A 72,089-nucleotide genomic window follows, 5' to 3' on the forward strand; every position below is an offset into this window, starting at 1 on the left:
ATCACTTGTGTTCCTGCTGAAGGAAGGTGGCAACATGTCACTCATCTTCGGAGGAGCATGAAATGAACACGATGGTTACTCAAAGTGGCTGACTATTTCAAGGCCCTTTCAGAAAGGACCCCACCAAGTCCACACCACTAGAAAGTCAGTAGTATGGAAGAGCACAGGGCATTGTGTCACTGCCTTGGCTTTTCATGGGGGCTGACGGTCACTTTCAAACAGGCAAAAGTCAAGAAGCAAAACAGGCACAACACAGATATGATCGTACCCTCATCTGGTTGTCAGATCTGGAACCTCATTCCTATGGTCTCAGGACCATAGTTTTCATTGGCTAGTCACCTCTGATCATTCAAGCACGATTAAGGGTAGTCTCACCATTGAGTGCAGGACAGTTCTGGTTGTGCATTCCCCTCACCAATACTTCTACCTCTCTGATGATCATCTCACCCACTCTGCTTGCACTGGTTATAAGGAAAAGAGGCAACTACTAATACCTGCTACTTGCTAGGGTGGTGGCTGCCATTCTCTGTGTTCTGCTGCTCTGATCCAGGCTCAGCTCTTGTGGAGGCTGGGATGGGAGGAGGCAGGCAGACAGATGGCCTCGCAAGCAGCTCCAAAGGATATGTCAGCCTCTTTCCTTGCTCAAGAGCAGTTGAGAGTAGGGATTTGGCAACTTTCCCCATGCTTTTCCCTCTGTCCCCTCCCCCCTCCCTTCCTGCAACAGGTTAATAAGGATCAGCCCTTGGAACTCATGTTACAGAAGTAGTTTTCCTAGCGCCCCTGAAACTGTGGATCCCAAAGCACCAGCAGAGTTGCTAGGCCATGGAGTTAGTATTGGGCCTGTAAAACATGTGCCCATCATGCGAAGGCATTTCAGAACTGGATGCCAGGCTGGTACACAGAGGTGTTCTCTATTGTTTAGCGCAGTGCCATCAGCACAGCAAGATCTGCAGCAGCAGGATGTTGCTAATGATGTCAACCTCACAGACTCGGATGAGGCCACAGCTACCATGAGACTCTGATAACCACCTGCAGAACAGGCACTCACAGATCACACAGAGGAGGGCAACATAGATTAGATAATCTTGAGCGGTGATAAGGAGGCCTCCTCTAATCATTTGACATCATATGAAGGGGAGCGATCAACTACAGCAGCCTAACGAATTGACTGGTTAAAGACTGTGCATGCCATCAACAAGAGTACACTGTTACGAATCCTGTGCATTGAAAAGCACGGAGCAGCCTGTGTGTGCGATCGCTGTGGTGCTCGGACTACAACATGACTGTAGAGACACTGCAGAGCTTGGTCACAGACATAGTGGGTACATCTACACAGCATTTTGGAGCCCATGGGAGGGAGCGTCCCAGCCCGGGTTGACAGAGTTGGATTAGCGGGGCTCAGGCGAGTGCTCTAAAAATAGCTGTGTAGACAGTGCTTTGAAGCCTTGGGCTAGCCCTCGGACTCTGAAGCCTAGGAAGGGGGGCTCGCTCCCATGGCTACAAAATGCCGTGTAGACATACGCAGTAAGGCCACCACTAAATGCAACATTGGCCCATTCACACGATATAGTTAACACCCCAATGAGCTACACCGTACCTGAGGATCCCTTACTTACTACCCAGAGGTTGCTAAGCCCATGTATAAGTGCCTGCTATGCTGTTGGGATGGAATAGCATCTGGTACTACCACCACCCAGGTACACATCTACTGCTTCAATCAACATGGACGATCAGGGCTTCTCCCTCAGTTAACATCATTCAATATTTGTATTCCTTATGTTGCTGAAATGGCCTGCTGCGTGCTGTTCACAGGGATGGTTGCTGTCCTAGGTGTACACCTGCCCTCCCACATCTCACAATAAATCCGAATACACATCCAACCCCATATTTTCATATGTGCTTGTTTGCCATGAGTGGAACTCTTGTCATTTGCTCTTTGCTGTACATATCTCCTATAACCATATTTCTACCTGTGCTCTTTGTTAGCTCTTAATTAGCTGTCACCAACTGTATGGCCACTATCTGAACTATGTATTATAGGCCCTTACTTATTCCCTTCTAAAAACCCTTCTTGTTCTTTTGGCTTATATACTACTTTCAGGCATCCTGCTTGCCTGGAACTTGTGGGTGACGCAGTGCTATGGGCATTGATGCCTTCTCTTTTCACCCCTCCTTTAGGTGTAGTCTCACCTGTGGTTATCTACCATGACTTATAATATATCTCTACATTTGTTATTCACAGCCCGAGCATTGCTCTTTCACTGACCACTTACGCGGGCATTCCTGCTGGCTTCTGAGGGTCCTGCAGCATAGTCCCATGACTATGAAATTAAACACAGTTGACTCCCACCACTCCAGCAGCCCTAGAACCCATGCAGTGCCCCATGCTGAGATACATGGGCTTGGAGAAGAAAAACAGTAGAAGCCAAACCCCAAAACCAGAGAAACGCTCAATGTGGCAGGAACAGGCACAGATGTGGCCTCAGCAGGTGCTGTAGCATTGGGGCAATCAGTCACACTAATGGTATCAGAGTGCTGACTCTGAACTTTCTTTCCCCAGTGCTGACTGGCTGTTTGCTCCAACTCCCCCTGCCTTCCCCCTCCCTCCTATTGTCTTTTAGTGACTTGCTGTGATAGGTACAGGGCAGTGCAATGCTCCTCCATACCTGTGTCTTTGACCTACTGCTTGGCTGCTTCCCTTGCAGAAATAAGACCACACATTTGATTCATGATGCATATGGGAACTTACCCATACCATGAGCTCCCTCCACACCTTCTTGCCACCACTGACATTCAGCTGAGTGACAAATGAAGTAGCTTGGATAGGTTAGACACCAGTCAACTCCAGAGTCATTTCCAGAAGCCAGAGAAGTAGGAATGAATCTGTGTTAGACCTACCTGGAAAAAAATGGAAGGACTGAAGCTGGCATGCTATTTCACGACATTGATGTCTGAGCCCATTTGGACAGACTGAAACCAGAACTTTACGGACTTAAGGGGTGCACTCTTAAGTGACTTACTCTCCAGGGCAGAAGAATATAAAATGTTACATTTGTTACAGAGTCCAAGTAAACTGTAACAACCTATTCAGTATCTCCATCATGATGACAGAGTGTTATTGAGAATCCCTTTCACTGTAGATGAGAATGTTTGATGGAGAGCCCACAAAGGCACTGGGACCAAATGGATTCCTTACAGATTTCTTCAAGTGAACCACTCCCATTCTTTTCTCTTTGTGCTGTCTTCTTTAACTGGTTTTACCACACAAATACATATATAGCTTTTAGATCTCATCATCAGTGTTATGAACAAGAATTGTTGAAATTTAGCATCCTATTCCTAAAGATATTGATTACAGAATGAAAAGGAGTACTTGTGGCACCTTAGAGACTAACCAATTTATTTGAGCATGAGCTTTCGTGAGCTACAGCTCACTTCATCGGATGCATACCGTGGAAACTGCAGCAGACTTTATATATACACAGAGAATATGAAACAATACCTCCTCCCACCCCACTGTCCTGCTGGTAATAGCTTATCTAAAGTGATCATCAGGTTAGGCCATTTCCAGCACAAATCCAGGTTTTCTCACCCTCCACCCCCCCCCCCCACACACAAATTCACTCTCCTGCTGGTGATAGCCCATCCAAAGTGACAACTCTTTACACAATGTGCATGATAATCAAGTTAGGCCATTTCCTGCACAAATCCAGGTTCTCTCACTCCCTCACCCCCCTCCAAAAACCCACCCCCATACACACACAAACTCACTCTCCTGCTGGTAATAGCTCATCCAAACTGACCACTCTCCAAGTTTAAATCCAAGTTAAACCAGAACATTTGGGGGGGGGGGTAGGAAAAAACAAGAGGAAATAGGCTACCTTGCATAATGACTTAGCCACTCCCAGTCTCTATTTAAGCCTAAATTAATAGTATCCAATTTGCAAATGAATTCCAATTCAGCAGTTTCTCGCTGGAGTCTGGATTTGAAGTTTTTTTGTTTTAAGATAGCGACCTTCATGTCTGTGATTGCATGACCAGAGAGATTGAAGTGTTCTCCGACTGGTTTATGAATGTTATAATTCTTGACATCTGATTTGTGTCCATTTATTCTTTTACGTAGAGACTGTCCAGTTTGACCAATGTACATGGCAGAGGGGCATTGCTGGCACATGATGGCATATATCACATTGGTGGATGTGCAGGTGAACGAGCCTCTGATAGTGTGGCTGATGTTATTAGGCCCTGTGATGGTGTCCCCTGAATAGATATGTGGGCACAATTGGCAACGGGCTTTGTTGCAAGGATAAGTTCCTGGGTTAGTGGTTCTGTTGTGTGGTAGGTATTGTTTCATATTCTCTGTGTATATATAAAGTCTGCTGCAGTTTCCACGGTATGCATCCGATGAAGTGAGCTGTAGCTCACGAAAGCTCATGCTCAAATAAATTGGTTAGTCTCTAAGGTGCCACAAGTACTCCTTTTCTTTTTGCGAATACAGACTAACACAGCTGTTACTCTGAAACCTGTGATTACAGAATGAGAACAGCAGATGCCCTTATCAGTGTTCTTTGCAAAATTCAAAGATATAGTACATTTAAAATTTACACCCCCACAAATGATAACTAGACTTGGAAGCATCTGATTGTTTACAAATGAATTTTGATGGATAATATTTGATGGATAATATTGACATTTATTTCCAAGTAAATTTTATATTTGTCATTATTATTCATTAGCACTGCAGCAACTGGGATTGGAGTCCCAGTGTACTAAGCAAAGGACAAGCATGAAATAAAGAGACAATCCCCTGCTCCAAAGGGTCTACAATCTAAGCATCTGATGAGACAACAAGTGGAGAAGATAAACAAACAGAAGGAAGGACAGAGTCTCAGTGAATTGATTAAGTTTGGCATAAAAAATACCAGGCAGAGTACACCAACTGGATAATCTTAATATATTTTTTCACTATTAGGAAATTTTTAAAAGCATCAGACACATAACAATTGGTATACATAATGTAATGATTGTAGAAGATTCATAACAGATTCAGAAATTAAAGGATAATATTCAATAGTGTCAATTTCTTAATATTCCACTTTTAAGAATCACTATGTATCATTCCTTGCTATAGATATTAATAGGTACATGGCTAGGTTCCACCCTGTGCTATCACAGTGATGAATGAATTATAAAAACAAAGGTTAAAAAAATAGAATAAAATAAATAAGATTAAGGCTTGACTATAATTAGACAGACAAAATAGATTAGAGAGATTACACAAAAAATAGACTAGATATATAAGATATAGATCAGATACATAACTGACAATGGGGTCTGGACTTATGTACACAGAGTTGTAATGCAACATAAAGATTGGATAGCTTTAACCATATAGATATAGTTAAAGCTGTGCACCACCCCAACAGGAGAGAAAATGGAGGGGAAAGAAAATGCTGAAGTTTCAGAATTGTTGGAATAAATATTTTGTGAAAATTGTTCCATTTCAAACCTTGCAAAAGGGAAACAACTTCAAAATGTATATTGATTTTTCCCCATTTTTTTGGACCAGCTGTACAAATAAACATCTCCTGCTACCTTAGCAAGCCTCTGTGGATCCTGTCCTGCCTCTTTCTACACAGAGGTAGTTTTTTCTAGCAGTGTGCCCATTCTGTGTAACATCACTTGCTTTAAATGGAGAAGAGCCTGAGATGAAGTACTTGTAGAAGTACATTCTTGAGAGTTCCCCGCTCAGCAGGATGGGCATCTTTAAGTCACTGTATTCATACAAGGACAGCAATTCATAGATTCATAGACTTTGAGGTCAGAAGGGACCATTATGATCATCTAGTCTGACCCGCTGCACGCTGCAGGCCACAGAACCTCACCCACCCACTCCTATAATAGACCCCTAACATCTGGCTGAGTACTGAAGTCCTCAAATCATGATTTAAAGACTTCAAGTTACAGAGAATCCAGCATTTACATTAGTTTAAATTGATCACATTGTGGTCATGCAACCTCCACTTGTAAAGCTCCTTTGCTAAGGATGTCATTTACATTTAGAAATGGACCCAGACCAAAACCTTGCAGACACTATTGAACAGATAACACTAGCCTCACTGTAACTCTTTCTGACTCTCCAGGTTAGCCCGACTGCAGAAGCCGGGGAGAAAGTACTTCTGAGGCACCAGGTATGAACGTGTAGGTAGAATGGAGTTCATCTGACAGGCAAACTCTTGTTAGCTGTAAGATCTTTCTAAATTTTACTTAGATTCTTGGTGGGTTTCAGTTTTAACCCTTTCCCTTCCTTGTAGAATCATAGTTGAAACCTATCCAAAGGAAAGCTTAACAGTTTTCAGGAATGGTCTAGTTATTACTTAGTCCTGCCTTGAGTACAGGAGACTGGACTCAAAGTGCCTTCCAGTCCTACACATCCATGATTCTATGAATAAAGCTCACACCATACAGCCCTCCATAGACTACTGCCATGTTAGCCCTTGGAAACAGCAAGGGCTAAATTCATGCCAGGTGTAATTCCATCCATTTTTATAGTGACATGACCAAGAATATATAACCTATGGAGAACTATCCCATGGATACCTACACCTGTCCTGCACCTGCAACAGAGTGAATGGAGTGATACGGGAACAGAGTGATATGGGAAGGGCACTATGATGCTATGGCTGGACTCAAGAGGGACGCGTGTATACTTGTAGGTGTATGTGCGTTATGAGTCGCTGTTTGGTACATATACGGTTACCATCAGTGGTACAAGTACGGTGGTGCAGTACGGTACACTGGACCAGTAAGATATTTCTAGCTGGTACTCCATACCGGAAAGACACAGGAGGAGCAGAATGTGCGGTGGCCTCATGCCGGCAGCTCCTCTGGCGTGACTGTACCTCTCCCAGCCCCAGCCCCCCCAAGCCCCATCCTCCGGCGGGGCTGATGTACAGACCCCAGACCGGAGATGCAGCTGCGTGGAAGGGCTGGGGGTGGGCATGGGGGGGGCGGTACAGCCATGCTGGAGGAGCTGGCGGCCCCAAATTCTGCTCCTTTTTCCCCTGCAGTTCAGAAGTTTCTGGCACAGTGGGAGGAGGACAGGGCCCCCACCCCAGGTAATGTGGGAAGGATGTGGATCACAGGGAGGGGATGGGGAGAGTGTGGAGGCCTGGGCTGGTGGCGCGGTGGGGAGGAGTCACATGGGGGGGTCACGTGGGGAGGCCACATGCCCCCACCCTTTAACTGGTGCTCCTCTTTTGTGTCCCTCCCATGACTGCAGCGTACCGATAAGAAACTTATTCTCCTTGCACCACCGGTTACCATAGGTGCTCAGCACCAGTGACATGGGAAACATCCAGTGTGTCCGATTCAGCAAGTTCACCCTCAATTCAGTTTACACCAGCGTGAGTGAGAGGAAGACTAAACCTGGTGATTTTAGACAGCCTGGGGGGAATGACGTTCGTGCTCCACACTAAGGAGTCTGCATTTTTATGGGAAATGTAGCAAAGGCGAGGGGAAATCCTACCGGCCCTGAACAAGTCTGCCCTGTCTACACGTCCACTCCCACTACCTCCTAGTGCTTTTCTCACTCCCTTCACTCTCCCAGTGCCTCGAGCTTTTTCGTTTGAACCCCGCCCTTGAAACATACTGCTTTCCACCAAGCCTGCCAGTGCAGTCATTAATGCGGTTACACAACCGACAATAAATAATACTAATAAATAATTACGATGCTTTGATGAGCATCCAGAACAAATGTTATCTGTCTGGGGTGTGTTTTACATCCTAAGCCTTGTGGGACATGAACTGTGCTTTTCTCTATATAAGGCCAGCACTGAACAAATGAATAGCTTAACAGTTATAATATCCAGATTATGACCACAGAAGGACTGACCCCATAGTTAAATCTCCATTTCACCAATGTAGGATTGTGTATATTATAAATGCAGTAATTTAAATACTAGTAATTTAGACTTTCATATCACCTTTCATTCCCAAAGGATCACAAACTGCTTCAAGGATGTAAGGTACAAGCTATAGTTTGTATATAGGAGAGGGCTTTTTTCTGACCCCTGAAATCCAGTCACTGCAATACTGATTAGGACCATGTCTATTAAAGTGTTTATATAATCACTGTTTTGCTGAAATCCCGAAGCAGCAGCCAAGCAAGATCCCAGAGGAAATTTGTCAGTGCATGCTCACATTAGTACAGCAACACACAGGTTTGTTCCAGTGTAATCTAGATACCTCCCAAGGTACTTGCATCATGGAGCCTTTTACCTCAGCAACTTTGTTATCCCCCCAAATTTGAGTTTTTCCCTATTTCATCATTTTTAAAAAGTTCTGTTTTTTTAATGACAAATCCTCAAAATTGGAGTAAACCTCCCAAAGCCATGGAACACCAACAAAACAGCTCTGACTACAGCCTCCAGGCCGCAGTAAGCATTGCTGACCCTTGTGCTCTCTGTAGGACATCTGGGTAATGGACAGACATAGCAATGGATTTACTGAGCAGTCCTTTGTTTTGCCTACAAGTTCCCCTGCTGTATTGCTCCAAATAGAACAGTAAAGCACTGCACAGTGGCATGCAGAGTGCACAGAGGACCACCTGCACACCTCTATTTCCACCACTTTATTGAGGAGACTCTCAACTCTTCTGGTCAGATATTATGGATCAAATACTGCTTTGCATTCTCTCTTGACTTCAGCTGAGTTCCTTGGGGTGTAACAGAGAGCAAATCTTGCCCTTAGATGTAGAAATATTTTCATTAGACGCAGACTTACAGAAGTTAATAGGAAGTGGAGGTTCTTTAGTTTTCCCCTTTATCAGACAATAACATGCCATTTGCTCTTTTGGAAGTTTATAACTGGGCAAATGTGGGTCTGAGTTGCACAAACTCTTCACCTCAAGAGGTATTAGCAACCTTATTTATGAGGGGGATTTTTTTTCTTTTCTCCCATGGATAATTAGCCACTATTTTTCCTTTCAATTAATAGAATAGCATTGTTTCAAGAAAAGAAAAGGAGTACTTGCGGCACCTTAGAGACTAACAAATTTATTTGAGCATAAGCTTTCGTGAGCTACAGCTCACTTCATTTCAAGGCAGTGTGAATCCAGTCCTCCTAGCAACTGTCATCCAATTATTTCTGATCTTTTAAAAGACAGCTGGGTTGATTTTGAATCTCTTCGCTGAGTAACAGAATTAAATTAAACCTTCATCAGGCTGACACAATGAACTTTAAAGCAGGTCCAATTAGCACATCTATCTTTTTTCTTTTCTTACCTTTGTCTCTCTCCGTGTAAAACTGTCTCCATTTGTGACAAACGTATATAGACCATGTTCTTTTAGGGGCAAAGCCTGTCCTTGCAAAGGCCCCAAAAGCCTGACACGCAATGGAATCTTTATGGTGCTGCCCCGCAGCCAACAGGTAGTGGGAAAGCAATGCAGAAAGCATGGAGGAGAGACAAAAATCAATCCAAGTGATAGATGTAATATAAAAGAACAAAATGACAACGACAGACAGACTGCGTTGCATTGCTCTGCGGCAGGGGGCAGTGACAAGTCCCAAGAAAGGGCAGGGATAGGGCTGGTAGGTCTGTAAAATTATATGGCTCTTCTGGTCAAAAGCTCCAGATGAAGAGACCATAGTTGGCTGCAGCTGCTGCTACTGTACAGCCCAGGAGTTGCAAAAACAGCCACAGAGTGACTGCCCAGCTGCTCTGCATTGTGGCTGTGGTCTGGGGGATAAGGATTGCATTTGCCAAACCACCCGGTTAAGCTCCCCTGCAAAACATGTCTACTTAGTTTTTTTGTTTTTTGGGGGGGTGGGGGTGGATGGGAGAGATGAGAGTTAGGCGGGAGTTCTGTCTCAATTACTCTTCTTTGGTTTCTTCATAGTTTGCGCTAAGAATTTTGGGCTTGATCTTGCAAGTCGGAGAGCGCTCCGGCAAAGTGTTGAATGCCCTCAGCTGACATCAGGGGGATTTGAAGATACTAGTACTAGATACTAGTACTAGCCTTTAATCAATTGGTGTTTTAATCAACCAGCATGTAAGATTTAGGCATCCGCTTCTCCTGTTTAGAAAATGAAACAAACCCCTATACCAACAAATAAAACACAATAGGCTAAAGCCCACAATTTTTGCCCAGGCAAGTCAATAGGGTTTGTAACTATGTAACTGAGAGCAGAAGTGGACCCTTTGATTGTGTTGAGATTTTTGCCTGTGTAAGGACTGTGTGAGACCAGGCCAAGTACTAAAGAACCAAGGCTTAGCGCACTGATGGCTAAAATATTTTGATTCTTGGACAAAAAACAATACAAAATATAATTTGAGTATCGGCATTCAGCTAATGAATTCAGTAGTTATAAATAAGCAAACTTTCATGCGAGATCAAACTATTATTTACTCAATATATTCCTTACACTTAACACTCTGAAGCCAAATCAAGAGATTTGCACCATCTACTGGTGAATCTGTTTTCTAGATTCAAAGTACATGAAACCTATTATTATTATTATAGAGCTTGAGTTTAAAACCATTTAAAACCCCATTATTCCTGTAGACATATTTAGTAGTCCATGTCTGAAAGAAGATTGTGTTACTTTGTCTGTGAATTATATCAACATATAGAGCAAATTCATCCCTGATGCAATATCTTTGAAAGTGACTGATTTTAATATAACTCCCATATAATTTCATCTTGAGTAAATTTGTTACACCAAAGCTTTCATCAAGGAAGCACTGAGGTTGTTACAATTTCAAACTCTGAAAGTTTGCCTCGCTCCATCCTCATGCTTATGTATTTGAATCAATTACAAAGTTAACAGCATGACAAATGCTGTTTTCTTTTACATTTATGTTACAGGTTAAATACAGAATAGTAATACTGGGCCAAAGTTAATTGCTACCCAAAACTTCAATGGAGCTGCGCCCATTTGTGACAGCAGAGTATGTGGCCTGCTCTGTATAGGTTCTAAATTACCCATCGTTACTGTTGATCCTAAACCCTCTCATTAGTTGGACTATGATCATTTTATAGGGGCACTCAGTTGCCTGTGTCTCTTGATGTCTTACGTTGCATTTGACAGATAAAAGTCTTTTAAAGCTTGTAAAGATATTTTGCATCCTTTTCATTGCCCAATGCTTAGGGTGCTGGCAACAGGTGAGTTACAAGTGGATTAAGTAAAAGCAATAACTTTTAATTACAATAACTGAGAAATAGGATTCAGAGTAGCAGCCGTGTTAGTCTGTATCCGTAAAAAGAAAAGGAGTACCTGTGGCACCTTAGAGACTAACAAATTTATTAGAGCATAACCTTTCGTGAGCTACAGCTCACTTCATCGGATGCATCCAACGAAGTGAGCTGTAACTCACAAAAGCTTATTCTCTAATAAATTTGTTAGTCTCTAAGGTGCCACAGGTACTCCTTTTTTTGAGAAACAGGATAAAATGTTTATTCAGCAAATTTAACAGGAATCGCTGTAACATTAAAAAAGGAACTCATAATTTTCCTTGGATAGTGATGTATTGATAAGAGGCAATTTGGGTCCAAATTTTCAAAAGTGGCCTCTAATTTTGTGGGTCTTTTAATAAAGGTGTGACACACAAGAGTGATGGGCAAGAGACCTGTCTTTATGTCCCAGACCCTATCACATAACTCTGACACAAGTGGTCATCTATGTCCTGTTCTTCAACCATGTTGAGCACCCTCAACACCAACTGAAGACCATTGGAACTATGGGGGACTCAGAACCTCTGAAAAATCAGGCCCTCAATGTGTTAAAGTGTGCATCAAAAAATTAAAATACTCACAATTAAAAGGTTTCAGAGTAGCAGCCGTGTAAGTCTGTATCTGCAAAAAGAAAAGGAGGACTTGTGGCACCTTAGAGACTAACAAATTTATTTGAACATAAGCTTTCATGAGCTACAGCTCAATTCATCGGATGCATGAAAGCTTATGCTCAAATAAATTTGTTAGTCTCTAAGGTGCCACAAGTCCTCCTTTTCTTTTCACAATTAAAAGTCACCTTTGAAAATTCAGCCCTGTGGTGGATATGTAAATAATGCCATCTACTGGTACAGTTTGGAGCACAGGCTAAGAAATGGGCTCTGCATTTCTGTCTGGTTAGCATTTCACCTCCCCCAGCTGTGACAATTTGAATGTAATAGAGTAGTAGTGTAGTGCTCAGGAAGCAATATGAAAGTGTGTGCCTTTGAGTCAGTCTATAAAGGGCAGGGAAAACATGACATGTGTGTAACTCCCCAGGCACCATACTGGAATTCTACACTCATGTTGCCTGTGAGTAAGCGCGCTGTTTTTTGGGTTTTTTTTAAAATAAAGATCCTTTGAGAACCATTATATTTTGTTTTCCTGAAATGGGGAAAATGTCTGATCTTGGACTAATTCATTCAGGTCTCTCTCTAAGTGAATAAGCTTTCATTCTGACTATATGCAGAAATGCAAAGACTCAGGACCAAGCAAAATTTTAAATTATATTTAGCTGATCTTCCCCTTTTTTAGAGGGATTTGCAGTTAAGAAACCTTTAGCCTGACAAGCATGTATTCCATTGCCAGAATCTATTTAAAGAATTGTCAAACATCTCACAAAAACCTTCCCTGATGCATCTAGCTTCATTTTCTTTAAGGGATGGAACTATCTGAGAATAAGAGACACTCACGCTCTATATAAATTGGCTCAAGAGGAAGTGCTTTGCTTGCTACTATCCACTATATGGGTGTGCCTATATAGGGCAAAACCTTCTCACCTTGCTCAGACAGGCAGTCCCACTGATGTCAAAGGGAAAACAAACTGAGCAGAATTTGACCCATCATTTGTTCCTTCCCCCAGTTCTGAGCTCCATCCAGTTCCAGGGCCATGTAGGGAAGGGCCCTGGTACAGTCCCGTACGCCACACCAGTAAGATATTTATAGCTAGTTAGGCCTACTGGAAAGGCAGAGGAGGAGCCCGCCCAACCCTTCCGGGGGCTGCGTCTCCCCCATCGGCCCAGCAGCCCTGCCGGAGGACAGGGCTGGGGGCCGTGCAGCCGCTGGAGGAGCTGCCTGCTTTCTGCTCCTTTCCCCGCTGGGAACCACCTCTGGCGGGGCTGCTGTACAGACGGGGGAGGCAGGGGCTGGCAGCGGCACAGCGGCCGCGCCCGAGGAGCGGCCGGGATCCTGCTCCTTTCCCCGCCGCGGTTGCCTGGAGAGCCCTGGGCGGCCGGAGCCGCGGCAGAACACGAGGCCATGGGGCAGCCCCACGCTGGCGGCTCTACCGGCCCCGGCCCCGGCCCCGCACCCCCGGCCCTGCCCTCTGGCAGGAGGACTCAGGAGACACAGCGGCCCGGAAGGGCTGGGGGCGGGGTTGGGGGCAGTACGGTCGCCGCGCTGGAGGAGCAGCCGGCGCGGGGCTGCCCAGCCGCCAGAGCACGCGGCTGCCGCGCCTGAGTCCTCCCGCCTGGGGTCCGCACAGCAGAAGTTTCCAGCGCAGCGGGGCGGGAGACAGAGTCCCCCTCCCCCCGCAGGTAACGTGGGGGTGGATCTGGAACAGGCTGAAGGGATGGGCAGAGCGCGGGGTCCCCAGGCTGGGCGGGCAAGAGTCACATGGGGAGGTCACGTGCCCGGCCCCCTTCGTGTCCCTCCCACGAGTGCCGCTACCGGCGAGAAATGAGCGTTCTGCTTGCACCACTGAGGAAGCGCCACGTTAATCCGGACCTGCTCTAGTCTTGGGGGCAGATCTTGAAAAAACAATTTAGATGTTTCTCTTCCTTTCTGTGCAGCTATTTTCTTGGCTGTGTGAGCTGCCGAGAGTCACAAAATATCAACGCTCTTTCCCGCTGCGTTCCCATTTACAGACGTGCAGGCGCAGCAGACGTGATGCCTTTGGGAAATATAACTTTAGGCAACAACCAGGTTGTAATAGTAATCCCAAATGGGCTTTCAAAGAGGTTCTGTTCTCTGCTTGCTTTCCCTCCATTAATGCAGGTGTACTTTATACCATACCTTATAGGCCTTAGTTATATATGATGTGTTCTGAAGTAAGCGCTCCAATTTTTCATACTGGTGATACAGTATTCTTTAAATGTGGGGCAAACTTTGCTACAACATTGTTTCTTCAGCTGGTGCTTAGAAAATCATGCTTTACTATTAACCATCTGGACTGCTTGTTGGTCATTGATAAGTATATGCCTTATCACACCTAATTCTTTCAAGGATTTCCAAGCACTTTACCGCCATTAATTCATCCTAAAAAATCCCGTATGTGGAAAGATTTGTAATTAAAAAAAATAAAATGGGAAAAAAGTGAGCCACACAGAAGTTAGGTGATTTTCTCAAGATTAAGTGCCTCTCTAAGGCATACACACACACACACACACACAAAAACTGTTGGCAGGACTGGACCTAGTAAGTGAATACAGCGGGGGAAAGAACCCCAGGGTGAAATCCTGATCCTATTGATGTCAATAGGAGTTTTGCAACTGCCTTTAACAGGGCCAGGATTTCACCCTAAGATTCCTGACTATCAAAATCAATGAAAGGAACATACAGCTGTGACCTCCCTATATTTGAGGGCACTAATTTTACTTAACTACTAGTTGATACATATTTAAACCAGTATTTTTCACTCCCACACTGCTATGACATAGCAGTAGCTTCCCACTTTATTGCTTGCTTACTTTTTTAATCCCCATGGCACTGCAAAAACAAAATTGTTTCCAATATTTTTTCTCCAGTTGGTTGCCATAGTAACCACAGTAGTTGCCTCTTACAGATGGTTTTCTGGTGACTTATATCACCTTAAAACTTTCAATGTCTTGATTTCAGTGTTTGCCAATAATCTTGTAACATTGTTTTAGTCTGTGATATTTAGACCCCATACTGTTGTCTGTCAAAATACATCACTGCATGAAAGGTAGTATACGAAGGGTGTGCCCATGCTAAGGACCTGATTCTGAAAGATTTTGAGCACTTCTGGCAGGTGCTGAGTGCTCTCAGGGTGGTGTTCAGCACCTTTCAGGACTGAACTCCAAGAGAGAAGACTTGCAGGGACACTTTTACATGAAGTGGTTTTCTGCACAGCTTGTCTTTGCAACAGTTTAGTGCAACCACACAGCAACACTCTTTCAGACAGAACCCATTTTGGTACCTCAACACACTGAGTGCACCTTACAACAACATTTGTACCAGTGCATCTTGGGACTCCTGAAATACATACCACACCGTTCCCAGCATTGTTGACAGGAGCAGGGGCTTTGGGGTAATTTCTGAATGTGAGCCATAGCATTGAAGGATAGAGTTTGGAGAACAAGCTGAACTTGGTGCAGTTCCAATATTTGTGTCTTTCTGCTCACATTGCAAAGAAATCATTGTAGGTAACACTAGTGCCACTGAACAGGAGCTAAAGGTCTCCTCCTGCATGTCTACAGTCAATCAATACAGCTGACACAGCTGTTGTGCGTGGACACAATCCAACAGGCTTTAGGCATTCCAACCAATGAGGGGTCTGTTTGATATTTACCTACTTGAGTCTGGGCCTGGAAGTTATGAAATCTCATAGCCCTGGATTTTCTGATGTCGGGAATTGAGTAGGCAAAAGTCCAGCTGGAGAATGGAGCTCAAAGCTCTTCACCCAGGGAACAGCAAGGTAAGGCTATGACCCTCAGATTTTTACACTGTAAAGGGCCAACCCTGGAAACCTGTACTCACTCAGGCAATCCCACTGACTTCAGTGGGACTACTGGTATGAGGAAGGCTTTCAGGATTGGGCTCTACATAATTAATTGCAGTAACTTGGCCTTGCAGGCACTCCTGGTCTCCAGGCAGACCTGTGAACAGCAGCAATTAGGTGGAAAAAGAGCGTTGAAAGATTCCGAATGACCCAGCAAAAGTGCTATTATGCAGAGACTGCAAATTTACATAATGCTCCATTGGTTCCAAACTGCAGAACACTTGTAAAGTACGGCAGTGTGCTGTACTAAGCTGTGGTCACCTCATCCTGTAGCTACAGTATCTGCATAACGTTTGCAGTCACCGATTCAAAGCAGAGAAGGGCACACCGTACGCCTGTCTAGACAGGCCGCTGGGAGAAAAATTCAGACCTAAAGACTCAATGGGCAGCTTGATGACTAGGTTCCCTTCATGTTATTTTGCCACAAGAGAAATCTTAACCATCTACACTGTCTAGTGCACCTTGAGAGATTAATCTTAGCACGTCACAGAGATACTGCACCTACTTAATTTTAAAGACAAGGCTCTGCTGTTGGCATCGATATCTTGATACAGGGCAGCAAAAAACTGGCTAGGAAGTTATACTGAGAATCCTAAAAAACTTAACCAGGAGACCAGCAACTCTAAGGGCAATGTTTTTAAAGGCAATCACACAGCCATATTTTGGAAGTCCCTGCTACAGCAGGCTATTGAAAAGAACTCCAATATCTTGGCAGATGGAAGACACAACAAGTTTGCTCTTTGGTGCCTACATGTCTGAAACTCATTAGGAGCCACACAAAATAAATAAATAAAAATCATTAAAACTCCAGGTCATGTTAACATAGAAACCCTGCCCTAGCAATATGTGAATAGCAATAATTCCTGGATGGTATTAGGCAGCTTCACTCAAACCTTGACAATGCATTTATCTCAGAGGTACAGCATTTTCTGACATGGGGCCAGGATGTTAAAGAAAGCCTATTTTTTCTTACTACTTCGAGAATGAGCTATGTACTTGGGACAACATGACCACTGCCATACTTTTCCATACATTGACAAAGGAGAGAGGTGGTGGAAAACCCTACTCACACCTTCCACTTCGGAAGTATAAAATTTCAAATCAAACAACAAAGTGTTTGGGATCTAATTCTGCTCTCAGTTACAACCATGCATCCCCTTTGACTTCAAAGGCGCTGCACAAATGTAACTCAGAGCAAAATATGGCCCAAGGTGTCTATCAAAGGTCATTGTTGAGACCACATCTGGTGAGTTCATATCTTGGATGATGATTTTAAGCACTTTTAGGAGCTCTTTATTGTCCATAGAGGAACTATTGAATGTCATTGAATCAAGACTACACAAATAGCACAGAATATGCCAGTTTGTAAACAGAGGAAGTCACAATGAGGCTGTGTGCTGATGGCCATAGGTTTGTCCGCAATGCTATGGTCAATAAACACAGTATGAAGTCTACTACTAGGCATTCCAATGCACCCAGTTCTAAAACAGAGAGTGACAGCAAGTTGCAGGGATAGGTATGTGTACAATGTAACACGCAGTGAGATGTTTATTCTCTAAGTCAGATTCTGTTCCTGGCTCCATACAGACTTCTTGCCTTCCCAGCATCTCAGCTTCCTCATATGTAAAACTGGGATAATTCCCTAAATCACAAGGATTTTTTGAGGTTTAATTCATTGGTGTTTCTAAAGCACTTTGAGATCTTTGGACAGAATTTCCCGTAAAAGTACAAATACAAGCACTGCGTGTAGAGCAGTGGTTCCCAAACTTGTTCCGTCGCTTGTGCAGGGAAAGCCCTTGGCGGGCCGGGCCGGGCCGGTTTATCTGCCACGTCCGCAGGTTCGGCCGATCGCTGCTCCCCGTGGCCGTGGTTTGCTGTTCCAGGCCAATAGGAAGTGGCGGTCAGTACGTCCCTCGGTCCGCACCACTTACTGCAGCTCCCATTGCCCTGGAGCAGCGAACTGCAGCCACTGGGAGCCGTGATTGGCCGAACCTGTGGACGCGGCAGATAAACAAACTGGCCTGGCCCGCCAGGGGCTTTCTCTGCACAAGCGGCGGAACAAGTTTGGGAACCCCTGGTGTAGAGAATCTGGTTGCCAAGAGGAAATAGGAGATATACTTACTTCATTGGCGGCAGCCCTTCAAAGAAGTGGATGTGCTTGGACAGTAAGGGTCAGAGGTGTTCTGCATTGTGGGGAAGGCAGAGAGAGAGACAGGACGCCTCCAGGATGCTACAGGAAGTGTACTCAAACGCAATCACTAGTACAACTTTAAAAAGGTACAGTACCATCATAGATATTCAGCTCAGCATTGGCATGGGAGAGAGAAAAGCCCTGGTCATTCCCTCAACTGTCTGGTTGCCCCTCATTTCTGGTTGCTTCCCACATGGTCTCAGTGGATGGAAAAGGGGCATTCTGCAGCCTTAATCTGGTGAACAGGGCAGACAGAATCTAACCCATAATGAGATTATATTGTGCATGATTTATTTCAGTGAGGAGGAAAGCTACTTTCTGATTCTCAGAGAAAAGATAATGTACAAGTGAGAAATGTACTGGGTGGGACAAAGAAATATCACCATAGAATGCTAGTTCATAAAATTGCTCTGTCAGCTATAAAAGGATCTGTATGCAGTCACAGACTTATGTGGGGTTTGGAACCAAATGGATAAATACAGAACAAATGAACATTTGGAGAATCAAAAGGTAGCTCACTAAAATTGTTTCCAGAGAAATATGTAGAATAGAAGCCCCTCAGTAGTCTTCCCACATAACAGATCTAGAGGCTACTTAGCAGCTGCCAGCAAAATGGTTGGGAGGAGTCTGTCAAAGAGAGCCACATGCCGTTGCTGGAAAAAATCTTCCACAACCAAGCTTGGCATTCACATCTCTGACTCATCCAGTGGAAGGGAGGAACTAACTAAATTGCACTGTCTACACTGATCACAATTATTAAGACCATATTTAAAATTAGGAAAGTGAGAACACAAAAAACACCAATAGCTCTGCAGTTCATCCGTATTCACCTCTGCCTGCCACTTAAGTATTGTCAGGGTAACACCCTACTAAATGAGCTGTGAGACATACAGTAAACTAAAAACTGAGTCCAACAGGCTAGATCACATGATACTGCCAAATTCCCATCATCCTTTTCAGAAATATATTGTACGAACTTAAGATGGGAAACTAAGCAAATAATTAAAAGGACAGATGATTATTCAGTTGTAGGAATAGTTCATTCTCTCTCATGATGTTTAAAGTGGATACCGACTGATTAACCTCTGCAGTACAAATTTTGAAATTAACTGCACAGTTCCCATCCACTGAACTCCCTGGTCATTAAAATGTACTTTCACAGCCACAGATTTACCTTTATATGTGAGTCCAGAGTCATCATTACCAAGAGATCCAAAAATTGCCTTCACTGCAGGGTTTGCCAGAATGCAAAATTTAGGGTGGATTTCAGCCCTGGACAGAGAAATACTTTGTTTTTATTATAAAAGATTGAGTTGCCAAGTTAATTTGAGGCAGTTAAAAGTTTGCTTCTTATTCATTGATGTATAAATAACCTCCTGAACTGTACCATGATTAGAGATGGACTGGAGGCAGGGGACGATTTTTGATGAGATTTTCAAGAAATGTACTCATCTTTTTTCCAACCAGCTCTAACAATGTTTATACAAAGCAGGGTCCAGTATGAAAGGCAGTTTACAGGGAAGTGTGCATTTTTACCTTAGCATTCTCCATTCCTCCCAAAGTAAAGAAAATAAAGGGACAATGATATAGCAAAAGCACAGAACCTGGAGTTAGAAGACATTGATTTTTTCTTGGCTCTGCCACTGAATTCTTTTGTGACCTGGGGTAAAACACCATATTGCTTTGTGCTTCAGTTTCCTCATCTGTAATATGAGGATAATAAAGACTTACCCCCATCTTATTAGCTCCCTCGGTTTTGCTCCTTTGCTGGGCTTGAAAGTGTTATCCCACAAACTGATGTTGCTGATACTTCTATTTGTGATGCCAATTCCACTGCTCCAGAAAGGACTCTGTCCACATTCTCTAATATGGGTGTAACTATCTGTGAACAAGCAACAGATCAAAGCACTCTCTCAAGACCCACCACGTTAAGCAGAGAAATCCCAAATCTGGTGCAAAATGAAATAGCTAGTGAAGATGACCAGTAACCTATTCTGTAAGCAACGAAGGTTTGAAAGGAATTATGTGGTTAAGGCATTGTTCTGGATTTTTAAATTTCCTGGGATACAATAAGTGGGATGCAAATAATATAAACACAAATATAGGAATCGCTGCAGAGTAGGTGGTAAAAAAAATAGAACAGAGACCACCAATATGATGTGGATATATTTTCCAAATGAACTTAATGCGAAAAATCTTTTTGGCAATGGTTCTGTCTCACATACCAAGCAAATTGAGAATCTTGCAAGATATTCCATTTCTTACACTTGTCATGATCCGTTCCACAATGTAAAACTAGAATACCAGCAATTCCTCTGCCTAGACAGAACAACTTCCACTATTACTCAGAAGAAACAGATATTTCAGGTTCATATCTCAAAAACATCAATCTCAAAAGCCTTTCTCCAAAACAAATTACTCATTTAAGACATACAGTTCCCCGTGCCTATTTTTCTTGCAGAATGTTCCAGACATGGCTTCCAGATCTCAGCTACCTTCTTCCTGTTGGAATAACTTGAAGTCTCTTTTACCTTTTGGAAAGAAATTGCTTCAGAATAGATTAGTAAATTCTGGAAACAATCTCAATAGCCCTTTTGGCTTTAGTCATAAAAAATGCCAGGCTGTCATAAAGGAATTGCTAAACAAACAAAAAAAAAATGTCTGAAAGAAAACCAGAGGCAAACCTTCCAAAAATGAAACAGAGACTCATCCAAATACTTTATAACCCCTCCAAAAAAGAAAATTCTAGCCATTGCTCTATATTAGAGTACTGGAAAAGTTCAGTGGCCAACAGATAGGCATTGCTGTTCAGATCTTGAATCTTGTCCCTAGGTCTATGGGTGGTCAAATTTAATTTTAATGCTACTGCCAGCCATTTTAATTGATCATCGAGGAACTAATTGTTGGCTGAATGTCAGAAGATCCAGCAGTTCAGTTAAATGTGTAAAAGTCTGTGTGCCTTATTAAGCCACAAAAGGTGAAAGAACTTGTATGGAAACGTCCCAAATAACACAATATTTTCTGACACAACATTTATAGTCCTTCCTCCTTATAGCTGAGCGGATAGAATAGGCTCTCTAATGATACATGGTGTAGAGGAGGACATTATGTGGTAATCAATAACAAATGCTAACCTGTTCAATTGTTGTAACGTTCTGAAGAACATTCCTAGGAAATACCAGATGTAGTGGAATGGGTCATCACCTTCTAGCCACAGTCATGTTGGGGTGGTAGGACTTCACTCCAAATTAAAATGGCACTGGCCCATGTTATACACCTCGCTTAGTGTGCTGTTAGCAACTGGCTGTCAATGGGATTGTGGCTCTTGACTGCCAAAATTCCTTTTGAAAATGAGATTTAGGCTCCTAAATAAATCAGACATTAAACATTGAGTGCAGCACTGCCCAAATACCTTTAAAAATCTAAGCCTAGCTGCTAATTCTAGAGAACATAAGAAAATAAGACTACATCAAGAATAGCCTAAGTAACATAGAAGAGTGAATTCAAGAAGATTTCCATAAAATAAGGATAGAAAACCCCACAAAGTTAAAAATAAAATTCTTATGGGTGGCTTGAATGTAACACTTGGTAAATAATTGATTTTTGGTTCACTGGCAGTTCTGAAAAATAGAAAGAAAATCCGTGTGGGTCAAATGCAAACTAAAAATGTTGGCATATCAAAAAGGTTGAAAAAAATTACATTTTGTTCAATCCACAACAAAACCTTTTAAATATATTTTAAATACAAAAGCCAAGGAAATGAGGGGCTAGGTTCACAAAATGTGGTAGAGAAGAGAAGTTGGGTGTGGTTCCTTTGTAGCTATTAACCACTGAGCTAAAACACTCATTTGTGAGACCTAGGGTCAATTCCATCCTCTCACTGATGTGGAGAAAGGATTTGAACTTGGGTCTCTCACACTGTAGAAGACTGCCTGAAACACTGGGTGATGGCTCTCCTGCTAAAGCTGTTTAATTTTGTATCAATAATTAAATAGTCATTGCACATAGACATGAACTTGAGTCTCCCCTTTCCCAGGTAAGGACCCTAACTACTAGGCTATAGAATCTTATGCTCTCTGGTTCAATAACTACTCAAGTATTTTATACAAAGTGGAACAGGAGAGCTTGAGAGAGACCCACCCCAGAATAGCCTATAGCCCAGTGGTCCAGCCACTTACCTGATCACCCCCATCTAAAAAGGATATTGCAAACTAGAGGGGTTCAAAGAAGGGTGATAAGAAAGATCAAGGATATAGGCAAATAAATTGAACAGATTGGGATTATTTTAGTAAGGAGATGAATAAGAGGAGATATGATAAAAGTATATAAAATAATGAACGGTATAGATAAGGTAGATAGGGAGCTTCTGTTCTGTCTCATAACACAAGAACAAGATGACTTTCAATGTAATTGAAAGGTATACAATCCAAAACTGATACAAGGAAATACTTCTTCATACAATGTGCAATTAGACTGGAACTCATTGCCAAGACCTTAGCAGAAGTTAAAAAAGGGATTGGACATTTATATGGCTATCAAGAATATCCAGTTATAATTAATGCCAGCAAAAATGTTTGGAATGGATATTAAACCTCATGCTTCAGGGCTTAAGCCAATCTATTACCAGAAGTCAGGATAAGATCCAATGATAGAGAATTGGGGTTTACTCAGTATCTGCCTGCTATGGGGTTCTTACACCTTTCTCTGAAGCATCTGTAGCTGAGCACTCTGAGGATACTGGACTAGATGTACTTTAGGTCTGATCCATTACGGCAATTCCTATGTTCCTACCAGCCAGATCCACAAAACTGTAGCTTTCTATTGACAAATGCATTTGATGTGACATTGCAGAAAAGAGTGCTCTAAGGAAACATAACTTGTGAAGCAAAGCTGCAACCACTGTGCTTCCTTGTCTGTATGCTCACCACCACTGTTTCAGGCACTACTTTCTATATCAAGCTGTTCTGAGGGTGACTAAATAGGGAAGAAATGGCCAGATTTTTTAAGACATTTAGTCATTTAACTCCCATTGGTTTCAGTGGAAGTTAGGCACCTAATGTCCTTTAAAAACCTGGGGCCAAAGTTAAAGAGATTCACCAAGCTAGGATCCTTCTTTCACTTATTTCCCTCAAATACCTCAGCTTTTTAAAGACACTTTTCCTACCTCTTTAAGGGGTGTCCTAGCTCATGATGACCTTTGTCACTGTAGATGGGCCATATAAACGGTACATTTATTTGCATTGCAGTAATGCCCAGCAGCCCCAGTCAGGGACCAGGTACCAATTTGTTAGGCCCTGTATGCACACATAATGAAAAGACAATCCCTGCCCCCAAAGAGTTTAAAAACTTGACTCTTGATGTGCTCAGAAGGAGAAATCTGTACATGAGAAGATATTGGAGAGGGGGAGTGAACTATTATTAAAGAACACTAGATGAATAAAATCCTCCAATTTAGTAAACCATAATTAGAGGTTATTGCTTTAAAGAAATACACAATATAGGATAGAGTACATATTACATTTTACAACTCATTCTCATCCATATGAAGTTCATTTCCAAATTCACATGGATACTATTTTGAACTAGAGAGAGCAGAGGTTAAGTAGGAATGAAACAGGAAATGGAACAACAAATAAAAGCTATGAAACAAAACCCTGTGTTTTCTGTAATTTAGACCCTAATGGCTTTATCCAGCAGGAACATTATGCATGCAGGAGTCCATGGAAGGCAGCAGACAGCTGCATAACCTGTCCCGGTATCCTGCCAATCTGCTCTGCAGAAAGCTGGCTGGGATCCAGGTGTCTCACTAGGAAATGCAAAAGGGGATGGCCATTCTAATAGAACAACTTTTTCAAGCTCCCTGCATCACATTGCTATGTCTTTCTCTTGAGCACAATAAATAAATAAATAAATATAACATAACCACCCTAAAACCAAAGACAAACACCCTTCTCAAAGAGATGCAGACACTTTTTAAACAACGTTTTGGAAGTTAATTTTTCCAAAGTTGAATTAGAAAGGACATATCTGCTAGTCATAGATCAGAAGGCTCAGGGCAGAGTCCATTTAGACATTTCTGGCTAGGACTCATGCCTCCAATAAATGTGTGAAGCTTATACATGGTCTCTTGGCTGCCTTTACACACAGCCATCTGTTAGGCAGAATTGCCCATTCCCGAATAGTACCGGACTGATTCATGATAGCTTAGGTGCCAAGCAAACACACACATAGGTAGGGGATTGTGCTGTCACCTTTTGCAGAAGATAGAAGGTATCTTCTTCCTGACAGTAATCCCTGCCACATTGCCATCACGTGTATTTGTAGATTTGATCACAGCTACTGAAACTTATGTGCCATAAAGAACAAACAATGGATAACAGGAGGAGTGCTTTGTAGGCACTTTTGGCTGAGAGAATGGTTTGTAGCACAGCAGATGTCTAGAAATCTAGATGGAGGCACTGTAACTAGAGACCCCTGGGAGTAAAATCAAATAAAAAAGAATCAAGGCACCAGTGTCCCGGTTTATATTTTCCAAACCACAAGGGACATCTGTGAAAATAACTGTGTTATTTCTTTGATGGACAGGGGAAGGACATTCCAGATGTCACTGTGATGCTCACAGGCTTCTCAGTTTAATCTATATCCCTGCTGAAGTCTTTCCTCACAGTGGTTTCTCTGCTAAGAGAGAAGAGATGCCTGACAGGGGGAGACAAAATGTTTGTCTCTATGAGCTAAGAGCTGGAAGAATTTTATCGTTCTTTCTGAGACAGATCACCCCTGGGTATCTTTATCTCCCTTCTCCATCTTGAAGAGTGTGTGCCAACATCCACTTATAGGAGGTGTGACTTTGCATGCTAGCTTATTTCCTGCAGTGTTTTCAAATCTTATAGTCCACATTATATATGGGAGCTATTTTACAGAAAAGTCTGTGCTTTTGGGGCTTAACCCTGCAAGGGGCTGAGTGAGCAACCTGACCCTTAGTTAGCAATGCATTTAAGCACATGCTTAGCTTTCAACATGCAAATAGTGCTTTTGAAGTCAGACTACTCACATGCTTAAAGTTAAGCAGCTGCTTAAGTCCTTTGCTGGACTGGGGTCAGAGTTGTCACTTCCATACCTTGCAGGATTGAAGCCCTGAATCAAACATGGGGCATGATTCTGATCTCAGTCACCAAGCTGCCAGCATGTCTTAAAAACTGCTATTTTACAGGATATTTGGCACTACAGAAAAGAACATTGTAAGAAGTCAGATGATACTGTCACATCTGATGTCAGAATCAAGCACTCATACAACATAATAAACTATAGAAGTCCACAAAGGTTTGTCTGCCAAAACTCTAAATCTGTATTGAACACAGCTCTACTTTTTACCAACTGTATCTCCTCCAATTCATTAGAAAAGTTTACTATTCTTAACTGTACACTCAAGCTGACAATTTTTTATTGGAGTCTTTCCCCCACTGACAATATAGTCAGACTATTCATCTGATGAAAGAACAGCCCATTTCAGGGTTTGTCATCTGACTTCTTATAAACTTGTCATTTGGCGTTAAATACCGTGACCATGTTGATTAGAGCAACAGTCTGACTTGGGGATGGAAAATGCTGTCAACTCACTACAAAAATATATAAGGCCTCGCTTTTAATTACTCAGTTAGTAACAGATTAGTTCTTATTGCCTGCCAACAGCATGACCTCTCTCTCTCTCAAGGTCAGCATAAATCAAAAGAAATCAGATGAGCCTGAACTTGTCGTTTATTCACTTCTAACCCTTTCATAAGAAAATCTGTTTAACAAAAAAGCAAGTCTCTGTTCAATAAGGAGACCATTATTAGGTCTAAAGAGCCAAATTTCCTGTTGTATTTTTTTTTCTGAATAGCCTCAAGTAATATTCCAGGGAAAAGGGCCTTGATACTGTTTTCTTTGTGAAATAAAAAGAAAATCAGCATTAGAAACATGATATTGCTTACAGGTTTCAAATACCACTACGAATAAGGGTTTCCTGGTTCCATGCTTTAAGGATTAACGGTATTAAGAACTACAAAATTACATTTGTCATGTTTACTTTAGCTGTCTTGATCTGACAAACTTCTGCAAAACTTATAAATGTGGGGTGAATGTGGCTGTTTTCTGAGCTTTTTGACTAATAATTATAGATAATCCTATAAACTGCAGCATTTCACTTGCAAAAATATATATAAAAAAGTTAATAAAACCATCAATATGGTGCTGGTTTAAAAGTTAACTATTTCTTTTGGGCAAGACAGTTGCTTGGTAACACATGGCTGTTGCAGTGATAACCGTAAAATATTTTTAATGTTGAATGGATGCTCCAGAACCTACGTTTTCATTTAAACCCAAAATTATGTTTCTGGCTCTTATGGCCATGGGGAAAGTGTTTTATTTGCCAGATACTAGTGACTTCTTTGACAAAGATCGGGATCTTTGGGAAAGTGCCCAGGCAGTTCAGATGGAGAGCACCTTCCCAAAAGCCTGACCCACACACAATTTTGGTACGCCTATAAATAGTTTTGCCAGATGTATAATTTTTTTAAAAACTGAAATAGTTATACCAGTACAACCACTGGTTAAAAGCTGCCTTGTACCAGTATAGCTTATTCCCAATCCCATAATGGGAACAGGTTATACCCATATAAGCCCATTCATACCAGTATAACTGCATCCACACTCATGAGGGTGTATTGCTTTAACTATATGAGTGTGGTTAGAGCAGTACAACTTTCTAGTGTAGACAAGATACTGTAGTTCATAAAAGGAGGAACCACTGCTGTGTTATTGTTTGGTTAGTATTTGTATTACCATAGGGCTTAGGAGCACTAGTCCTGGACCAGGATCCTATTGTGATAGACGCCATACAAAAGATACTTTTTTCTGGAACTAAAAATCAATGTGAAACTCACATACAAAATCTTAATGGTGGCTCGATTTAGGTTGCTGTACATGAAACATACATGACACAAAGCTTCAAAAGCAGAAAGACAGATAGAACATGAAACCACCTGACCTCTACTCCTTCCAGACAGACGCGTCACTACTAAATTACCACATTCCACAGACAACCTACCACAACCTCTATTATGCTTGCAGTGCCAGCCTTTCATCATTCCCTGGCTCAAACTTGGGTAAGTGGTTTCCAAGCACTTTGCAGAAGGGGTGGAGTCTAGTCTATTTGTTGTGGGGCAGGGGTGGGGGGTGCACTCCAAGGAAAGAAGCACATATGCCTAAAGCAATCACAATCTCATCCCATATGTACAGGTGTCATTACAGAATGTAGGGCCAAAAAAACACAGAGGGCTAATTCTGCTTTTATTTACACCCATAAAGCCCCCTAAAGTCAATGGGATTCCACAGATATAATAATAGTACTACCAAGCTCTTCCATAGAGCTTTTCATCAGTCCATCTCAAAGTGTTTTCCCATGGAGGTCAGTATCACTATCCCCTTTTTACAGATGGGGAAACTGAGGCACAGAGAAGGGATGTCACCCAGCAGACCAGGGATAAAATCAGGACTAGAACCCACGTCTCTTGACTCCCAATTCAGTGCTTTATCTATTAGGCCACACTAAGGGCAAAAGCTGGCCCTTCTATAGAGAGAATGCAGCTCACAAATTGATAATGAATGCAGTAGATATTATCTTAAATGAGATGTAACAGTGATAAAATTCCCATATAAAGAATACAGAGTATATGCACACACAAAAATTAGGGTTGCATCCATATTTGTCTTGCTAGGTATACATTTAGTAACTTAGCTACTATACTTCCTACACACAAGCAATCTTCAACTCTGGTATTCAAATGTCAACCTATTAGTGGGGAACCCCAACTAATTCAGTCATCCATATATTTCTGCAGCATGATTTGTGGATTAGTTACAGCAGGAAAAATTATAATGACAAATATATAGACAAAGCAATACATATTAATCATATCTGCAATAAAAATATCAAATGTATTGTCATGACTTATTGCAGTGTGATACATATGGGCTATTTGGCCAGATGATGCACCAGATGTTTCCTTTTCTTTAGATTTGAAAATTTCACATGCAGCCAAACTCAGGGGCTGTAGGTAGGGGTGGAATTTAATTGTTTAAAGTTAAATGTGCAAATTATGGCATTTATTAAACTGTTAAATTCATATTATTCATTCTCTGCTTATGTCTCCTTTTTCTTGTCCCTCCTCTCAGCTGACTGCACAAACCGACCTGGGGCTGAGGAGATGGACTTGATTATATTTCCATACTTTATTTCCCCCCCTTATATCTAAAAATTGTTTTATTTATTTACTTGTTACAGCATAATAGGATAATTTCATCTTTGGAGTAACTACTGAATGGATTTACAGTAGGGACTGAATTTGACCTAGCACTGCTTCTATATAGCCACCCTTTGAACTAAACATGAAAACCTGGAGAAATAAAAATTAATATTTTAAGTCATGTAAAAATCGTATTTTCTGTGAATTAATTTTTACTGGGAGCAAAGAGGTTTACGTGATTATTGCATAGAGATGGACCCAGTGTTATAGTCAGTCTCTCAGAGAGACCAGTGTATAACGGCCAACAGCCCAGTGGTTACAGTACTGACCGGGGTCAAGACCCACCCCTAGATCAGGCAGAGCAAGGATTCCCTGACCACCAGGCTATTGGCTATGCTGGATTCACACTGCTCTATTTTTTGTAAAAAAATGTCCAAAGCTCTCAAATTCATCCCAATACAGTACAGGAAAAAAATGTTGAAATCTCAAAAATATTAATGGGACAGGAAAACCACTTGCCATCCAGTTCTAATTAGGTATAACACAAACACCCAAGTAGTCATGTGGGCATAGTATGTGTGCGTGTTTTACTATATTACATATATGGGAGGAGTAGATAGAGGGCAAAAGCAGCATGTAACCAATACGGTAGGCAATAGATTTGGGTCAGCTTGGGTGTCATCGGTGCACCATAGCAGGTAGATAAGGCAAGAGCATCCATTTGTGGTAAAATGTTTCCTTCCCCTTCTCCACAACCTCTGAGCTAAAGTCCTTTCTAGAAGGTGGCCAGGCAATCTGCTCCCCTCGTGTGGGAAGGCAGCATCTGCATGGCAACTCCCCAGTCCAACAAAGCAGGAAGAAGCCCACAGGAGTCAGCACTCCTACTGGCGCCACTGAACTGTCTTTGAAAATTTAGCAATACTCTAGGGCATCCCCAAACCTGAGCCAGCCCCAGACTGCACAGTGGGACCGTAAAACCCTGCAGCATATGAGGATCCTGCTCTTTTTTCCTGCTAGAGCTGCGGACCTCTCAGGAAGGAGACGGGGGGAATCTTGCACACACTGAGATTTTACAGTTCTCAAGGGGTCCTGGGGTGAAAACTGCAGCTAAACCCCAACAGTATCTTTAAATTTAAAGATACAGTTCAGCAGGGTTTGCTGGGTCCCATGGGCCCCAAATGGGTTTAGGGCTAACTCAAGGTATAAGGAATCAATCCAGCTGGTTTTTACTTTCTCTGAGCCTCTGCACTCATCACTACCCCTGCCAAATATTAGCTCTTGGGAAGAAGTCAGAACCAAACAAAAACTGTATTAACAGTGCACTCTGCTGTACGTTATACACTACATACCACTTCCAGGCACCTTCTTTGTTACCACTCTCACCCTCCTGCTATTATTTTCTCTCTATTACTGTGAAGTGTTCAACCTTGTAAAGCACTTGGAGATACAGTGTGTATGAAAGACGCTATACAAAATAAAATCGCAAGGCATGGCATATGTTTGATCCTTTTCGGGGTCTGGGCTGTTTCTACATCCACCAAGAGGGTGAGCTGAAGGTTAACTGATCTCTTGTACAAAAGGAAAAAAAGGGAGTTACTGAAAGCTTATGCCTTGAAAGAATAGCCCTGATTAAGGAGGCGGAAAGGCTGTGCTGCACAGGACTCCATGTTGCAGCAGCAAGGCTATCACCCTTGAAAGGGCAGACAGAGAACTCCTTTCTTTATGAAGACCATTCCTACTGGGGGATCCCCAGCCATACTGTGGTTTGATTTGCCCAGGGAGGAAGGGATCTGAAGGCTCTTTGTGCCTTCTTCCCCCTTGACATAACTGAGCCAGGCCCACTCTGGACTACAGTGTAAAACAACTTGAGCAGGCTGAGGGATACAAATCTCCTTAACAGCAGCTCAGAAGGTTGGCCCATGTCTAAGGGTTTATATTCCTTACTTTTTAAAATCCTATCTAAAGTCACTGTGGCCATGGGATACATGTGGCCCAGAGGACCTCTGACCACACTTTTTTGGGAGGTGACAAATTTACTCCCTCATCCCTGTTCACATCTAGGCTGACTGAGGAGCTCGCTGGACCGCGCAAGTTGATTTTCAGTAAGTTTGAGAACACTGGGGAAGTTCCAGAAAACTCATGTTGTGCCAATTTTTAGAAACAGTAAACGGGATGACAGCCTGACATTGATCCCGGGCAAAGCAATATAGCAGCTGATATGGGACTTGATTAATAATGAACTAAAGGAGGGTAATGTGATTAATGCAAATCAACATGGGTTTACAGAAAATAGATCCTGTCACCCTAACTGATATTTTTTTCTGATGAGATTACAAGTTTGGTTGATATAGGTACTAGTGTGGACATAATATCCTGGGACTTGGTGGCTATGAAATTTTGATTAAAAAAAACTACAGATATATAAAATTAACATTGCACACATTAAACAGACTATAAACTAGCTAACTGATAGATCTCAAAATGTAACTGTAAATGGAGAATCATCCCTCATCAGGTCTGTTTCCAGTGGGGTCCTGCAGATACGGGTTCTTGGCCCTACACTATTTAAATTCCTTATCAATAACCTGGAATCAAAAATAAAATCATCGCTGATGAACTTTGCAGATGACACAAAAATTAGAAGAGTGGCAAATAATGAAGAGGACAGGTCCCTGATTCAGAACTATCTAGATCACTTGGTAAATTTGGCACAAGCAAACAATGTGTGTTTTAATATGGCTACATTTAAATTCATACATCTGGGAACAAAGAATGTAGGCCATTTTTACAGGATGGGAGAATCTCTCCTGGGAAAGCAGTGACTGAAAAAGATATGTGGGTCACGGTGGATAATCAGCGTAAGGTAAGTTCATTACACAAAATGTGTAATGCTGTGGCCAAAAGAGCTCATGCCATCCTGGGATGTATAAACAGAGGAATCTTGGGCAGGAGTAGGGAGGTTATATTTCCTCTGTATTTGGTACTGGAGTGACCACTACTGGAATTGTGTGTCCAGTTCTGCTATTCACAGTTCAGAAAGGTTGTTGATAAATTAGACAGGGTTCAGAGAAGCGCCATGAGAATGATTAAAGATTGAGAAAACCTGCCGTATAGCGATAAACTCCAGGAGCTCAATCTATTTAGCTTAACAAAGAAAAGATTAAGGGGTGACTCGCTCACTGTCTGTAAGTACCTACATGGGAAACAAATATTTAATAATGAGGTCTTCAATCTACCAGAGAGAGGTATAACATGATCCAATGGTTGGAATTTGAAGCCAGACAAATTCAGACTGGAAATAAGGTGTAAATTTTTAATGATGAAAGTCATTAATACTTGGAATAATTTACCAAGAGTCCTGGTGGATTCTCCATCATTGACTATTTTTAAATCAAGATGGGATTTTTTTTTCTAAAAGATATGTTCTAGGAATTAGTTTGGGGAAGCTCTATGGCTTGTGCTATACAGGAGGTCAAACTAGATAATCACAATGGTTCCTTTTAGTCTTAGAATCTATGAATCTGCTACAGACATCAACCACAGATGCCCATCTCCGGTGTGCAGTGGTGGTGGCAACAGCACATGGATTCTCTGTTGCTTTGCTTCTGTCCATTCAGAAAAAATGCATCAGTTCCACTGTGCTCTGCACCCTTGTGTAAGCACAAACAGCTTAAAGGTTTCACCCAGTAAATAATTTACATCAGAAACACTGAAGGCAAAATGAATATTAATGCATCCATTGCAGGTGGTTTGGGAGAAAGCTCCAGTGATTTGATTGTGCTTTATCTTGTGAGACAGACCTGGTAAGAAGTCTGAGATTCTTTCATGAGAAAGGTATTGTAAAAAAGAAAGGACTGGAAAGGATTCAGAATTGAGGAAGTACATTTACACTAGGTGGCACCAAAGCAAATATTATTTCCTCACTGCACCAGTGCAAGTGGCTGAAAACCGCAGATCAGATATTTTAAAAGATTAATATTCATAGACTACATAATAAAAGTTTGGAAACAGACAGCTGTAACGGTTCAAGGGACACAAAAACATTAGTTCAATAGGCTCTCCATTCCTAAGAACAGTATTTTACAGCATGTCCCATGACCCAGCAGCACTTTGTCCTAATGCAGGCCACTAAAGTTCTGGGAGCTAAACCATGAACTCTGTTCCTTCCATAGAGTGCAAACATCTCCTAGCAATAACTTCTGCTCACGGGCAGCATGATGGTTGTTTTCAGCATCATGGAGGTCTAGATTTTATCAGCTCTGCCTTCTCTGAAAGGAAATTGTTCAATAAACTGGGGGTAGGATGCTTGCCTGGAGCCCGTGTCTGAGACATTACAGAAGGTTGGCATGGCTCATCCATACCTCTGACCAACACCCATGCTGCTCAGCCACATGGACACTAATGATACTGCCAGGTCTGACCCTAAGCAGATCAGAAATTGGAAGAAAACAAAGTAAGAAAGGATACAGCCGTGGGTAGGAGAATGGACATAAGGAGGAAGGGCAGTGTGGATACCAGTCTAATAGGTCATACTGGCTGTAGAGTGACCGTGCCTAATCAGGCACAGAATGTGAGTGAGGCCAAACAGCAAAAATTAAGATGTTTGTACACCAATGCGAGGAGCCTAGGTAACAAAATGGAGGAACTAGAGCTACTGGTGCAGGAAGTGAAACCAGAAATTGTAGGGATAACAGAAACATGGTGGAATAGTAGTCATGAGTGGACTACAGATATTGAAGGGTCTGTGTTGTTTAGGAAAGATAGAAATAAAGGTAAAGGTGGTGGAGTAGCGTTGTATATCAATGACGAGGTAGAATGTAAAGAAATAAGAAGCGATGGAATGCATAAGACAGAGTCCGTCTGGCCAAAAATCACATTGGGGAAGAAAACTAATAGAGCCTCCCCTGTGATAGTGCTTGGGGTGTGCTACATACCGCCGGGATCTAATTTGGATATGGATAGAAACCTCTTTAATGTTTTTAATGAAGTAAATACTAATGGAAACTGTGTGATCATGGGAGACTTTAACTTCCCAGATATAGACTGGAGGACGAGTGCTAGTAATAATAATAGGGCTCAGATTTTCCGAGATGCGATAGCTGATGGATTCCTTCATCAAGTAGTTGCTGAACCAACTGGAGGGGATGCCATTTTAGATTTGGTTTTGGTGAGTAGTGAGGACCTCATAGAAGAAATGGTTGTAGGGGACAATCTTGGTTCAAGTGATCATGAGCTAATTCAGTTCAAACAGAACGGAAGGATAAACAAAAATAAATCTGTGACTAGGGTTTTTGATTTCAAAAGGGCTAACTTTCAAAAATTAAGGAAATTAGTTAGGGAAGTGGATTGGACTGAAGAACTTATGGATCTAAAGGCAGAGGAGGCCTGGGATTACTTTAAGTCAAAGCTGCAGAAGCTATCGGAAGCCTGCATCCCAAGAAAGGGGGGAAAATTCATAGGCAGGAGTTGTAGACCAAGCTCGATGAGCAAGCATCTCAGAGAGGTGATTAAGAAAAAGCAGGAAGCATACAGGGAGTGGAAGATGGGAGGGATCAGCAAGGAAAGCTACCTTATTGAAGTCAGAACATGTAGGGATAAAGTGAGAAAGGTCAAACGCCATGTAGAGTTGGATCTTGCAAAGGGAATTAAAACCAATAGTAAAAGGTTCTATAGGCAAATAAATAAGAAGAAAACAAAGAAAGAAGAAGTGGGACCGCTAAACATTGAGGATGAAGTGGAGGTCAAGGATAATCTAGGCATGGCCCAATATCTAAACAAATACTTTGCCTCAGTCTTTAATAAGGCTAATGAGGATCTTGGGGATAATGGTAGCATGACAAATGGGAATGAGGATATGGAGGTAGATATTACCATATCTGAGGTAGAAGCCAAACTCGAACAGCTTAATGGGACTAAATCGGGGGGGCCCAGATAATCTTCATCCAAGAATATTAAAGGAATTGGCACATGAAATTGCAAGCCCATTAGCAAGAATTTGTAATGAATCTGTAAACTCGGGGGTTGTACCATATGATTGGAGAATTGCTAACATTGTTCCTATTTTTAAGAAAGGAAAAACCTTGTAAACTGCAGTAATAGTAATAGGATGAAATTTAATAGTGAGAAGTGTAAGGTTATGCATTTAGGGATTAATAACAAAAATTTTAGTTATAAACTGGGGATGGATCAATTAGAAGTAACGGAGGAGGAGAAGGACCTTGGAGTATTGGTTGATCACAGGATGACTATGAGCTGCCAATGTGATATGGCCGTGAAAAAAGCTAATGCAATCTTGGGATGCATCAGACAAGGTATTTCCAGTAGAGATAAGGAGGTGTTAGTACCATTATACAAGGCACTGGTGAGACCTCATCTGGAATACTGTGTGCAGTTCTTGTCTCCCATGTTTAAGAAGGATGAATTCAAACTGGAACAGGTACAGAGAAGGGCTACTAGGATGATCCGAGGAATGGAAAACCTGTCTTATGAAAGGAGACTCAAGGAGCTTGGCTTGTTTAGCCTAACCAAAAGAAGGTGGAGGGGAGATATAGAATCATAGAAGGTTAGTGTTGGAAGGGACCTCAGGAGGTCATCTAGTCCAACCCCCTGCTTGAAGCAGGACCAATCCCCAATTTTTGCACCAGATCCCTAAATGGCCCCCTCAAGGATTGAACTCACAACCCTGGGTTTAGGAGGCCAATGCTCAAACCACTGAGCTATCCCTCCTTCCCAACCACTGAGCTATCTGAGCAACTGAGATATGATTGCTCTCTATAAATTTATCAGAGGGATAAATACCAGAGAGGGAGAGGAATTATTTAAGCTTAGTACCAATGTGGACGCAAGAACAAGTGGATATAAACTGGTCATCGGAAAGTTTAGACTTGAAATTAGATGAAGGTTTCTAACCATCAGAGGAGTGAAGTTTTGGAATAGCCTTCCAAGGGAAGCAGTGGGGGCAAATGACCTATCTGGCTTTAAGATTAAACTCGATAAGTTTATGGAGGAGATGGTATGATGGGATAACATGATTTTGGCAATTAATTTTAAACATTCATGGTAAATAGGCCCAATGGCCTGTGATAGGATGTTAGATGGGGTGGGATCTGAGTTACTACAGAGAATTCTTTCCTGGGTGTCTGGCTGGTGAATCTTGCCCATATGCTCAGGGTTCAGCTGATCCACATATTTGGGATCGGGAAGGAATTTTCCTCCAGGGCAGATTGGAAGAGGCCCTGGAGGTTTTTCGCCTTCCTCTGTAGCATGGGGCACGGGTCACTTGCTGGAGGATTCTCTGCTCGTTGGAGTCTTTAAACCATGATTTGAGGACTTCAATAAGCTCAGACATAGGTGAGAGGTTTATTGCAGGAGTGGGTGGGTGAGATTCTGTGGCCTGCATCATTGTGCAGGAAGTAAGACTAGATTATCATAATGGTCCCTTCTGACCTTAATATCTATGTATCTATAAATGACTACAGGACTCTTGGAGCTGGGTGAAGGGGTCAGGGGTGCAGGTTGTGTTCTCATCCATCCTCCCCATTGAAGGTCAGGGCCCAGGCAGGGACACCTACATCTTGGAGATGAATGCGTGGCTGTGCAGATGGCGTCGATGGAAGTGCTTTGGCTTTCTTCATCATGGGAGGCTGTTACAGGAAGAAGTTCCACCAAACAGGAAGAGGGTCTGCTGGAAAGAGATGAGGTCCACCTGATCAGTAAGGGTAAGAGCATTTTCATGCACTAATTCACCAATCTAGTGAGGAGGGCTTCAAACTAAGTTCAAAGGGGGCAGCTGGGCAGGAGACAAAAGCCCACAGGTAAGTATTAAAAAAAAGGTGACCTTAACAGAGGGTTACACATTGGGGGGACATGGAAGATTACAATAGGATCACAGGAGCTACAACAGGAAAATCAATGATGGAATGTGCTCAACACTTTAGCTATCTATACACAAATGCAAGGGGATTACGGGGATTGACAGAAGGAACTGAAAGTATTCGTATACAAACTAAATTATGACTTAATTGGCATCACAGAGAGTTGGTAGGATAAGTCTCATGACTGGAAAATTGGCATAGAGGGGTATAGCTTGTTCAGGAAGGACAGGTAGGGTAAAAAGAGAAGCTGTTGCATTATATCTCAAGCGTATACAAACTTGTTCTGAGGTGCATGAGGAGGAGGGAGGCAGACCAGTTGAAAGTCTTTGCATAAAGCAAAAAGGGGCAAAATAAAAAGTATGGGTGGCATTATGGTAGGGGTCTACTTTAGACCACCAAAACAAGAAGAGGCATTTCTAGAACAAATAATAGAAATACCCAAAACACAAGACCTAGTAGTTATCGGGGACTTTTCCAACAAATATCTGGGTAGTTAAAGTAATACTGCAGAACACAGTTTCCATTCAGTTCTTGGAACGTACTGGGGACAACTTTTTCTTCCAGAAAGTGGGGGAAGAAACCAGAAGTGTGGCCATTTTAGATTTGATTCTGACCAACAGGGAGGAGTTGGTAGCAAATCTGAAAGTGGAAGGCAATTTGAGAGAAAGTGATCATGAAGTGACAGATTTCATTATGCTAAGGCAGGGGTTCCCAAACTTGGTTTGCGGCTTGTTCAGGGTAAGCCCCTGGTAGGCTGCAAGACGCTTTGTTTACCTGAGCGTCCACAAGTACGGCCGCTCGTAGCTCCCAGTGGCCACAGTTCGCCGTCAACACAAGCAATATTAACAACAAGGTGGAAGAAGTGCAAGCCAAAACAGGGAAAGAACAAATTCAAGAATATTTAGTTGCATTCAAGTTAGGGTAATCAGAAAGCAAGTGTGAAAAATCGGGATGGGGGGATAATAGGTGCCTATATAAGAAAAAGCCCCAAATATCGGGACTATCCGTATAAAAATCAGGACATCTTGCCATCCTAATTCAGGTCAGCAGGGCCTGATGAAATTAATTCTTGGGTAGTTAAGGAACTAGCTGAAAATCACTGAACTATTATCTTTGAGAACTCCTGGAGGACAGATGAGATCCCAGAAGTCAGGAGAAGGGCAAACAACATAGTACATATCTTTTAAAAAAAAAAAAAGGACCCAGGGAATTATAGAACAGTCAGCCTAACTTTGATACCTGGAAAGGTACTGGAACAAATTACTAAACAATCAATTTGAAGCACCTTGAGGATAATAGGGTTATAAGGAATAGCCAACATGGATTTGTGAAGAAGAAATCATACCAAACCAACCTAATTTTCTTCTTTGACAGGGTTATGGGCTTATTGGATGTGGAGGAAGCAGCAGATGTGATATATCTTGATTGTGGTTAGGCTTTTGACACAGTCCCACATGACATTCTCATAGGCAAACTAGGGAAATGAGCTCTAGATAAAATTACTATAAGGTGGGCATACAACTGGTTGAAAGACCATAGTGGTTAGGAATGGTTCTCGGTCATACTGGGAGGGCTTATCTAGCAGGGCCCTGTGGGTTCTGCCCTCGGTCTGGTACTATTCAATATTTTCATTAATGACCTAGATAATGGAGTGGGGAGAATGCTTATAAAATGTACAGATGACACCAAGCTGGGAGGGTTTGCAAGCACTGGAAGACAGCACTAGAATTCAAAACAACCTTGACAAATTAGATAATTGGTCTGAATTCAACAAGATTAAATTCAATAAAGGCAAGTGCAAAGTGCTTCACTTACAAAAGAAAAAAATACCAAATTCACAAATCACTACAACCCTTGGTAAATTGTTCCAGTGGCTAACAGTTATCTTCACTGTTAATAATTGGCACCTTATTTCAAGTCTGAATTTGTCTACCTTCAACTTCTACCCATTGGATCTTGTTATATTTTTGTGTGCTAGACTGAGGAGCCTTCTTATCAAATTTCTGTTCCTCACGTAGGTATTTATAAACTGATGAAGTCCACCACTGATGACTTAACCTTCCATTGGAAAATTAAGATAGACTGAGCTCCTTAAATCAATCGCTATAAAACATGCTTTACAATAATTAATCACTTATGGCTCTTTTCTGAACCTTCTCCAATTTTTGGACACCATGACTACACAAAGTATCCCATTAGTGTTCAACCAATGCCAAATATAGAGGTAATATAACCTCTCTACTTCTACTCAAAATTCCTCGGTTTATTCATCTGTGGATTGTACTAGTCCTTTTGGCCACAGCATCACATTGGAACTCATGTTCAGCTGATTAACCACCATTGCCCCCAGTCTTATCAGAGTCACTGCTTCCCAGGACAGACTCCCCTCCACAGTGTGGCCTACATTCTTGTTTCTAGATATCTGACTTTACATTTGGACATATTGACACATACTTTTTGTCTGCACTCAGCTTACCAAGATCACTCTATCAGTAACCTGTTCACTCTAGATCACTCTATCAGTAACCTATTCTCTTGATTATTTACTACGCCCCTAATCTTTGTGTCATCCACAGATTTTATGTTTTCTTCTTGGTCATTGATAAAAATGTTAAATAGCAACCTGGCATAGAGCGGCTGGCCCCTGTAAATGAAGCAGCTCCAGTGCCCTTGTGTCAGCACAAGTGCTCTCGATTTGGCCAGGTAAGAGGGTGAGGTGGCACCTGGAGGCTAAAAGAGATCAGGGAGCGACCCAGTGAGACAGAGTCTTGGTGAGAGTTAGGAGACTGGATGAGGTATCTGGGGAAGTTCTCTGCTGGCCCTCCCTGGCAAGAGGGAGGAATTATCAAAGAGTCAGTGGAGGGAGGAGCTAGCTGGCTGACCTTCCTGAGTCAGAGAGAGCCATGGCCAGAGAAAGCTGGGGAGAGGGCTGTAGGATGACAGCAGCAGCAGGAGAAGAGCCAGAGGGCCGGGGCACAGTGAGGGATGCTGGGGCTACATTTGTTAATTGCCTGAACTGTGTTGGGACTTGTATGCATGGGGCTTTCTTCTGTATTAAATTAATCCTACAAGGGCCATTTGCACTAAGAAAGACTGTTCTGACTATTTCAGAGAACTCAGAAGAAGGGACACTGAGGCAGGTACACCTGTAATGCCATAGCCTGTTGGTGGAAGCACTCCCAGGTGGTGCCACTTTCTTACACATCCTTAATAAATAAAGAATGGTGCCCTTGCAAGCTGTGAGGTGATGCATGAATAAGTTGTAAGGGGAGTTTAACTAGAGTTTGCCCAGTTTGAATTAGTGCAACAAAGCAATCAGCAGCAGCTGAAATGAACTAAAGAGTTATTCCAATGACAAAGAGACTATGATAACTAAGAAAATACTTGCTCTGCTACCAGTTAGCCCAACATACACACATATCAAGAGTCCCTGGTTTCATTTATGGAGGACCTATTCCTCCCCCCATGAGTGCCGCTAATGATTCAGTGACTCTGAATCAGAACCAAAATGGAGGTAAGTTCTGATCCGGTGATTTGAATCTATCACCACCCTGCCCACAAGATTCAAAGAGGTTTGGATTAAAGGTTCTAGTTTTGGCCCATCTCTGACTTGAAATGTCACCAGTCTAATTCACCTCATGTGATTCAAGGCAATCAAGTTCCTCCCAGGTTTCACCCAGCAGTTATTGGAAAACTAGTTTTTCAGGCTGCAAAATCCACTCCAGGCCTTAACACCATGGCAGTATCTTTGAATGACAAATGCAGGCCTCCTCTGCAATACATTTTAGCTGTGACACCTTGATTTCAGTTAAAATTCATAGACTGTTAATTAGCACATGGAACAGGAAGTTTCTAAATAGCTCACCAGGTACACATTTGGCAGGCTCTGCACCAAACCAAGAGTGTGGTTAAAAAATACCCCAAAACTCTCATATCACTGAAACTTTAATAAACATTTATTTCTTCTGGGACCTCCTATGTTAATGAAACCTGTCTGCTGGTTTGAATCTTTAAAACTCATGTGTTAAATAGTAACACAGAGGTAGAATTTCTGAAAGTTACAGCACTAATAGTGCAGCAAAATGATGGAGCGTATGCATTTTGGGGTGTCTATTTGACAGTTTTTATACCTTCATTAAATGTTCATTTTCTGTTGTGTTAGTTATTCCAACTCCCATAATCATTAGACCAAAGAGGAAATTGCAACTTCAAGTGCTGCTGTTTCACTGGCTCTCCAGAGTTAAAAAGAAAATGTAGGATTAGATGGTTTTCCCAAATGCTTTTTCTTGTACTAATCATGCCGAGCTCACATTTCTGTGCACATTAAATAGTCAGAGAGCTCCATCAAAACACTGCATGATTTGTTTAATACCAGGAAGCAATATAGTTTACTGTACTTAATAGTAAGGGGGCATGAGCTATTATTTTATTAATGCTAGGGCTCTCCAAGATGCACTGAAGCTGCGCCTACACTAGAGGGCTGAACTACTGGTAAGAGAACAGGTGAGACAGCATGTCTGTGTGAGCCAGCGATGCAGGGTGTCCACATGCTGAGTCACTCTACGTTTTGCTCCAAATCTGCACTTGCACTGCACCCACTGCATTGTCGCAGCGACACTGTTGTGCTCCCAGAAAAGTTCCATGAAGCAGTAGCTTCTAGAAGATTTCAACAGTCAGCCTTCAGAGAGACCAGGGGAATTGTGGGAGAAGAGGTTAATGCCTAGAGTCTACCAGTAGGAGCTCCTTGTAAATCCTTGGGCTGCAGCATTATTTCCTAGACCTTTTCTCAAAATGGAGGCTGGGGTGAATCCTCCGCAAGAAAGATATCAGCTGGAGTTTGTGAAAGCAGTTGTGAGGCATCTCAGGTGGCTGCAGTAAGGCAGTGGTGGGTGTTCCAACCATACCTATGGAGAGTCAGAGCCTGAAAATAGCAATTGATGGAGCAATGGCCATACACCTGTGATTCCTGGCTAAGCCAGCTCCATGTAGTACTTAAGGAGGTGTTCTCTGGGTGGAGTACTGCATTTGAGCCTGGACAAATGGATGAGCTCATGGGAAGTTTACAATCTTCCCATACTGCTGTTTGAAGGCAGCTTTGTCTTACAGCAAAAAAAATCTGACTGTCATAACTGCGAGCTACAGCTTGTCAAAGCTCTTTTGTCCATTGCCTGCTAGTTCAGCTCCATGTCCTAAATGTGGAAGTACATCTGTTCAACATTTGGCATGTGAAATCCTAGGAAGTATGCAATGATGAAATAGCCAGAATGAGTTATCAGCCAAGGTACAAAGCAATTAAATTGGAACTGAACAACTAACTTCACCTTGCCAACCTGCAGGACATCTCCTTAGTGCTATTCTGTTCTCCTCCCCTGAATGGCACTCCCACAATGCCAGGGCAAGGAAAGGACTGCATATATTAATTAAGCCTCACAACCTCTCTGGATCTTATTTCATTTTACAGTTGGGGAAACTGAAGCACAGAGGTGTTAAGTGACTTTTCCAAGGTTACAGAACGAGTGACTGGCAGGGCAGAGAACAGAACAGAGGTCTCTTGACTCCCTGCCCCATGGTCTAACCCCTAGATTACCCTGCATTTTATATCTTTGTAATCCTTTCAACAAGGGGCAAATTTATGTGATTACAACAGCTTCAAATGAGCATCAGCCACTCTGTGCAACTGCATATTTTTAAATGCAGCATTTCACACTTGCAGTTGATTATAATTGAATAAGACCTTTTTATTGCATGAAAGGTTAGAAGTTGTAACGCATTCATGTAATATCAAGAAACCATACAGATATACCAATGTAATTTTGATGCAATAGAGTCTCAGGTCTGGTACAAAGAACCTTTAAAAAAAAATGTATTTTGAATGTGTGGCTATTTTGGTGGATTGGAGCTGGGCTGACGTAGTCAGAATGTGTGTTTATATTACACGTGGAATCTTTTTAATGATGGCTGCTTGTAATAAAAATATAAAGCAAAACTCATTTCAGATAGCTTTGCACGTGAGCTATTGGGGTTTGCAAAGATTTTGATTGCTTGCCCAAACTGTGGATTCTGGGTCTAAGGATTTTATTTACTACATTACATCAAGTTATACTGTGTGTTCAGTACATTGAGAATGTCTCCTTAATCTTTCATGAGTAAGAATATTTTATTTCTACTCTCTGGTTGTTGGACTTATGGAAACAAGATTTTTTTGGACTGAATTAGTGACACTACTTGAAAGCTGGTAATCTGAACTCATTGCCTATTACATTGTTTGCAAACTAATATTGCTACTGTAGAAATTAATATTAGCTGCAGTTTCCTAAAGTCCCAGATGATTGGTTTGTAGACTGTGCTGCACTTTCTGGCCTAGCAGGCAGTTAAGGCCCATCATTATTGGTATTTACCTATTTTCTCCCTGAAAAATTGCTAGGTTTTTGGAAAAGCCAGTATTTGGGTTTTATTGATTTCACACAAAATTTGGGGGGGTTGGGGTCCTGGGAAGCAGATAAGACCACGCTGAAGGGCAGGCATGGTAGGCAGGGGGCTCTATCTGGCAGGGGGGCTAGTACTCACAGGGTCCAGCCTTCCACTCCACTCCTGGCTCTGGGACTTTCAGCATAACCCCCTTTGCTTCCTCTGTGTAGGCAGGAGAGTGAGACCAGCAGGGAGCCAGGTCCCAGCAGTTGAGACCACTGGATAGCTGCAGGGAGTGGTTCTCTCAGCTGCCACATGATGAGCACCCCTAGCTCCCCTGAGTGCTGGGCATCCCAGCCAGCTGCCCTTCATTGCTGGCTTTTACTTATTCTCCTGCTTTTAAAAATCTTCTGTATAAAACACAATAAATTCCTGGGAAATTAAAAAAAAATTAAAACCCAAAATGTCTTTCAGATAGTACACTGGACTGGGACTCAGGAGTTCTGGATTCTAGTCCTGGCTCTGCCACTGTTCTGCTGAATAACCTTGGGCAAGTCACATCTCTGCTCTGTGCCTCAGTTTCCCTATCTATAAAATGGGGATTATAGTAACCTCCTTTGTAAAGCACTTTGAAATCTACTCATGAAAAGCAATGGGGGAGCGAAGGAGCAAGCTGCACCCTGAAAGAGAGGTGTAGTTTAATCCCCCCTGCAAGATCAAGAGGCATATTAGCTGGATGTTTCTGCTAAAATGTTCAGCAGTTACATAATGAGTGATGTTGATATTTAAACAATCACATGTAGGTTTCAGAGTTAACAATCTAGTGAGATGAAGGGCCAGTTCAAATCTCTCTGAGCTGTTGTCTGCAGGTTCAAGATCACACCACTTCCTCAGTTGGCACCTGGATTATGTTTAAGTCTATCTTCATACCCCTGCAGGGTATCATTTTTTTCCTTAGAATGAAAGTTTAGGTTCTGAACACAATTCAGTGGCAAAGAGTGGAATGTGCAGCAAGAGCTTCAGAATTCATGCAGTCTAGCACTGAATGCCAAATCCAGCAGGACACACAGATGCCATAGCATTAGATTAAAAAGCAGTTCAAAATGCTGAGATACTTTACAAAGAAATTAATATGCTCAGCTACAGCAGACTGATGGGCTGGCTGCAAACAGGAGCATATCATCCATGCAAAATACAGCCTCCCACCCTGTGTTTGTCAGCATCATACTAGGCAATTCAGACCAAGAGGTGCAAGCTGGCAAGAAGTCCAATGCCAAGACAAAAAGAAGAGGCAAAACTGGCTACGTAGGCCTCCATGTTATCAACAAACATGGAATGTTATTAAATGGCATTAGAGTAGCATAGAGAAGCTCATATCAGGATTGCAAACCTGCTGTGCTAGGTACTGTACAAATGCTGAGACCAGCACTGCCCTTGTTCTGAATAGTTTATAGTTTAAGGCCTGCAACTATCTCTGTAGATAGACCTCTTGTGCCTGCATGGAGCCCCAACGACTTCAGTGGGGCTTTGCAGAGGCTCACATGGAGATCGTTGCAGGAAGGGGTCCTACACTAGGAGAAGACAACAAGTGAGTAATATAGAAACGGAAGGAATTGGAGAGGGAAGGTGAGGGTAACAATGAAAGGAACAGGTCGTTACACCAAGTGGCTGTGAACACATCTGGCTTTTGAATTATTTAAAGCGTCTTTTGTCTGTTTTTTAAGTTTTACGATAAGGAAAGCATTCCGGAGGTCGGTGATCTCTACTGGTCACCTGCTTTGCCATAATATTAAACTATTGCTTAGGCCTGGTCTACACGACAGACTGCTGCTGGCATAGCTTTGTTGGACAGGGCTGTAAAATGGTGTGACCCCTGACTGACATAGCTGTGCTGGCAAAAGCCCCAAGTATGGATGCAGTTTTAGTGGCAAAATTGTGCTTCTGCTGGTATAGCTTGTCCTGGAGGTAAGAGGGCGGGGCGGAGAAATCAACTATACCAGTAAAAGCTTGGAGTGCTTTCCTTGTTTATTAGTTACTAGTGTACTCGCGGCCTTATTCTAGGAAGAGTGAGACCACTTCCCTCAAAGCTAATGCCCTTTAATGCTGATGGAAAAATAATGACACTCAATCCTGAAAATCTCAGCATTAAATGAAAAAATAAAAGAGGGTAACAGGAAGATGAAGATGGAAAGAGAGAGAGAGCGAGAGCACGCTATGTAATACACTGGTAGCAGCCAGCTTATATTTCCCTCAGTGGTTCATAATATGCCATCAGTTCATCAGAACTCCTCATGATGGCACAGTTTGGCTCAGTGTTCTGCAACTGATCAGACTTCATCTGCATGTATTATTTGGGGAAGCAGATAAGATAAGCCTGGAGGTAAAGAGTAAGCCGTGCACAGACTGTGCATGGCCAGAGTGGCCCACACCTGCAAAGTGACCACACCAATCCCAAAATGTGTGATGCAATGTGTAAATGTACATAAAGGAAGAGATTGGCCATGTCACTTTGGATGTGTGGCATGTTTTGCCCCCCCTCCGCAGGCTTGAGCCTGATCAGCTCAAGTGGAGTTTGATCGTAAGCCAATTGAAGACACCTCAGTGATGTGTTTGGAGTCGAGCTGAGTTCTTCAGTGGATAAGGTCTCAGAGGCTACACCAACACTTGGAATCCACAGACAGGGGAGAGGATATTTCAGAGGATCCTCACTCCCATAGAGGAAAATCTGTGCATGGAGGGTCCGTTCCTTGGGCACATTCAGGGGCGCCATGTGGATCTTGTTTTTAATGACTAATCTCTTCCTACCCTCAATGGCAAGGTTGATCCAAGCCTCATTGGGTGAGTCAGGATAGGGAGCATCTTCCTGGGTTTATGGTCTTCTAGAAAGACATTCTTAGCCTAGAAAAGGAACTGCCTGAGCCCTCCGCGCAGAACATGGCTTGGAGCTGACTGGCTGCTGCTAGTTCTAGTTGCAAGAAACATCAGATGACACCTTCACCTCCAGCATATCTGTCTGGTGACCAACTTGTCTGTTTCATTGTGCCCCTCACCCTGTGCACACGCTAGGATCGCTCAGCTTAGCATTGCCTGGGTGCTATGTCAGCTGAGTCTTACGGAGAAGATGCTAGCAGCCTCGAAGGGATGAAATTGCTCATTAAACTGAATGTGAAACACAGCAGCGGTGCCTACATGGGAGAGGAGAAGCCACCCCACCACCCACTCAGGTTTGGCCCTACTGGACTTCCATCATGCAGGAGGGGGAATGCAGGGCCAAACCTGAGCAGCGGTGATGCCCCCATGCACCATGTTGCAACACCACTCACTGAAGGCCCCATTGCCTCCACCCCCCACCACAACAAAAGGGCTACAGCGCCAAACCTGAGTGGACACAGTGGGCAGTGAAGCACACAGCACTGCCCCTCTGCTGCAAAGGGCTGGCTCCTGCACCAGGGCTTCCCCACCTAGGGGCCTGCCTAGCCTTGTCCCGCTTCCAGCTGCCTGTGTCCCCTCTCAGGGATGGGGAGTAACACTGCACCTGGATGGGTGCGCTGGAAGATAAGGGCTGAGCGCGGTGCAGATGCTGGGGCCAGAGGCTGCACCGGGGACAGTTCCCCAAGGATTGGTGCGTACCATGGGTAAAATTTCTGGGGATGCCTCTGAAGCAGAGGATCACAAAACAGCATCTTCTAAGAATAACCTGTGAGGATCCCTTCAACAGTAAAAGCAACACACAGTCAGAGGTCAGCAGTTACTGAATTGATACGTACACCATAAAATCCAAGAGCTGGATGCACACAGAAGAATACAATCACCTTTTCGGGGCCTGAGAAAGAAAGGAGTAAAATCCATCTCTCTCAGCTGTCCAGGGGGCAGGTCAGGCTCCAACAACAGCAGTGAAGCCCGGTGCAGTTTCTGCCAGCAGCCAAAGGGAGTAGCACCTCAGATGTGACAGGCTAGAGACAGCTAGACAAGGGGCACTCTCTCAAGCCCAATTTACCTGGCTCTACATATCTGGCTTTGACCGTGCCCCCTGGAATGTCAGAATCTCCAGAAATGCCAGAGAGATGTTTAAGAATTACAGGGCCAAATTCAGCCCTGACTGGGTACCCTGCTGAAATCAATTAAGTGGCACAGGTCTGTGAGCCAGGACAGAATTCAGCCCATTCCCTTTACTGAAGACCGACAGTATCTAAATTATAAGAGATGGGGGCCTGATCCTGAAAATACTTATTGCTGATGTGAGCAATTCTTCATCTCATGAGTAATCACACTGAAATCAATAGGAGTTCCAGGGGCTCAGTTCCTTTGGAAATCAAACCTCTGATTTAGGCACTTATGGTTAAGCACCCAAACTTGAAAGGCTTGTCCTAAATGACTTGTCTAAAGATCACATAGCAATTCAGGGCCTGAGTCAGGAACTGAACAGCAGGGTCCTCCTTTCCTCTAGATGTACCCATCTGCAGTGCCCTCTGTATAGTTGGACCTCTTGGCCTGCACGATAATTAGCTAGAAAACAAGGTATACAAAATTCAGCAATACTTCACCTCAGCACAGGCATAATCATATGTACGTTTGTATCACATTCTTATTTTAAATTTAACAATTGCACAACAAGAAACCAGGCAGTCCTGTTAGACTATGGGGCCAGATTCTCAGTTGGTATTAATCACCAGAGCTCCATTCACTGTGTGGTTGAATACAAATGGTTGATTAACCTTTGAAAACTCTTGTTTATGAGGCCACATATAGGCCCGATTCAGAAAAACACAAGCACGTGCTTAAATCCATCCCTAATTAAAGTACTTAAGTATGTGAATAAATCCTATGCTTAAGTGCTTTCCTGAATCACAACCATAGTTTGTTATAGAAATATGTGACAGCTTTACAGAAGTCAATGGTGCACTGTTACAGCTGACACTCCTAGTAGCTATGTGAAGTTTTACCACCCTAGTTTCAATAATGTGGTGACTCCCTGTTGTTTTGATTGTGCCATGAGTTTCGTACTGATTGATGGCCATGTGGATTCTCCATAGTCATCTTTAAATAATCTTAATTGCAAGTTTTCAGATTGGAAAAATGTCTGCACTTTTTTAGTGCCAAGATTTTTGTAGATTTCCACAATTCTGGGAATCAAGACACTTTAATATAGCTGCATTAGCTGTTAATTTAAAATTAACATGTTCTGCATGTTCCTCGATCCCCACTCCAGAGGCAGTGAGGCATTCAAACGACGAGAGGCGGCAAAGAGTCTCAGGTGCCAGGTTGCCAAAAGGAAACCGGACAACTCTCTCAGTGTGCACTTATAACTGCAGAACACTGACAAGGGAGGAATCGATAAACCATCTCATGGAGGAAAAGGCAAAAACAGCCTGCAATGTGCTGGGTGTTTGCGAAACACAATGAAAGAAGGAGATGGAGGTCAGCTGGAGGGATGGAAGCACTGTCATTCTAGGAAAAGGAGAAGGCACGAGGACAGTTGGAGGAGTTGGATTCATCATAAACAAAGGACTGGTCTTCGAAAATTGTCTCATGCCATTTGAAGTCATCGCGTATCGGGGTGCTTAACTTCTGATTGAACCGACATAGTACCCTCAAAATCATCCAGATCTATGCTCCCACAAGTGCATGTGAAGATGATGATGTGGAAGGATTCTATCAGGAACTGGAGGAAACCCTCACTCAGAGTTCCACATATACGATTGTGATGGGAGATTTTGACACCAAGGTTGGAAGAGGGAGAGAGGGTGAAAAGTTCATAGGAATTATGGTATCGGAGAACAAAACACACGAGGAAAACAACTAGCTATGTTGGCAGAGACAAGGAGAATGTTCATTGGTAACACCTGGTTCTGAAAGAAGGCCAACAGAAGATGGACCTGGATCACACCACACACGAAGACAAAAAATGAAATTGATTACTTTCTCATCAATAGACGACACATCGTGCAGAATATTTCAGTTGTGCCATCATTGAATATCGGTAGCGATCATCGCCTACTGAGAGCCAGACTCATATTCACTGTGAAGGTGGAGAAATAGGCACTGTGTATGGTGAACAGAAGGCACCAACTGGTAGTTTTCGATGAGGCAATCCTGAAGGAAAACATTTCTAGGGAAGATTGGAGCCTCCTGGACGACTGCGACGATGATTATGAAAACTTCAGTAAGAAAGTAAAATGGTGTGTGAAATCAGCTGAGCATGAAAGACCAGGAAGAGCTAGCAGAAGAATCTCGGAGAATACGAAGACTTTATTGGAGAAGAGGAAGAAAACAAAAAGAAATTGCAGTGGCAAGCTTGAGTACTCCCTTCTCTGCAAGCTCATACAAATGAAGTTGAAGGAAGACTTCGAAAAATTTCGGACCGAAAAGCTCCTAAAGGTTGCTGAAGATCGTAAAAGTCTCAAAAAATGCAAACGGGAACTGGCGTTGTACAGGTCATCATCAGCTTTGAAGAACAAAAGGGATGGAAAATCAGTAACCGATCGAACAGAGATGGAGGCAATTTGCAGGGATTTCTATACGCAGCTGTTTGCATCCCGTATAGACGTCCCAATGCCATCACTTCAACAAACCGATGAACACATACTCCTGGTTCTCATCAGCGTAGTCTGTCACACAATCCATCAAATGAAAGAGGGGAAGACTCCAGTGAAGGACGGTCTGACAGCAGAAGTGCTTAAGGCGGGAGGTCAGGAACTTTGGAAAGCTCTCACCCAAAGGTTCAGCCACTACCTTGAAATCTAGAAGATACCGTCCAGTTGGAAAAAGAGTCCAATACCATCTTGCTGCATACGAAAGGCGATCGAGAAAATCTAAAGAACTATCACCCGATCTGCCTGCTTTCGCGTATCTATAAGTTGTTCACTAAAATAATAACAAATCGACTGTTGAGAAACCTGGATGAACAGCAACCTAGAGAGCAGTCCGGCTTTCGAAGGAATTACAGAATGATAGACCACATTCCACAGACACAGACCAACTACTACAGCGTTCAAGGGAATACAAGTTCCCTTTGTGCATTGCCTTCGTGGACTATGAGAAGGCGTTCGACAGCATAGAGACTAACACTGTTCTTGAAGCTCTTTCAGAACAGGGCATCAGCACGAAATATATCACATTACTAAAGGAAGCGAACTCTGGCTGCAGCACGGACATATCACTGTTCAACACTCCCCTCCGAATCCCTGTCAAGAAAGGTGTGAAACAAGGAGATACAGTTTCACCAAAACTATTCACAGCCTGTCTTGAATTGTTTTTTTGACAAGCAGACTTGAAAGGCGGGATTAATATCAACGGCGAGCAGCTAAACCATCTCAGGTTCGCAGATGATATAGTGCTGATAGCCAAAAATACAGCCCAGCTTGAAAAAATGCTTAAAGAACTTAATGCGAAAAGTAGTCAAGTTGGATTAAAAATGAACTGGTTGAAAATGAAATACATGAGATCAGATGTTCTGCCAAGAACGCAAATAATTCTTGGAGGAGAGCAGATCCAAGAGGTTGATAAATACATTTATTTGGGCAAGAAAGTCAACATGCGCCACAATTAGAAAGGCGAACTGTCATGCAGAAAAAAAGCTGGATGGTGAGCATTCAATGACATCAAGGACATCCTCCAAGGAAAGATCAGGAAAACAACTCGTGTGAATCTTTTTAACTTGACCGTGCTTCCAGCAATGTTATATGGCAGCAAAACATGGTTGCTGACAGAGATTGAAGAACATCAACTGTCTGTCACACAGAGGGCGATGGAACGAACATTTTTGGGCATTTCGCTCTGCGATCACATCCCCAGTGAAATAATTAGGAGTGCGAGACGTTGTTGAAAGCAGGCTCAGCAAAATGCGGTGGGCGGGACATGTGGCCCGACTCAGCGACAACAGATGGACCGCAGCTATAGCCAAATGGTATCCGCGAGAATAGAAATGGCCACATGGTCAGCCTCCAGACAGGTGGGATGACTTCCTAACAAAGAGATATGGACAAGCATGGCGAAGGATGGCCAGAGTGAGGGAAGATTGGAAGACGTGTTGTGATCATCTCAGTCTCAACTGATGAAGGACCGACGGTCTATGCAACATAAAAACATACTTTCCAGCTATATTACTTTTTCAGAACCAAAGTTGCATCTTTTTTTAACTGAAATTTGTATAGTTCAAGGTTGCAGTTTGGGGTCTTGCAAGCCATTTTTTTTTAAAGTTACAGTTCAAAATTTCTGCATTAACAGCATAGTTTCTGTTCAAAGATCTAATTTCGATTGGTGTCTTGGTTACCCCTCTATAAATCCTCAACGTGCCTGTCATTTAATTTTTCCCACACTTTAAATACATCTGTTCAACATTTGCTTCATAAAATATTAGGAAATATGTGCTGAAGAACTATTCACTTTACTTGTCATCTTACAAGGAAAAAGTAAATCTGTACTCAAGTTCTTTCACTTTGGTAGCTCACACTTAAGCTAATTCCCATGCTTAATACTGTATGCATACTTTTTCTAAGGTGTTATTTGTGGACATATCTATTCCTAAAAATATGTTTAAAAAACCCCTAGATATAGATAATACCCTTTTAGTCTCTCACAGGCATTTTCATGTATCTTCATTTTATGGTTTTTTGCACCATGGATGGAAATAAGAAATGTTATATCTAATCTCAATTTAGTTTGAAGGAAACAATGGGGCTATTTTTAGGCCTGTTGAATGTAAATGTTGCGATATCTGCTCCATTTTGAACACATAGCCATGCAGAGAAGGGTGCATGAATGTCTAGAAAGGGGATGGAGACAGTCCGCCTTTTTTTTTTTTTTAAAAAAAGCAATTCACATGTCAATCCTACTTTTCAAAAAGAAATGGAAAAATGAAGGCATAAGCTAAACCTACTATGAACACCTTCAATTGGTGAAGAGCAAGTAGTCTTTTCACAAGGATGAATGAGAATGCGCAGAAATGGTGATGATTATATTATATAATATTATCAGGCCAGATCCCCAGTGGAGCTACCTCAATTTATACTGGTTCTGCTGCATACATACTGAGCAGGGATGCCCTGGATAAATGTTACTTGACCTGGCCTGTGGATTGTTAAGGGTTGTTTTCTCATGGTACAATTTGTCTAGCTGTGATTATTTCCTATAGAAAACCAGAAACTGATCTCTTATACATGTGGGCAGATTCAGTGGAGCTGCTTCTCCAGTTTTATACCAGGGTAACAAAGATCAGAATCTGGCCCACTGTATTTGCTACAGGGTAATGCAAAATATGGCTTGCAATTTGGCACCTCATACCAGGCTGATTTGGATGGTAACATCTGTCACCTGGGAAGGGACAGAATGGATTTTCTCTAACAATAGGTGTATCCTGATACACCCATCTTTTCTCCAGCCAGCATATTTATATGCTAATCACTGCCATTAATGCTAAAATGTGTCATCTTTGCTCTGAAATTATAGCGCCCTCTTTAGATTAAAATTATCTGCTAGGCTCAACAGGCAAAGAGGCTATTCTATATTTTATTCTATATTTCCACCCAGGAGACAACTGAGTAAAACCAATTATATGGATGCCTCAGTCAACCCCTTCCTGCCCTGAGGTGGAGGCTGTACTCTATCCAGAGAGATTGCTACACACAATAATGTCCTTATGAACCTATGGATCTTGGAAAAAATAGGGGGCGGGAGAGACTGGAACCCAGTGCACCCCCAGCATCCTCACATGGAGTGGGAAGATCTTCCCTGCTGACTGGTGTCATTTACCAGAGAAAGGTTTTGAAAGGGCTGCAAGACTAGACCCTATGTCTCCTGGCTGACAGTACATGGAGAATGCAGCCAAAGACAATGGGTCCATCAAACTGTAGGTTCTCTCTCACAGAGGGATAGGGGTGTGTGATGTGGAATATAGGCTAGAAAATGGAGGAGGAGGAATTCCCCCATAATGGCAGAGGCGCTGCATGCCCACAGGATAGGAAACTATGATCTGAAGTGGCCCCCAATTGGTTCTTTGCAGGACTGGAGCGAAAGAGCATCCAGACAATAATGGTCATTTTCCTCCCACTTGCCCCCTCTGTGCCTCACCTATAATAACTTCTGCAGGTTGCCTGGCTCTGACTGAGCAGAAAGTAGGGAATGAAAGATAAGGAGCAGTGGGAGAAGCCTTTTCTCCCTGCTGTGAAGAAGCTGGATTTTTTCCCCTTTACTTCTCCCTTGCACACCAGTGGCTGGTCTCTCTTCTAAACAGATTTTGGAGCTTGCCTCCTGAAGAAGGCTGTGTACAGTTTAGGCTAGTTAGTGCCCTTAGATAGTGATGGAGTGTAGGATCTTGTCCTGCTGGCATGTCTTTCTTTCTTTGGGTAAAAGATTTTTCAGACTCCACTGAGCATTCAAGCTCTTTTCTCTTATTTTTTGGGTGAGCTGAGATGAATGACTATGCTTATTCCATCTCTTCACAGTGTAAGCAGTACAGAGGCCAGATTCCTCACTCCTTACTCATTCAATACTCAGGTTAAAAACAATCAGACTATACAGTCCTACCACCAAGGGTTTAGGGGTATATTCTCTGGTTACCCCATTTACTGGTAGACCCAGCCTCTTCTTACTGCAAAGAATGTATTTCACAAAGAAACTTGTGCTGTTGGGTAAGCACTAAAGGAAACCCCATTCTCAGACTTAATAGTCACATATGTGCTTTAAAAAAAATAACATTTCCTTTCAATTATGCCATTTTTATCATCCCATGAAAATATTTTAGTTTTTGACCCTGGACGTTAAGCTGCGGTAACTGATATTTTTCTTTGGTTTGATGTGTGTGTGTTATAGCTCAGTATGGTTACAGTGCATATTTAAAGCCTGTTATTTAAAACCGTCTGCTCCCAACATGTATCAAAAGCTGAAAGCACCAAATTGAATTTGAGAAAATCCTGCCCAGGGATTACTGAGGGTTCCATTTGATTGTGACTGCTTGTCCAAAAGGCGGGTTCTGGGCATCAACGTTTATTTTCTTCATTGGATTTGGCAACATTATGTATTAAAACTGATAATTTTCCCTGATCTGCCTTTCCATTTTTTTGGCTTCTCCTGGTCCCTTATTATAAGTAGGCTAGTCCTTTTTATTGACTCATAAAAAACAAGCTTGTTTTTTGATTGAACTGGTGAAAAGAACTGGAAAGTTGGTAATCTGAACGCCACATGAAACAGCTTGCAGACAGATACTGCTGCTGTGGGAGATAAGGAGTGTGTTTCAAATATGAGTTACTTTCATTTTTCATATTATGCCACAGGCTGTTGTGTGCTTGCAGCATGCTTTCTTGTGTTATTGAATTCCCTCTTTAAGGGTGCAGAAGGTCCATTTTGAGTGAGTGCCAAAGGTTCAGATTTCTCTCTTTTTTACCTGAATAGCTTAAGCTGTTTGCCTATTTACACCCCCAAACAGCAACACTCTTGGGCCAGCCCCTCAGCCTGCCCATTCACTCAGATGCCTGTGAGCATAGTGAACTCTATGTACATTGATGTCTTAAAGGAAGAGATTTTCCCCACTTCCCTTTCTGCTCCCTCCCCCAACAGTCCCTGTAGTATTCCTCTGGCCAACCTCAGCACCACCCAGTCCCCCATTAGCATCATTTCTTCCTACAAAAGAGTTTCAACAGTGGGTGTCTTTAGTTCCTTCATGAATCACCTGTACTGGCTGAAGTGCCCCACCACAGAAAGCTGGTGACAGTTATTAGGATGCATCTCAGACATACAGCTGCCTCCTGCACATGACCCAGCAGAAACATGGACGTGCTTTGGAAGAAAGGGACCACTCTGGAATCAAAGAAAAGCAATTTAGGACTGGCCAGTTGTCCTAATGCTACTCTGGCAAGGCTCCTTTAAGATACAATGCCTTAAGTGCCTCCTCCCTGCCTATGAACCCTTCTCTATCCCCCAGTGATGTCATCTATAAGAATGGGAAGGTGATATAGGTTGGAGGTGTGAGGCCCATTTAATTTCTTATTCAAAACTTATGGAAAGTTACAGGTTCTGTTTAGGCACTGGAGAACCAAGATTGCTGCCAGCTCACTGCATGCGTGAATATTTTAATATTCAATATTTTGCCTTACAAAATGAAATGCTAGCCCAGCTTGTCAGTTTCCCTTACTGTGTGTGGGATGTCTTTTTTCCCCCATTTTAACCTCTAATACCAAAAGCTTTTTGGATTACAAATTACATGGAAACCACAAAAACTTAATGGCATTAGATTTAACTTACTGTTGTGTTTTCTTTGCAAAGCTAAACATACTATGAATTCTTTTTAAAAAACTTTTATTGCACATTTTATGCTTCAAGCAACACAGAGTACATGGTTTCCTCCAAAACACACGTGACTCAGAGGAATAAAAACTGCTGTTAGACTTGTAAAAAGCATATTTTTAAAGCTCTAACCCAATGTAGCGGAAAAGTCTTGTGTGTCTTTCCTCCTTTATATGAGAATATTAAGTGCAACCCCAACCCTTTAATACAATGTATCATCTGTTTCAAATTGGAAAGAAGTCAACTCTCTAATACAGTAAAAAAAAAAAAAAAAAACAACAAAACATACAAGTTAGTTTTCTAATTGAACTTTCTGGTCTTGGACTGCACACATTAAACCCTGACAATCTGAGACTCAAGGTGGGTGAGGTAATCTCTTTTATTGGACCAACTTCTGTTGATGAAAAAGAAAAGCTTTCCAGTTACACACAGCTCTTCCTCAGGTGCACTGTGTAGCTCGAAAGCTTGTCTCTTTCACGAACAGAAGTTGGTCCAATGAAAGATATGACCTCACCCACCTTCTCTCTCTGATATCCTGGGACCGACATGGCTACAACACTGCAAACAATCTGGCAAGCTCTGGTGTTTTGGAGAGTGGGTTAAATGTTTGTAATTACACATAGCTGACGATTGCCATCAGTACAGAGGAAGAGCATTCACCTACATGCTCTATATTCACACACATTAGTGCCACATTATGATTGAGAATTGAAACCTATAACAATTAGGAAATTCTAAACCTGTTCTCATAGCAACTGCATTGCAGCAGCACCCAAAAACTGACTGAAAAACTCACCATCAATGCATGCGTGGGATGCGATTTCTCAAACATTTGTAGCTGTGTGAATGGGTGACCACAATGGAGTTTGAGGGCTGGCAAGCCAGTAGGAGGTTGAACTATATTTTGGATAGGAAAAAAATCAAAGCTAATTTAAGTCAGTGAGATATAACAACTACATTATAGGTCTATTCAAAGTCCTATCTCCCATGCAACAGGGATATCTCAGTCAACGGCCTCCACATCTGCAACCACTTTATTAAGGATTTCTATGATGTGTATTTGTATTGTTGTAGCCCCAACAATGCTCAATGTGCTACCTGCATGTGTTAGAAGCTGCCAGAAGCTGGGAATGGATCACTCGGGATGGATTAGTCAATGATTGCCTGGTCTGTTCATTCCCTCTGGGGCACCTGGCATTGGCCACCATCAGAAGACAGGACACTGGGCTAGATGGATCATTGGTCTGACCTAGTATGGTTGTTCTTATGTTCTAGAAGGCCCTGAAGACTTTACAGTCCAGGAGGTTTAATTTCACAAGGCCTGATTTTCAGAGACACCGAGCACCTGTGACACCATCTGAATCACAATTGCTCAGCACCTCTGAAAATTAGGTCCATGAGAACATAGAGGGAATGAACAAAAAAAATACATCAATCATGGTGGGATCATTCCCTCCCTCCATGTGTCACTTGGCCCAGCACCCAAGAGGCTAACACAGTTCCAGACTGTATTATCTTTTCTGCGGCTCCCCGCTCTGTGGTTGGAACCCTGCTAGCAGAAACAGTCCCATCCCCCCCCACCCCCCCCATACATAGTGAAAGTATTAATCCTGTGACTCTGATTGGCTGTCCGACACATATGAACACGAGACTCAGCCTAGGTTCATTCTCAATTGGCTTCTCACAAAGGGAGAGAGCAAGGGGTGCATCCGATGAAGTGAGCTGTAGCTCATGAAAGCTTATGCTCAAATAAATTGGTTAGTCTCTAAGGTGCCACAAGTACTCCTTTTCTTTTAGGAAGGGGTGCATGTCAGTTGCATTATCTGATGTGCAGCTGAAGTAGTAAGGGAATTCATTTCCCCCCTGAGACACTGTGTCTAACTGTGGCAGATAGTGACCAAGTACATTGTGTCCTTTTCCCCCAGCTAGCAGGAAGTCTGGCTATTGTTACATATTTTGGTTCACTCCAGCCCAGATTTAGAAGGGAAATCAACTTCCAGGGTTCTTTGGTTACATCGGGGCTCAGGTCTATTCCCAGTTCCAGCCCCAGCATCAACCCACCGGACAAAATTCACTGGTGGATTTGCAACAAGATTCAGCCATAAGAGGAATGGTTTTATTCAAATGGGAATGTTGGGGAAAGGCAACTATGCATACCAGTTTTCCCCCCACACACAAAAGACAGGGAGCCCCTTTCAAGCCAAACTTGGAAGGGATCATAGTGGTCATATGCTGCCAGCTCCCCACTCTGGATTCTCCCACCCTAGTAAAATATACTATATCTGAGTTTGCAAAGCTGTAGAAAATATTTTATTTCCACCCAAATATGCAAACAAACCCTTTCACTGTCATCTAAAGTGTTCCTGATACAGTCTCTCTTCACACTAGGTTCTCTAATGCCATTTTCATTTTATTTTCTTATAAAACCAAACTTCTGAGCTCCAACAGCTTCTTAGGCTTCTTTTTAAAAATTATTTTAGTTGACAAGTGAGGAGAAATGTCTTTAAAGAGTGAACTGTAGATTCTTATCCCCTTCTCCCGCAAGCATAGCTAACCCAGAAACGATAAAAAGTTTCTATTGCAGACTTCACTCACAGGGAGAAAAGCTGTAGTCATGATGGTCCAGCTTGAGGCTTGGAATGCAAGGAAGAGAACAAATCCAAGCCACTGTATATTTTTCCAGTCCAGGAAATAGGGTTTATGGGAGAAAGTGGCCTTTCTCAGACATAAGTGATCAGTTTCTGTGGGCTCAGATTGCCCTGTATTATATGCTTCATTATTACCCAGTTCAGAGAGTTGGATCTTTAACTCAGCAGAGCTATTAATAAATCAATTTATCAGGCCATATCTCATTTGGTTTTCCTCTCAGTCCCCACTGCTTCTGGGATTTAATGGCATTAAGAGCCAAATCTGGCCTTCAGACATGCACATAAACAAGTGACATAATGCTTTCAGCAATTCAACACTCTGGCTGCAAAGAAGATCCACAGAAAAAGGCAGGTAAGAGTGCAAATACACACGTAAGAGTGCAAATCCCTTTCTTTATTACAGACAACGGCTTTTAATATCTAATACCCTTACGAGAATTAACTTCATTAAGCCCTCTCCAGACTAGCTCACCACCATTTATGAAAGTATAGACTGGACATCATCAGCCCTTTAAGAGTCCCCATATCTCCTGAAACAACTTTAGATTGGAAGGGGGGACTAAAGAGGAAGCACTGAGGGCAGGTAGTTGGACTCTGACCAAAGCAGAGTGGATAGACAGAGTATAGGAGAAGAGACTGAATTGGCTGAACCTTGGCCAAGAAGCCTCTCAGGTCAAATTTAGACAGTGTGTTCTAGTTCCTAGGCCTCTCCTAGTTGCGTCTATCACATGTATGCAAAGAACAAATAAACCATTCAGATGCAGTGATGCTGTTTGTCCTGTGGGAGTGCCCTTTAAAGCTCAATTCTGAGGCCCCCTACCAGTGACCTCGCATGCATGGTCCATAAATGGCATCCTCCATGCAGCATGACCTTGCACGTAAAGTGTGTTCAAGATGACGTTGTGGGAAGGACACCATTCTGAGCCCCACGTGGCACTGAGTAGGACAGAGCAGCTGATGATAGCGGGCCAGATCTAGCTTTCAGGGGGCTGCTCACTGCCTCTGGGCCCCGTACGACTGCATGGGTTGCAGATGGCTACTGCCACCACTGTTCAGAAGTAATTCTGCTCCAAACTGTGGGCCCTTGTTTAAGCTGAGTACGCAGGCATGAGGTACAGAACTTGGAGGGAAATCCCAGTTCTTAAAACAAAGCCCAGTTGAAAGGGATAAAAGTCCATTGGAATTATGTGAGTGTTGAAGGAGGACAGAAAGCCTGGCGGGGAGGACTCTGCATCACGTCAAACTGCCACAGTTCATGGAACCACTTACAACAATGTAAGCAGCCCAGAGGCACAGAAGGCATGTGACTTGTTGTGTGGGAGGGTCTATGCACAATCTAGACCTAGTAGCTCAAAACTGGAGTTGAGGGGGAAATTTCCATCAAAACACTCTCACAAAAAAAGGCTTTGCCCAAAATTAATTGTCACAATTTTTTTGTTTTGGTTCCTGTTTGGGTTTTTCCCCTCCTCCCATTTCTCTCACTTTTTCCTTGGAGGGCTGGAGCCACAGCACACAGTATGGTGAGGATTCTGGGCAGAGATACTGTCCATAGGCAGCCACAAACAGACTGCCATAATTTAGATAGAATGTGGATAGACCTGAGAGCCTATTGGGGGCGGCTCCAGATTCTGGAGCACCTCAGAGCCAAGAAGTTGCAAAGGCGGCTAAAACCCACCTTAACCCCCTCTCTCCTCAGGCAGCAAATGCTGTGCTATACTCGTAGCTCCCAGAGGAGTCCAACTAACCAGATTACTCTTGTGCCACTCAACTTAACTTCCTTGTCTGTCCACTCTCATAGAATCATAGAATATCAGGGTTGGAAGGGACCTCAGGAGGTCATCTAGTCCTGCTCAAAGCAGGACCAACCCCAAACTAAATCATCCCAACCAGGGCTTTGTCAAGCCTGACCTTAAAAACCTCAAAGGAAGGAGATTCCACCACCTCCCTAGGTAACGCATTCCAGTGTTTCACCACCCTCCTAGTGAAGAAGTTTTTCCTAATATCCAACCTAAACTTCCCACACTGCAACTTGAGACCATTACTCCTTGTTCTGTCATCTGCTACCACTGAGAACAGTCTAGATTCATCCCCTCTGGAACCCCCTTTCAGGTAGTTGAAAGCAGCTATCAAATTCCCCCTCATTCTTCCCTTCCTCAGACTAAACAATCCCAGTTCCCTCAGCCTCTCCTCATAAGTCATGGGTTCCAGTCCCCTAATCATTTTTGTTGCCGTCCGCTGGACATTTTCCAATTTTTCCACATCCTTCTTGTAGTGTGGGGCCCAAAACTGGACACAGTACTCCAGATGAGTCGAATAGAGGGGAACGATCACGTCCCTCGATCTGCTGGCAATGCCCCTACTTATACATCCCAAAATGCCATTGGCCTTCTTGGCAACAAGGGCACACTGTTGACTCATATCCATCTTCTCATCCACTGTAACCCCTAGGTCCTTTTCTGCAGAACTGCTACCTAGCCATTTGGTCCCTAGGCTGTAGCGGTGCATGGGATTCTTCCATACTAAGTGCAGGACTCTGCACTTGTCCTCGTTGAACCTCATCAGATTTCTTTTGGCCCAATCCTCTAATTAGTTTAGGTCCCTCTGTATCCTATCCCTACCCTCCAGCATATCTACCTCTCCTCTCTCATTTGGCCAGAGCCAGAATATCTGCCTCTCATGCCATAGCACTGCTTTCCACAGGCAATAGAATCATAGAAATGTAAGACTAGAAAGGAACTCATTGAGTAGACCATCCCCTTGTGCTGAGGAAGGACCAAATATACCTAGACCATTGCTGACAGGTGTTTGTCTAACCTGTTCTTAAAAACCTCCAATGACAGGATTCCACCACCTCCCTTGGAAGCCTCTTCCAGTACTTAAAACTATCCTTATAGTTAGAAAGTTTTTCCTGATAACCAACTTTACTCTCCTTTGCTGCAGATTGAGCCCATTACTTCTTGTCCTACTTTCAGTGGACGTGGAGAACAACTGATCAAAGTCCTCTTTATGACAGTCCTCAATATATTTGTAGACTTATCAGATCCCCATCTCATTCTTCTTTTCCTCAAGATTATACATACTGTTTGTTAACCTTTCCTCCAGTTTTCTAAAGCTCTTCTCATTTTTGTTGCTCTCCTCTGGACTCTCTCCAATTTGTCCACATCTTTCTTAAAGCGTGGCGCCTAGAACTGGACTCAGTACTCCAGCTGAGGCCACACCAGTGCCGAGTAGAGTGGGATAATTACCTTCTGAGCCTTACATACAACATTCCTTTTAATACACCCCAGAGTGATATTAGCTTTTTTGCAGCTGCATCACACTGTTGACTCACTCAATACGTGATCCACATAGCCCCGAGATCCTTCACCACAGTACTACTGCCTAGCCAGTTATTCCCCATTTTGTATTTGTGCATTTGACTTTTCCTGGCTAAGTGCAGTACTTTGCATTATGGCTTCTCTCATAGCCAAGAATCACATCATGGGTGGAAGGGAGAACATTTAAAGACCTGAGACAACATTCTGTCCTGTGTTGTACCTGTGCGGCCACATGGAAATCAGAGGTTGCACAGGTGTAAGGAAAGGCAGAATTTGGCTCCTAAAGTCCAACTCAGTACTTTCAAAAGTAGTGGAGAGATGTTCTGAGTTTTCTCCTGTTTTCTGTTAGGCACTAGGTATTAAGAGACACTGCTTTCAATCTGAAAAACAAACAAACATGAAGTCCAGGTTAGGTGGAATTCTGTTTTTGCCTGTGTGTCTGCTTCTTGCTGCAGATCATCCATATAACCAGCCTGCTGAATTGTCTGAGCAGTAATTAGCACTATTCATGAATGATAACTGCTGTGTGCTTGGGGATTTGGCAAATCCACATGAGAAAGCCAGTTTCAAATAAGAAGACTGGGAAACACCCTTTCTCCTCTATATACTTAGGGGGGGAATCCAAAGAGAAATCCATTCCGCACTCCCCCCCCCCCATTGCAGCTCTTCAAATCACAAAAACCAGCACCACAACTCACAACTAATTGGACTATCTGCTCAAACCCTTGAGGTAGTTCTGCTACCTCAGCTTTGAGGCACGCTGGCAGGGGAGCATAGGAGACTCTAGCATTGTCACTGTGTAATGGGGTACTCACCTCTTGAGTGCCTCCAAGTGGCTGGGTAGTTCTTTTCTGACTCCTGGCATCCCCTGCAGGTTGACAGCTTGGCCCTCCAGCCAAGTCACAAAGTCCAAATGAACCCTTCCCAGGGTAGTAAAGGGTCCAATAAGTGAACACTCTCGTTGCTCTCACTTGGGTCTTCAGCCACAGCTCTGAGCTCTTTAAATTCAGCCTTTTGTTTGGGCTCTCAAATAAGCCGTCCCCTTTTTGTGATTTATGCCACTGTGGCTGGTGGGGGGACACAGGCCTGCCCATTACTCTGGACTCCAGTCCAAGGACCCATACACAGCAGCCACATGCTGCTCCACTTCAGTTCATTAGTGCTTCTTTCCTGGACCTCATCCTATCTGGCCCCTTAGCATCACTCTTATCTCAGGATTAAGGTTCTTCAGTCCTCTCTCCCCCTGCAAACCCACCTATGCAAAATGCAGCCAGACCCAAACTCTGGCTACCCCCTCAAGCTCCTTTGAACAGAGCCCCACCTTGCCCCTCTGGTCTACAGGTGGCAGCTTTGTAATCACACAAAACTGAACACCCCTGCCCCGCCCTCTGCCCAGAGGCCCTATCCCTGCCCCACCCCTTCTCCAAGGCCCTGCCCCCACTCACTTCATCCCCCCTCCCTCCGTCGCTTGCTCTCCTCCACCAGGCTGGGGCAGGTGGTTGGGGTGCAGGAACGGGGTGAGGGCTGGGGCCGCAGGTTCTGGGATGGGGCCAGGGATGAGGGGTGTGGGAAAGAGCTCTGGCCTGGGGTGTGGGCTCTGGGTGGGGTCAGAAATGAGGGGTTCAGGGTGTGGAAGGGGGTTCTGGGCTGGGTCAGGGGGTTGGGGTGCAGGGGGGTGGTGAAGACTCCAGCTGGGGGTGCAGGCTCCGGGGTGGGGCCAAGGATGAGGGGGTTGGGGTGCAGGAGGGGGCTCTGGGCTAGGGTATGGGGTTGGGGTGTGGGGGGGGTGAGGGCTCCAGCTGGGGGTGTGGGCTCTGGGGTGGGGATGGGGATGAGGGGTTTGGGGTGCAGGAGGGGCCTCCGGGATGGGGGAGGGGGTTTGGTGTGTGGGGTCCCAGCGGTGTTTACCTCGGCTCCCAGGAAGTGGCCACCGGGTCCCTGCAGCCCCTAGAAGCATAGGCAGCCAGGGAAGCGCCACGCACTGCCCTTGTGACCACAGATGCCACCGCCGCAGCTCCCATTGGTCGCCGTTCCCAGCCAATGGGAGCTGTGGAGCCAGTACTAGGGCCGGGAGCAGCGCGCACAGCCTTCTTGACTGCCCCAGTGCGTAGGGACCTAGTAGCCACTTCCAAGAGTTGTGTGGAGCTAGGGCAGGCAGGGGAGCCTGCCTTAGCCCTGGCGCCCCTGCTGTACTGCCAACTGGACTTTTAATGGTCCAATTGGCGGTGCCGATCACAGCCACCAGGGTCCTTTTTCGGCCGGGCGTTCCAGTAAAAAACCAGACACCTGGCAACCCTACTCTGGTCCCTGCCAAAAACTGAGAAGTTAAGGCCTGGGAGCTCCTTTTTTTCTAAGCCTACTTGGCTCTGATTGGCTGCTTCCATGAGGCCTCTCTAGGCAGCCTGGAGGAACCACCTTTGCTGTTCCTCTCCTGTCATTTCGCTGCTTTCCAGAACAGGGCATAAGTAGGGCTTCAGGGCATCCTGTAGGGAGCCACAAAGGCTTGGTATATCCAGTTTCATACTTTCTATGCCTATGAATTAATAGAGGATTACAGATTAAAGCCAATCCACAATCTTTAGCAACCACTTTATGTAACACACCACTCTGAAAGACAACCAGCAATATTGCTTCCACCAAAATAAACTTACTTATAGAAACTGTGGGGCTAAAATATTAGTGTTGCCTACCACTAAAGAATTCAAACCCCATTTCCATGAAAACTGGTCATCATGCTCCAGGGAAAGGCAGATTTCTCTCTCTCTATCTTACATACACAAAATCTTTGGGTGTGCTTGGATCCAGGGTTTTGATTCACGGTACAGCTAGTTGGTCATGTGAAAGAGCAATGAAATCACAGTAATGCCCATTATATGGCCCATTGCCAAGGTGAAGGAGAATTATCCACAGCTGTTTCATTATAAAGTAAACTTGGTTCCAGCATCGGACTCTGAACATCATGGAAGCTGTTGGTGCTGCTTTGTGTAATAGCAGCATTAACTTTCCCTGCTGCTGGGATTTGCTCCTATTGCCTTATTATTTGACTTAGAAGAGGTTTTAAGACGAGAGCAGGGGTTGCTTTAGGCCTGGTAATGCTCAATAGTAGAAGAAATGTTCTATTATATTTGTAAAGGGGCTTCCTCCGGTAGCAATAATGTTACTTCATCTGTATAACTCAAATGACTCAACCGTGCTGCTGCCTGAATACAACAGACTTATGCCACCTAAGCAGCTACATAAGGTGCCATACTTAGTCTGCCAGCCAAAGTGTCACCCCAGTCCCCCATCCATAGGCTTGTCTGATGCTGGTGCCAGTGGTTTGTGGCAGAAGCTGAATTCCCTAATGGCTGTCTCCTGCTCCATGTTTGGAAAATTGCATGTCAGCTTCTCTTGACTTCCCAGTCCATGTAGGACACTCATCAGAAACCAAAGAGCCACCCAAATTAGCAGGGGAGGCACACAGGGGTTGGGAAGGTCATGGGTAACTCAGAGGTGTGGGGGCCCTGAGTATAGGCTGTAAGAGAGCAGACAAGAACCTACATCTGTTACTTCATACAGGAACCTGCTAAATCTAGGACGGGCCTTCCACCTCGGACCCTTGCCTGGCTCTCTTCTCAGAAGTGATCTCAGTGCAAGCCCTTGTGCCATGCTCAGACAAGGACAGTATGTCCACACTGCAGCTGGGAGTGAGCCTCCCAGCCCAGGCAGACAGACTTGCACTAGCTAGCGTGCTGAAAATAGCATTCTGGATTTTGTAGCTCAGGCAGAAACTGGCAAGCTGTTGCCCAAGCCACAACGTCCACCCTCCTATTTTTAACATGTTAGTTCAAGCCAAACTAGCACAAGTCTATCTACCCAGGTTAGGAGGCTCGCTCCTGTGTTGTCTTGTGAATTCATGTCTAATGTGCTCTCCTTTTAAAGACACTCTCAGCTGCAGTGTAGACATACCTAAGAGATGGTACAGATATTGAGTATCTGAACGCAGTGTTGCCATATAGCCCTAGGGACGTTCCTACCAATTGTGTGACAATGCTTTCACATTAATCTCCCTAGCTTTTACTGCTCCCTGGTTTAGGGAGGAAATCTGGGGAGCTTGGTTGGATGGAGCAAATTTCACTTTGTTCTTCAGACTGGAACTTCTCCTCTATTTTGTTCAAACCAAAGCAAGCCCCCAGGATTTGAACACCTGAAAAGCTTGAGGGTGTATGGAAGTGGGGTCATGTTCAAAATTTCATTGTCTGCTCTTATTCCAACAATAGGCTGTACCAAAATGCTAGATCCAAACATCTTAAAATCAGGTCCAGATTTGAATTTGCAGTTTGGGCCCAACCCTGCATTTTGCTATTATTTTCACTTGAATCTTTATCTCCTTCTTTCAAACACCTCCCTCTACTTTCCCCAATCTTGTATCACAAAATAACCTGGAGACCCCAAGTGATATCACAGTTGTGCTCTAATACACACTCTCTAAACAGACAGCTAGAAACAATTCCTGCTCCAAAGAGATTACGTTCTAAGTAGATAAAACAGACAAAGGATGGGAGAAAAGAAGTATTATTACCCCCGTGACAAAGTTCCTGCTCTACCTTGGTGGGTCTTGCGCTTATTGGCGGATTTGCTTGCCTTGGAGCTTCACGGCAGCCCTTAGCTTGGCCGTTTTTCTGAACCCACAGTCCAGGTTGACTCCTCCTGGGTCTGAGCAGGAGTTGGGAGGATTTGGGGGGAACCCGGGCCCGCCCTCTACTCCGGGTTCCAGCCCAGGGCCCTGTGGAATGCAGCTGTCTAGAGTGCCTCCTGGAACAGCTGTGCGACAGCTACAACTCCCTGGGCTACTTCCCCATGGCCTCCTCCCAACACCTTCTTTATCCTCACCATAGGACCTTCCTCCTGGTGTCTGATAATGCTTGTACGCCTCAGTCCTCCAACAGCATGTGTTCTCACTCTCACCTCCTAGTGCCTCTTGCTCCTCACACGCACACCACAAACTGAAGTGAGCTCCTTTTAAAACCCAGGTTCCCTGATTAGCCTGCCTTAATTGATTCTACCAGCTTCTTGATTGGCTGCAGGTGTTCTAATCAGCCTGTCTTAATTGTCTCCAGAAGGCTCCTCATTGTTCTGGAACCTTCTCTGTTACCTTACTCAGGGAAAAGGGACCTACTTAGCCTGGGGCTAATATATCTGTCTTCTATTACTCTCCTATAGCCATCTGGCCCAACCCTGTCACACCCCATTTTCCAGATGAGAACTGAGGTACAAAGTGATGTGCTCAGGGTCACACAGGGAGTCTGTGGCAGAGTCAGGAAATGAACCCTCATCTCCTGAACCCCAGTCCAATGCCTTCAACACAAGACATTTTATTATTGTTAAAAATATCACATTTAATTGGTATCAATTTACACAGACACGCATTCTTTGCATGACCGAATGCTTACCACACCCTCCAGCTCCTCTGGCTGAGGAACAAAAAGGAAAACAAGCCAAATTCAATGGAGTTACACCAAGGATTAATTTGGGTTTATATGTTTATTCTGTTAATACTTTAGGGTAGCTCGATGAGTGAGGACTATGGGATAAACTAAAGAAACCAATTCCTAAAGCAATTAAAAAAAAAGGTGGGGACAGAAAGCTTAAAAAAAACTAAACTCAAAGATCCGTTTGGTTTGGCTTTAATCTTGTGTACCGTGGGGATTTTTTTTCAGTTGAGTGTGAGTGCAGTTGTGGTTGAATGCTGGTTTATTTGTGTATGCATGTGTTCAGGAAGTGCCAAGGGAAACTACTCAGTGTTTAACCAAAGCACTGTAATTCCTTCAGTGCTCTCTGGTCACATGAATGGTTTGATCTCTTCAGGCCACTAGATGTTCTATACATACATCTGTCTGTTGTAGTAGTTCTAGGGAACCAATCACCACAGTACATAATTCTTTTACTTGTGATTTGGTGCTTTCCCTGATTGACTAAGGGGTATCATTCTCTGTTCGTGTCTCTGGCCTCTCGGGAAACCACCTGACTTCTTTCTGGGAGGCAGCAATAGGACCTACACGTAGATAGTTGGTGCAGTTGCATTGTTTATTTGCAATGAGCTACTCAGGATAGCTGATCTACTGGGTCTCAATGTGAGGTCCTTGTTGCATGCAACACACTCTGACTACGGGCCTGTGAAAACTGCACGATCAAGCTCACCCTGATACAACGTGCAGAAAAAATAACCAAGCAAAGCAGGAGGATTCCAGTGGAGCTGAATATTTTAACAGAAACAACATGAGCTGGGGATTAACCACTTGAACAGTTTGAAGGTAAAACATTTTTAGTTAGAATTCTTAACCTCATGGCTCCTCATAGAGATTTTCTTTTCCTAATAGAAAAATGAATGTTGATCTTACAATACTTGTAGCTACAAATGAAAATAAAGTTCAGTCATACCAGGTTGGATGGACACTCTGGTCAAGGTGCAGAGCCAATTGTAATGCACACCAGTCACAACCCCAGTGGAGAAATGCTGCATCTCAGCAGATTAACCTGAGTTTGAAGTTTTTATTTGACAAGATTTTATTAAAAGGCTTTGTTTGAGTTCACAGGTTTTGTTTTTGTTTTTTTTTTTATTTGGAGTTACAGGCTTAATATCTATAATAAATCTGATGGTGCAATAACCACATGCAGATTAAGTGAATTTTTAATATGCTTTCAATGCAGAATTGACAGGGTGTCTTGGGCTGAATCTTCAGTGAGTTATGGGGGAGAGTTAGCCACCTGACTTGCATTAGCATCAATGGGAAACTTCACTGTCCACGGATTGGTTATATTCTGAATGTGCAACACAAATTGGGCAAGTAAGGTAAGAACCCATTTGGCTCTTTAAATAATGGTGCAATGGTTCACACCCTGTGCATGGTGCTACAAATATAGCTACTTGTATTGAATCAGTGCAGTTTAAATATGGCTTCATGGGGGTGGGGGGAAACAGTGTTACTAGAAATGTGGAATATGCTGTAACTGCAGATGATCTGAACTGATAGTATAATTGTATCAGATGTGTTGTGGAACCGGAGGTGTGTTTAGATTTGATGCGTGATAGTGGCACAGGCCCAAATATCTGTCAGCATTAACCACTACTGATTACATGTTCTATGTGAATGTTCAGATGAATGGCTAAGGCACCAGAGTTGACCCCCAGCCCAGGTTGAAATGCCCTGGGTTGTTACAGCTGATATTCTGCAGTGACACCTCATTTATACTGAACCTATTCTAGGTGATTATGACTGTACTTTCTATGCACCAAAAATAGATTCAAACCACAGTGCTAAGGCATTCTCTTTATCATTGCACCTTGTGACTGCAATTTTTGCAAGCTACCTTCATTTCATAATAAATGGAGCTACAAAGGGTAGGTTTCATAAGGAAGGATTTTTTTTTAATTTGTATATTTTAACGAAGAATCCTTTGTAGTCATTAAGATTTAAAAGCAGCTGTGTAACGACCAGTCCTAGTAGTGAGGATTACTACATTTTGAGAAAGCTGACTGAATTTCTATAGATATAGAAAATGGACAGATAGATAGGTTACAGCACAATTATTTATGTATCGTCCATTTTCTATGGGTTAAATATTCTGAGGGGAGAAAGCATGGTCAAGCGGATAGGGCACTGGGATAGGAGTCAATAGAGTTGGGTCGGCCACCAGTCTGTTGCCCTCACCTCAGTTTTCCCAGCTATAAAATGGGGATAACAATACTTACCCCCCCCTTTGTGCAGCACCTTGAGATCTACAGAAGAGAGTTAATTATTATTAAGATGTTGGGTTTGACCTATAAAGCCCTAAATAGCCTGGTACTTTCCTGCTTGAGAGATGAGTACAGGTGCTGTACTCTCAGCGTTGTGATCAGCAGAGGTGCTTGAGCTGGAGTACATAAGGCGGCACTGTCAGCATGGCGCTCTCCATGAGGGATCCTGACTTCGGAAGCTGCTCCAGGCCTCATTCCAAAATAGCCCAAACCTCTAAATTTCAGGACTGCTGTGAGATCTATCTATTGACCTAGGCTTTGGGGGGAGGAAAAGGCACAATAGAGGTTGTCATTTATGAGGGAGGAAGTTACTATCTGGGTTGGATTTTATTGTGGTTTCTTTTTTTTATTATTTGGGGTTTGATCTGCTTGTGTTTATAATTTTGGCAAAGGTGCCCAGAGCCCAGACTTGGTGCTTGTGTATGCATATGCAGAGTTATACACCAAAACAAACAAGAAACATTCATCTCACCCATATCCATACATGCACACCGTTATATAAGGAGCCAAATGGGTTCTTACCCTACTTGCCCCATTTGTGTTGCACATTCAGATTATAACCAATCTGTGGACACCTCTCTCTGATTTTCTTCTGCATACTGTGGCCATGGAGAAAGCAAGATTAGAACCCACATCTTCCTGTTCGACAAGCACAGTCCGTACCACTTGAACTAAAAGAGCATCTTTGTTGGCTGTTAGCAGTATAATGCATATGGATCACAGCTGAATAGCTCTGATTCTAACCAGTGGAGACCAGTGGTCCATAAAATACAGTATCCAGTTTGTTACCCTATGCCTGTTTGCATGTGCAAATGGGATATTCTGAAAGGAAATATGGATTACATTTTCACAGTCTGGTACCTAAATGGCGCTGGCAAAACGTGTATTCATTGGAGTGAGCGACTAAGAGCGTAAGAAGGTAAATAGTCAGGCAGAACATGGCAATAGGCCGAGGTTCCATGCTTAAAGGGCCCAAGATTTTTAATTCTCCACCCATGCCTCAGGTAGCTAAGTGATGGAACTCTGTGCAAGCTACTGACAGACAAAGCTGTGAGGATGAGAGACAGAGTGTCTCAAACAAACAGAGTAAGACAAACTATAAGCTAAACAGAAGGAAAGCGGCTTTCTCTCAGTCGATAGCTTACAAACAGAGGGCTCCAGCACTGAGCTCCCTGGAGCCCAGGTGGGGAATTCAAAGCCTCCGCAGGCTCACTTGCAGGAGTACCTCCCTTAATTAATTATGCAGCCTGAACCCATTGCCACAGTCTACTTAGCTACAAGTTACCCTCTAACTCCCTCTGCTGAATTGCTGCAATGCACACACATCCTATCCTAAGAACATCTACGTATCACTAACCTGTATGTACAATACTTAAGAGTACATAAATGACAAAAATATACTATGCCCTTGCTCCGTCCTTGATCCTACAAGGTGCTGAGAAACCCCTCCAGCTCCCAATAAAGTCAGTGGGATTTGAAGGCACTCCACACCTTGCAGACTCATCCTTTTTGTCTGTACGATTCCCCTTAATTCATGTTTGTTTATCTCACTGAGGTTAAGGGTACAGTTGGATCCATATTAAGGAAAACTCAAACAATCCCTAGCATTCCATATTATATCCATGTAAACATTATGGTAATTATGGGCAATCTAGGTGATCACTGCAATAGGGACCAAAACCCACTCCCACTGAGGTCACTAAATTGACTAGGATAATGATTTAACACTTACTGCAAGTCACTGCTGTACATGTAGTTACCAGGATACTTAAATAGCCAATTTAAAATATATTTTTTATGGCTAAACAGGTATGCACAGGTGTTACTTGTTTAGCCACAATAAATATATTTTAAGTTGGCTATTTAAGTAGCATGGTTAATAAGGAAATTAGTGATCCTTATTTAAGATACTGTAATTAGTTTGGATTTTTGCAGTGGGTTTAATAGAAGCTACGGCTGCCTTAATGTATCTTCCTGGCTGCAGGTCGTGTGGAAAATAGTGCAACATGGCCGCATAATGAGGCGTAATGCAGTGCTCCCATCAAGCTCAGAAAATGTAAGGGGCTGCTATTGACTAAAAGAAGAGTGAATACCCTTTTAAATACCCTTCTAGTAAGTAACTATTAAGACCCTCCCAGAGCCACTTTACCTGGAATATACTGGATCAGGCATTTTGGACCTCAAATACTAGTCACTTTAGGGAAATGAGAGTAATTTATTCCACCGTGTGGTATTTATTTTTTGCAGTGCCTTTGGACTTAAAGCTCAGTCCTGCAATCCTTGCACAGCCAAGGCTAGGCCTTTATTTTATACAATTTATTCAAACAACTGACAGCGAATTTAATGGCCCCTAATGCATACTATGAGTGTCACATTGGTGTCAGGCTCCCTGCATCACTTGCACAGAGGTGGGGTTGTGCGGGCAGGAGGAGAAGGCACTCAGGCACCATAGTGATGGGCATCACATAAGAACATAAGGTATCTACTCCACTGTCATCAGGTGTGTATACAGACCCGAGCAATCTTTAATTTACCTAGTTCAGACACTGGACCAATGAAGCCACAGCAGCACGGGCTTCAGCAGGAGCTGTACAAACCCACCTAGCAACCTGGGGCATTACTTGGGCCGCTAGCCCACACTGCGGCCTGCGCTGCTGCTTCTCGCTGCTCTGGTACCTAACCTAGCTAGATGAAAGCTGGCTCAGGTGTGTATACTTAAGCTGCCATCACACCCCGTGTCTGCAGCGTAGACATATCCATTGATAGATGGATTGGGACAGGTCCAGGAAGGACAATGAGATCTGTGACACGGACGGATTCAGTGTCACAGAAGCTCCCACTAGGCTAGAAAAGTCATCTCGGAAGGGCTGCATTGCCTACCCTTGTGCTGGTGAGACAGAGAATTCCACGCTAAGATTAGAGTGAGAGGGGGATGAATTCTGCCTGAACAACTGTTCTGTGAAAATAACGATCCTCAGACTTCATAAAAGTCCCAGGAAAAGCCCAACGCACCATTAGCGGGCCCAACCCAAAGTGCCTTTCTGCACTTTACATAGAGCCAGGTAAGTAGCTTTCTATCTAGCTAAAACGGAGCTCTGCAACACTGGCAATGCATGGGCAGGTGGCCATGCAGGGTCACATGCCCCCGCAGATTTGCTGCTTGGCTTTTCCTGAGCATGCTCACACAGACTGCGTATGCTCAGTAACATTGCTGAAGCTAGCTGTCTTCCCGACTACTGGCGAGCATGGGTATCCTCTGAAGGGGGATACTCCACACTCCTGCGTATGGTGTATGCTGTGCAAGTCACAACCTCTTCAGGGAGCTAGGAGTAAGGTAGAGGGTTGCTGTGCGAAAGGTTGGGGTTTTTTTAATTTAAGTATCAAAATATTAATTTGTTAGTTGGTTAAGCTTCTTTACAGAATTAGGTAAATTGTTTATATTTTACCCAAATGTAACCTAATGCATTTAAGCAAACCTTACAAACTGCCTAGAAAAGGGTATGTCACAGGATGCTCTACTCACTGGCAGAGGGCTTCCTTCTGGCCACGTCTAAGGATTAGCTCTTTCAGCCTGACATCCTCT

At 43.2% G+C, this 72,089-nt stretch overlaps 1 long non-coding RNA gene across 2 annotated transcripts; it reads left to right on the forward strand.

Moving 5' to 3' along the window:
* Nucleotides 1-13,373: 13,373 nt before the first annotated feature.
* On the forward strand, nucleotides 13,374-28,357 carry LOC144266879 (uncharacterized). 2 transcript variants are annotated; one of them, XR_013346502.1, is made up of 3 exons: nucleotides 13,374-13,525; nucleotides 26,872-27,063; nucleotides 28,242-28,357. It is a non-coding gene; the product is annotated as an uncharacterized LOC144266879 (long non-coding RNA). The 2 variants fall into 2 exon arrangements; XR_013346503.1 differs by having other exon boundaries at nucleotides 28,133-28,351.
* The last annotated feature ends 43,732 nt before the right edge of the window (nucleotides 28,358-72,089 follow it).

This window comes from Eretmochelys imbricata, chromosome 6 (genome assembly GCF_965152235.1).
Source record: "Eretmochelys imbricata isolate rEreImb1 chromosome 6, rEreImb1.hap1, whole genome shotgun sequence".
NCBI classification, from domain to species: Eukaryota; Metazoa; Chordata; order Testudines; family Cheloniidae; genus Eretmochelys; species Eretmochelys imbricata.